General features: G+C 38.8%; 6 protein-coding genes across 8 annotated transcripts; 1 reads left to right on the top strand and 5 right to left on the bottom strand.

Annotated features, from left to right (window-relative positions):
* Nucleotides 1-249: 249 nt before the first annotated feature.
* LOC110751631 (Mitochondrial glycoprotein family protein) lies at nt 250-2,370 on the bottom strand. Its single transcript, XM_021952129.2, has 3 exons — nt 1,911-2,370; nt 924-1,255; nt 250-610 (listed from the first exon to the last, which is right to left on the bottom strand). The coding sequence occupies exons 1-3, from the start codon at nt 2,169-2,171 to the stop codon at nt 448-450; spliced, it is 756 nt and encodes a 251-aa protein (XP_021807821.2). The 5' UTR covers nt 2,172-2,370; the 3' UTR covers nt 250-447.
* A 15,340-nt stretch (nt 2,371-17,710) lies between these two features.
* Nucleotides 17,711-19,807, top strand: LOC110751632 (deSI-like protein At4g17486). Its single transcript, XM_021952130.2, has 3 exons — nt 17,711-18,425; nt 18,974-19,261; nt 19,343-19,807. Exons 1-3 carry the CDS (start codon nt 18,293-18,295, stop codon nt 19,594-19,596), a joined length of 675 nt encoding a protein of 224 aa, XP_021807822.1. The 5' UTR covers nt 17,711-18,292; the 3' UTR covers nt 19,597-19,807.
* Nucleotides 19,808-21,772: 1,965 nt separating this feature from the next.
* On the bottom strand, nt 21,773-29,518 carry LOC110751639 (defective in cullin neddylation protein (DUF298)). 3 transcript variants are annotated; one of them, XM_021952140.2, is made up of 10 exons: nt 29,340-29,518; nt 27,627-27,708; nt 26,330-26,404; nt 26,207-26,243; nt 23,952-24,035; nt 23,774-23,834; nt 23,545-23,651; nt 23,008-23,073; nt 22,090-22,238; nt 21,773-22,012 (listed from the first exon to the last, which is right to left on the bottom strand). In XM_021952140.2, exons 1-9 carry the CDS (start codon nt 29,350-29,352, stop codon nt 22,137-22,139), a joined length of 627 nt encoding a protein of 208 aa, XP_021807832.1. In that variant the 5' UTR covers nt 29,353-29,518; the 3' UTR covers nt 21,773-22,012; nt 22,090-22,136. The 3 variants fall into 3 exon arrangements, with proteins under 3 accessions (XP_021807832.1, XP_021807834.1, XP_021807831.1); XM_021952142.2 differs by having other exon boundaries at nt 21,773-22,007; XM_021952139.2 differs by having other exon boundaries at nt 21,773-22,238.
* Nucleotides 29,519-34,591: 5,073 nt separating this feature from the next.
* LOC148295564 (uncharacterized) lies at nt 34,592-36,319 on the bottom strand. The gene is made up of 3 exons (XM_088250522.1): nt 35,898-36,319; nt 35,277-35,675; nt 34,592-34,982 (listed from the first exon to the last, which is right to left on the bottom strand). The coding sequence occupies exons 1-3, from the start codon at nt 36,317-36,319 to the stop codon at nt 34,592-34,594; spliced, it is 1,212 nt and encodes a 403-aa protein (XP_088106648.1).
* Nucleotides 36,320-48,228: 11,909 nt separating this feature from the next.
* On the bottom strand, nt 48,229-48,675 carry LOC110751625 (uncharacterized). The gene is made up of 2 exons (XM_021952124.1): nt 48,358-48,675; nt 48,229-48,258 (listed from the first exon to the last, which is right to left on the bottom strand). The coding sequence occupies exons 1-2, from the start codon at nt 48,673-48,675 to the stop codon at nt 48,229-48,231; spliced, it is 348 nt and encodes a 115-aa protein (XP_021807816.1).
* A 19,605-nt stretch (nt 48,676-68,280) lies between these two features.
* On the bottom strand, nt 68,281-68,704 carry LOC148295563 (uncharacterized). Its single transcript, XM_088250521.1, has 2 exons — nt 68,567-68,704; nt 68,281-68,487 (listed from the first exon to the last, which is right to left on the bottom strand). Exons 1-2 carry the CDS (start codon nt 68,702-68,704, stop codon nt 68,281-68,283), a joined length of 345 nt encoding a protein of 114 aa, XP_088106647.1.
* Between the last annotated feature and the right edge of the window lie 2,139 nt (nt 68,705-70,843).

The raw sequence follows: 70,843 nt of genomic DNA, 5'->3' as shown, positions 1-70,843 counted from the left end.
ATTGACAGAACAATCACTGCACTTTGGCTTGGTTAACAGGTGAAAGTTTAGGTTACAATGTAGGAATGGATCCTTGTGTTGACTGAAAAAAAAGAAGAAGAAGACATTTTCAAGAAATTCTAGAACCCATATAGATGGCATATGCCACCACTAGAGGGCTGTTTTATTCCTTTGGATGGTCCAATGCAACAACTTCCCTAAAGAGTTCAAATGAAAAGCTACATAATTTTAAAAATCAAAGATGGAAAGTTAAAAACAACAATGAGATTCCAAATAACCATTTTAATACATTAGAGGACCACTTACATAATTGTGCTAGTTTCTTCCCCTCAGTTAAATACAAGTGGACAAGATCATGTGCAATCGCAACTAGGTTGAAATTTCATTACCCAACACAAATAGGATCGATAAATCAAGTTCATCCAAAATGTTGCACAACCAATCACTCTACTTCTTTTCAATAACTGATTTCACTGTTCCCATCCATCTAATGAACTCAGTTTTATCTTTGTTCTTCATGTATTCATGCAAGAAAATAGCAAGATCATCGTTTATACCCCTTGCTTCCGAGAATTCATAAAGTGCGTCTTGCAACTCATCATCAAGTTCCCTGTGCACAACCAACCACAAAAACAAATCAATACTACCATAAAGGCAGAAGCAATATTATTTGACCAAAGCATAAATCACCATTCAGACTCTGCAGATACAGAATTTAAAGAAAATAACACACAAAAGGAAAAAAACCACAACACAACATGCACAGAGAAAAACAAATGGCAGGAGAAAAGGAAAAAAACAAAAAGAAGAAAAGAGTTCTACAAAATTCAGCTGAATGAATAAACAATTTTTCTAAATCTCTAACACATTTATGTTACTAAAGTTATTAATAAGAACTAGTATAATAAGATATATCATCATACTTGAACTCAGGACCCACATAAGCCTGAGCTGGCATGTTATCAGGCTCTCGGACGAATAGCTTGTTGATCTCTATAGTATCTGGCCAAACTGAGCACATAATCTCCAACACATTGCAACCTTCCTTCTTGGAGATATTGACAATCATGGTAATGTGAAGCTGAACTTCTTTGCCAAGACCACTACCACCTTTGGATTTTGGAGCAGGAACAGCTCCATCAAACATGGTGGCTTCAATCTTTATGTCTTCATTCTCTTCAAATTTTCTCCTCAAGCTTATCCATTGCTCACCAGGACGGTTGTTAACTGTAAATGATTTGAATTTTGTGACTGGCTGAAAAGAAAAAAAAGGAATTCATCATTACAACCCGAAAATCAATTAACTCCCTATTCATTAAGGAAAGCTTTTTCTACGGAAAGGTTTTCTAGAGATTATATAAGAGTAATTTTAACTCAAAAAACTAACCACTGACGATGACTTAATACGGTTTTAATCCTATGACTGATGACTGAGACAACTCAGGAAGGAACGAGAACATCGTGCATACAACCTATTACCTAGCCTTGAAGATTGCAATTCATAGGCAGGCCAAAAAGTATGTCAGGCACACAAGTTAGCTTGTTTACAGATGGATCTTAAACAATGAAAAACTTCTTATTAGGTTGCACAAGATTTTACTAGAACCCCAATCAAATGGACTCCAATGCACTTTTCATTATCTAGAAACCTATTCGAAAGAAAAAGATATAAACTTTTTAATAATATGTCATTTTTCTGAACAACTCCCCATCAAATGTCAAAAGAAAAAAAAAATCCCCAACAACCCAATTCTCGAAACAAACCCTAAGGCTCATATAAATTTCCAAATTCTTTCCTTTTTCCCTCAATTTCTCAGTAACCAAACAAAGCCTAACCCATTTTCTCATCATAAATTGAAAGTTTTAAAATTTTAAAGAAAAAACAGAGAGGGAGTGGATTAAGTGGGCACCTGATTAGGAGGAGAGCGATCGAGTTCATATTGTATCTCATTGCGTAACAGTCTGAGAACGTGGCCTTCGAAGGCCGATTTGCGCATGTCAGAGATGTAAGTTCTAAGGCATTGTGGTGGCAGGAGCTTGGGGTTTAAGACGGAGACTTGTTCTTCATGTGCAAAATGCAAAGTGGGTATTTGCTGAACTAGGATTTTGGAAGAAGAAGAAGACAGAGGAGAAATAACGGATTTTCTTAAGGGTCTGATTAGCCGTGCCATGGAGTTGTGTTTCAGAGGTTTTTAGGGTTTAAGGGCTTAGGAGAAGACGCTTTTGCTAGAAGTTGAAGGAAAGAGGGAATGGGTACTGGGGAGGCTTAAGGCTTTTACAGTGAAAAGCCCCTTTTGAAAAAGTCCAGCCCAAGTAATATCCATAAAAGTTGGTTTGAAGCTTCTCAAAACAAGGGTGTTCCCCCTGTGATTTGTTATCAACCAATCCCAAAACTCATTTGAGTTAACCAACTCACCATTTGTACCCATATCAAGCTTCCTCCACAAATCAACAGTTTCGGGGTAATTTCTGACCATTTGTAAATACTAAAAGGTGCCGAAACTAATTGATTACGGACTAGATTTTATCAAACCGATTATTGGTGAAAAACCGAAATATTTACCGAAATATATTTGTGGAACTTTTGAAATAATTCGTATTCACCAACACTAAACTAACAATCTCACCCTTATTTCTAATAGTTATACACAAGAATATATATTGGTACATAGTTCATAGTAGAACAAAAATATAAACATATCATAATGTTGCCATTTTCTTATTATTATTAAGTACAAATATTGTCATTTTGGGAGGTGATTTTCCCACTCCCATTTTCTCCACTTACACTCCCTTTTGCTTTTTAATACTTTTAATCAATTTTGTTATTTTTTTGTTCTTTCTATTTCCTATTCTACCCCTTACCCTACAATTCCCTTTAATAAGAAGACATGTATAATCACTTACTAATATTATGAAAGAATAAAACTCTGAGACTATTATGCATACCTTGCTGTCGGCATATCTAAGCTCCTAATGACAGTTTGGTTAGTACCATTATTTGGTTCTTCGACGTGTAAACATGTTTGCCCAAAAACTTTATTATCTATTAACTACAAGAAAATATAAATAGTACTCACATACTTGGTAAAAAAAACAAAGAATTTGGCTTACATATACTTACATTTCTATCCATTTCCAAAATTTAATTTTGTTTTTGTTTTATTTTCTATTAACTTTTCTTAATTTAAGTTATGAAAACTTTAATGTAGGGTAAGGGTAGAATTGGAAAAAGAAAGAACCAAAAAGAACAATATTTATTAAAAAAATATTAAAAAGCAAAAGGGAGTGTAGGTGGAGAAAAAGAGAGTGAGAAAATTAGCTCCCTAAATTTTATACGAACACATATATAGTTGAATTCATTTTTTGTTCATATAATATTCTTAAGTAGGTGTCTTGAAAAATTCTTCTAGTGGTGTAATAAGAGTTTTAGAAATGTGTTTGTTAAGGTTCTAGAATAAATATTTATCAAACTGTGTAGGTTTTACATCAAATTTATATAACTATAACTAGTACTACTTTGTATAATCGAAACTAAACCGAAGAAGAACCAAAAGTCTTGAAAAAAATGACAAGTTATTATATGTTGATGCGTGATTTTTGCACCACCAATCAGAGTGCATTCAATCCTAGTCAACTCTTCCTCAAGGTGAACTTCTGGATTTGGAGATTACAATTCTATTAGTCTTCTTCTTGCACTTGGGGCAGCTAAGTTTAGCAGACAATGGCTCTGATCCCTGAAAGATAGGCAGATAATGATCACTAAAGATGTGATGGTGGATCCACTAACCACCCTTCGATACCCAAGTTAACTTTTTCCCTCTAAATAGAATTAAAAAGTACTATACCCAAGTCTAGAAGGGATCTTAGTTACCTCTTTTGGGTAGAAAATACCTCCTTTTATATTGGGAATAGGGGACCTTCTTTATGTCCTTTTTTCGATGTGGGACTGTTGGGTCACTGATGGCATGACATATTTTGGATTGGATGGATGGTGGGAGCCTAGAGCATGTTCCCTTTCTCTTGGGTAGGGATGGCAATTGGCCTATTTGGGGCCGGGTATGGCCATACCATCCCCGCCCTCGTCCCTAGCCCTATCCCCTATAAGAATTTTTGGGGAATTCCCGTCCCAGTCCCTGTCGAGGTACTACCTCCCAAACCAGCCTTGAATCCGGGATTTTTTAATTTAAAAATATATGCATCCTACATTATAGTACTTATCTTTCACCTTAATTATCATTTAATGCAATTACATTAAGTTGAATTATAAAATTCAACTCATTGACTCAAAATAATCTCAATTCAATTTGACAAAACTAAATTATGAAGTGGCGGTATACTCTGGGAGTAGCATTATGCAATTTTTTTGTACTAAAATGACTTTTATAATAGAAATACCAAACACTACCTTTTGGACATGATTAATTGTCACTCTAAAATGTTCATTATCTACTTACCTCCTCCAAGAGAAATTTGAACTTCACACATGAGGTTCATGTCAACTCTCTTATCCATCATAAAGTTGAAGAACTTCGTCATCACTTTCGGGAATAAGTCGTTGATGTAATGATCTACGCCCTCCATCATCTACAATGATATTAGAATAAGTCTTTAAATATATTAATATTAAAAGAATTCACAACAAAATTTAGTAGTTAAGAAAGAAAAAAATATTATCACATTGCATCATTAACCGGTGTAGGATTAAAGATTCGGTAAAGGATTCGAACCAAACGTGTCAAGGTCTAGTTCCAAGTTATAATAGAAGCTTCATAGCTCCAATTGTAAACGCTAAGAGTTTAGATTCATGTGGTCCAGAAGTTTGTTGCGTGCCAAATTACTCTGAAGCGTGGAAGATCGGGATGTGCTTGATTTGATATTTTAGTTGTTCTGGCAAGTATGTTTTATCTTGTGAGACATTTTTTTTATAGCTAACACAAAGATTGGAGGCGTTTTCTAACTGAGAAATTTGAGTACTGGTGGTGGATTTTATTTTCTACTAAGCTACAGTGTTCCTCGGAATGGGTGATTGAAAAAGTATAAAAATCCTAAGTTCATCATAGCCAAGCCTGATAGATGTCTTGTTTCATTTCTCATATGTGATAGGAATGCAGGGGGAACATAATGCTTTGGGTGGTAATTGTTGTGTAGATACAGCTGCACCAAAATGGGTTCAACTGCATCCTCAACTTGTGATACTCGCAAGTGCACGAGCCGTTCGGTAGTATAGCATATGTAAGTGCGAGGTCGATCCCACGAGGATTGGTGATTGAATGATTCAATTCATTTTCCCTACACAAAACAGAAATGAAAAATAAGGGAAATAAATAAAACAAGGAAGAAAGAAAATAACTAACTCAAGCAGATAAGTTCCCAAGTTCAATTAGATTAACGGATTGATTCTAGCTAATGTATGATTAAGCCATGGTGTGTGGTCATAACCTTGTGTTCCTAATTCCCTAATTTGATCATTTGTTGTCTAACCTAAAATTAAGCATTAGGAACCCATTAAGCATAGAAGAACAATTTAAACAACCAAGCATGTATCTAATCCCTGTTGTCGAATGTCCATACATACTCTTCCTATTCATAGTTCAATTCGAATTAAAGCATGGTGTCTACTCTTAATTCAAACCAAGATAGCTAACATGCAAGCCTAAATGGTGATCAATCATTCAAACTAGCATATTAACTTATAAGCATAATGAATAAGAACAAAAACCATAATTGAAACTTGGAAACTAATCAAACTTGAAACTAAAGAAAAGAATTTACATAACAATGAAAATTAAAGTAGAACTTGGAAAGACTTAAAGGAAAATTTAGTAAAAGGATTTTTGTTACAATCAATTGAGAACTAGAAAGGAAAACTAAGAGAATTTGAGGGAGAGAAGGGAAGGGAGCTCTAGAGAAGTGTTTGAGAGCTCCCCCCCTTGGGGTGTGTTTACAAGCTTGGGAAACCTCACTATATATAGGCCTAAGGAAGCTGAAAATCTGAATTAAGTATGGCTAATGCATACAACACTTGTTTTATAAAATCTGAAATGGTTGATGCACTTCACTAATGCATACAACACTTCCATTATAAAATCTGAAATGGTTGATGCACTTCACTAATAAATCCCACCAGCAGCCCTAGCTCATCTTCATGTCACCATGACCAAGCTTCCAACCAGAAATAATAGCTCATCCTGAGGTCAGCATGACCAGCAACTTCAAGGGCTTACGAATTGGGCTTCCCTTAAGCAAATTAAGACTTTAAGCACTCAAACTTGAAGTTCAGAATGTCTTCTTTCCAGCCATATATCATTTGGGCCAATCCAAGGTCGGAGGAGGAAGTTAAGGCCAAAACAAATTGCTAACTCATTTTGCGCGCTGATAAAATCCATCCTGAGCATGGCTCTGTGTTTGCTAGGTAACAGACTCCACAATTATCCAATGGGGCTGAATTTCGGATATGTTATAGTATACACCCATTGGAACAACTTTTATGAAGAATGTGGCCTCATCCGAGCTATGTAGGTTGCTGAAACAAAGCTTGCAATATGACCTACGAAACTGGGCTGGCAGGGGACTGTAGCCAAAATTGAGTTTGTCTTTAAGCTCTTCATCCATTCATCCAAATTAGGCCCTAACATGCATGGATTGCATCATTTACTATCCAAAGCCCTCATTATTACCTAAAGCTCAATGAACTGAAAGATAAACACAAAAAGGATTAAAAGCATAAGTTTAACTCAAAAACATAACCAAATCATAAGCTAGAAGGGTACAAAATGATATACAATTATGAACCGATCAGTAATGAAGTTGAGTATGACCTCATACTTAGTGATGTGTGGTGCGACCATTTGCCTATGTTGAGCTATCTAGTTTCTTGGTTCCTGCCTAAGTGCACAACAAATACATTCACTGCCTCGGTGATTAGATGAAAATACATCTCATTTCAGGGATTCAAAGAGCAAATATATCATCCCATAGCACCGTACGATTTACAAGGATATTATTACTGTGATGCTACATGTTTTGAACTTTAGTGAAACACATAACTAGAATATCACTCTTCATGGGGCTTGGATGTGAAATGTGAAAACTATACTGGGATGTCGCAATTTGTACACAACCTCTGCTCATGGTTTGTTGGGAGATGATTAGATTTTTGAGGGCCTCTTTCGAAAAATTCATCAATCTAAAATGCCAAAGGAGCTAGACTTATTCTTCCATAGTTTGGCATATGATGAGCAGGTATTGCGTGGACTACTCGACCCTAAATACCACAACCTGCTCTTCATGGAGCCAATGGTTAAACTTGAGTATAGGCTTTATCTTGTGAGGTCTTTTTTTTATAGGTACCACAAAGATTGAAGACTTTTCCTAACTGAGAAATTTGAGTATTGGTGTTGAATTTTATTTTCTACTAAGCTACAGTGTTCCTTGGAAGGGGAGATTGAGAAAGTATAAAAATCCTAAGTTCATCATAGCCAAGCCTGATATATGTCTTGTTTCATTTCTCATATGTGGTAGGAATGTAGGGGAACAGAATGCTTTGGGTGGTAATGAAGATGAGTATAACCTTATACTTAGTGATGTGTGGCGCAACCATTTTCCTATGTTGAACTACCTAGTTTCTTGGTTCTTGCCTAAGTGCTCCTTCAATACATTCATTGCCTAAGTTATTATGTGGAAAATACATCTCATTTCAGGGATTCAGAGAGCAAATATATCGTCCCATAGAACCGTACGATTTACAGTGATATTATTACTGCAATGTTACATGTTTTGAAATTTAGTGAAACACATCACTAAAATATCACTCTTCGTGGGGTTTGGATGAGAAATGGGAGAAATATAATGGGATGTTACAATTTGTACACAATCTCTGCTCATGGTTTGTTGGGAGATGATTAGATGTTCGACACCCTCTTTCGAAAAATTCATCGATCCAAAATGCCAAAGGAGCTGGACTTATTCTTCCATGTTTTGGCTTATAACGAGCAGGTATTGCATGGACTACTGGACCCTAAAGACCACAACCCGCTCTTCATGGAGCCAATGGTTAAACTTAAGTATAAACTTTATCTTGTAAGGTCTTTTTTTATAAGTACCACAAAGATTGGAGGCGTTTTCTAACTGAGAAATTTAAGTGTTGGTGGTGGATTCTATTTTCTACTCATCCTAGTTACACTGTTCCTTGGAAGGGGAAATTGGGAAAGTACAAAAATCCTAAGTTCATCGTAGCCGAGCATAAAAGATGTTCTTTTTCCTTTCTCATCCGTGGTAAGAATGCAACGGAACACAATGCTTTGGATGGTAATGAAGCTGAGTATGACCTGATACTCAGTGATGTGTGGAGTGACCATTTACCAATGTTAAGCTACCTAGTTTCTTGGTTCCTGCCTAAGTGCACATTCAATACATTCACTGCCTCGATTATTAGGTGGAAAATACATCTCATTTTAGGGATTTGGAGAGCAAATATATCATTCCATAGTACCGTACAATTTTACAAGGATATTATTAGTGTGATGCATATGTTTTTGAACTTTAGTGAAAAATATCACTAGAATATCACTCTTCATGGGTTCTGGATGAGAAATGGGAGGAATATAATGGAATGTCTCAATCTGTACACAACCTTTGCTCATGGTTTGTTGGGAGATGAATAGATGTTCGAGGCCTTCTTTCGAAAAATTCATCTATCCAAATTTCCAAAGGAGATGGACTTATTCTTCCATGTTTTGGCTTATGATGAGTAGGTATTGCATGGACTACTGGACCCTAAAGACCACAACCCTCTCTTCATGGAGCCAATGGTTAAACTTAAGTATAGGATTTATCTTGTGAGGCATTTTTTGATAGCTACCACAAAGATTGGAGGCGTTTTCTAATTGAAAATTTTGAGTATTGGCGGGCCAATGTTATTTTAGTGGCAAAGAAAGAACAAGGCAAGTGGAGAGTGTGCGTGGTCTACACCGATCTTAACAAGGTGTGCCCAAAAGACAACTTCCCCCTGCTAAGAATTGATTAGCTCATAGATTCAACTTCCGGCAATCACTGCTAAGCTTCATGGACGCTTACTCCGGCTACAATCAAATCATGATGCATGAGGACGATAAAGCGAAGACTCCGTCAACCTGCTCCGAAAATACCATATGAAGTTGAACCCGAGCAAGTGCACATTTGGAGTCTCATCTGACCAATTCTTAGGATACTTAGTCACCTAAAGAGGCATCGAAGCACATCCCAACCAAATCAAGGTCATCCTCAACATGGAGTGGCCTGCCACAATGAAAGAGATACAAAGTCTAACGGACATAGCAGTATCTCTCAATTGATTCCTTTCAAGATCCGCCGACAAGTGCAAGCCGTTCTTCAAACCTTTGAAGAAAGGACAAAGATACAAGTGGGATGAAGAGTGCGAAGTAGCTTTCCAAAAATTGAAGACCTACCTCACTTACCTCCCCTGCTCTCAAAACCCGTACCAGGCGAAGATTTGTTCATCTACATGGCAGTGTCCAACTCAGCAGTCAAAAGCCCTCCTCGATATAGAGACTCGCTATCCAAAAATCGAGAGGCTCATTTTGTCCCTTATAGTTTCCACAATAAAGTTAAGACCGTACTACCAAGTTCACAGAATCATTGTCATGACAGAATTTCCTTTGAGATTGATTCTTCATAGTCACGATGCATCTCAGCGACTCATGAAGTGAGCTATCAAATTAAGTCAGTATGACCTCCTTTACCAACCGAAGATTGCTATAAAAACCCAAGATTTAGCATATTTCGTTGCAGAGTTCACTCCATCAACCAAATAAAAGAAGATGGTTAACAGATTCAAGGAAAGTTCGAGAGCAAACGAGACCTTCTCAAATCACAAGGGAGCTGGAGCAAGCATCGTTACAATCACACCAGATGGAACCTTATTGGAGCAAGCCATCACACTGAGTTTTCCAGCCTCAACTAAAGAAGTTGAGTACAAGGCCCTTTTTACTGGCTTGCGCACGACAAATGAGTTGTCGATCAAGAGGCTAGCCATGTACTCAAATTCCCAATTGATCACCAACCAAGCTTCAGGGGTGTACATGGCAAAGCATCCAAGGATGATCTAGTACCTAGACAAATTCCAAGAGCTTTTGAAGGCATTACCTACCTTCACTATCCAGCAAATTCCCCAGGTAGAAAACGAACATGCAAATGCGCTGGCGAGTCTGGGATCAACGCTGGATACCTAGTTCAGACGTTCAATTCCTATCAAACACCTTGATTAGCCAAGCTGTCACATCTCGGGATCAGCTCCACCGCAGCACGATATTGTCCGCTTTGGGGCCCCCCTCTCTGCCATCACGGTTTTGTTTCTGGGAACTCATGAGCAACTTCCCAGTGGGTCACCCATCCTGGGATTGCTCTAGCCCCAACTCGCTTAACTTTGGAGTTCCCATGACTCCGAAGCCAGTGAGCTTCCAAAAGGCATCGTGCTAGATGGAGGCGAGCATGTACATATAAGGCACATCACCCCCTCTCTGTTGGTCGATGTGGGATCTTACAATCCACCCTCCTTAGGGGCCCGACGTCCTCGTCGGCACACTCGCACCACATGACAGAATGGCTCTGAAACCAAATTGTCACATCACCCCCTCTCCGTTGGTCAATGTGGGATGTTACAATCCACCCCCATTAGGGGCCCGACCTCCTCGTCGGCACACTCGCACCACACGGTAGAGTGGCTTTGATACCAAATTGTTACATCACCCCCTCTTCGTTGGTCAATATGGGATGTTACACAAGCATCGAAGAAGCAAAGCCATCGGACGTGATGTAGATCGATGAGGATCCCAGCCGGCAAGAACCATCATTGACTACTTGGTAAATGAAAATTTGCCAAGGGAGAAGTCCGAAGCTAGGAAAATCAACAAGATAGCTACAAGATATTACATGAAGGACAACAAGCGACAACCATTTTGGTGGCAGATCACTTGCTAAGAAATCTCTAAGTATATGCTATTTCTGGCTTACCATGAGACATGAATCAACAGAGTAGTCGAATTCAGCAAAAAAAAAACAAAAAACAAACAAACAGCAGCCGTGGCCACTGCCAACAGCAGCCGGCAACTACCGCAGCAATAGCCGCCACCCGGTGACTGTGGCCAGGGCTCACAGCAGGGCTCGCCTGCCTAGCTGCTGAACAGCAGCAAAAGTTGCGATCCAGCAATCAGGCCCGCAACACTAAAAAAAAAAAAGGACGGCCAAAGCCACTATAGCAAGTAACGGTAGCAACCACGACCCCTTGCTCTAGTGCGGTGGATCCCATTGCTCCAGCCACCATATCACGATGACAACCAGCAGGGCCCACCTAGCTAGTCCTCACCGGGAAGAAAAAAATCGACCTACCTTGGTGTGCACAACGACTCCTCTTCTCGACGAGGAGTACACTCCTTCAAGATCTTTCGCACAAGTTAGAAAGTAGTGGATAACAAGTTTGCAATTTGAAGATGAGTGAAGAGAAGTTTTGTATTTATAAAGGTTAGGAATCCTAGGTCAAGGAGGAATCACAAGCCTATTCCCATTGGGAGCCCAACTCTAAAAAGAAGTCAAAAGTCTACTCCAATTAAGAGCCCAACTCGCAAAAGGAGCCCAACTCAAAGAAGAAAGCCCATATGCAGTTAGAAAGCTCGATAAATATTTCTTATCTCCTCCATGCCTCACAAGCGCCATGCAAAAGCTGGGGGGCATTTGTGAGAACATATATTTCACCGGCCAATAAGAAGACGACACATGAAAAAGGAATATTCTTTATATCAAACTAATTACCCTAATTAAATCCTATTTCATTAGGAAAATTGTCTTTGATTTAAGATAGGAATATCTCCCTTAATCAAGGAACCAATCTCCATCAAATCTCTTGGAGTAATTCCTATCATTTTTTGGGAAAGAATAATCCTAAGCAAATAAGGATTATTCTCCCAAAACCATAGCACACAAGGAGACTATAAATGCATAGCTACATAAGATATTCAAGATAATTTTACACACACACACACACACACACTCTCTCTCTCTCTCTCTCTCTCTCTCTCTCTCTCTCTCTCTCTCTCTCGTTGCCCCTCTCACCCTCTCTCAACACACGGCCAAGCGCCACCGCACACGGCTTCGGCCACCCAGCTCTCTCTTTGAGAGAAAACTCCATCAATTTTAGCTATTGCCATATATTTTCTCACAGATCCAATATAATGATTTTCATCATCATGATTACACATAAAAAAAAAATTATAATTCAAGTTGTTGAGAGTAGTTATTTATGTATATAATGTTTTAACGTTCCATGTAGAAAGGGATTCATATTGTAAGGCGCTCAGATGAAGATAGTTATAATATTAGTCATTTGATTGCAGACTACATGATGATTTTATCACACTTGAATGGTTCTTTTACTATCGTGTTTAGAGAGGTTAATGTAGTGGCTCATCGGTTAGTCTGTTATGCTTTGTCGTTAGATGGTGTGTCTTTATTTATAGTAGGGTTAAATACTTTTTTGATCACTGGGTTTTACAAGAAAATTCAATTTGGTCACTGAGAAATTTTTTTTAAGCCAAATTAGTCACTATGTTTCTTAAAGTTTACAATTTATAGACATTCCGTTATCTTTCGTTAAGTGTAGTTTTTATTTTTATTTTTATTTTTTAAGGAATCACCTTCATTCTTCTTCCTCTAACCCAGCAAGTTATGGTATATTGTGCTATTAGAGTTCAGCAAATTGGGAGAAATCTTAGGTTGAAATCGAAATTGTGAGGTATAAGGAAAATCAAAAAGCCAAATCAAATTAAAATGAAATCAACAACTGACCAATATATTTTGGTGCTTTATCACCTTAATTACGTCTCCTTGTCATCTGAAGTCACAATACGGTTCTCACTTAATCACTTAATCGATTCAGACTTCAATATAAGACCCAATTTGTGACCCTAGTTGAATGCCTCGCTATCTTAAAACTGAAAATGGAAAATAAAAAATTGAAAATTGAAAACTGCCAATACTTATCCAACGGACCCCAAGGGTTTATTTTATTATTTATTTTTTTGGTCAATTGCTAGGTAGGGGTATAAGGGAGTTTTATATTTGGTTGCTTCAGAATTATCTCCTACATGAATCGGATCCGAGTGCACTTACCGGGGGGGAGGGGGAGGGGGAGAATTTGGCCCACTATTTCACTGTGGTGCCACCCCATGGTCTCATCTTACCTTTACAAATACCCCAGACCATCTGAGTCCTCTTGAAAAACTCTTTATTTTCTCTTCGAATTTGTGATTCTTCTCGAGTTACTAAGAATTTTATCGCTTTAACCACAAGGTGTGGTGCGGTTGGCAAACTATCACCTCCAACTGGCGATCTACCTAGTGCCTCAATGGCAGGGGTTCGAAACCCGTTGGAATCACTTTGTGGTCAGGAGCAAGCCGAACCTCGAACGGGGATTAATTCCACACTTCAGGTGTAGAGACACCTCGTGATATTTACAAAAAAAAAAAGAAAGAATTTTATCGCTTTGGGGAGTGGTTAACTATTCCACCGTTACTCTTGCAAGACCTTCTGAGTAGTGTCTATCAAATCTCATGGTGAAACTCTCACTGTTAAAAATCTTCACCAATGGTTCTGAAATTCCAAAGGGTTGATCACTTTCAACACTCAAGCCTAAGAGCAACTCCATCGGTTAGCTGAGCCCAAGGCTTGGGGGGGGGGGGGGGGGGGGCAAAAAAAAAAATGACGTTCCAGCGAGGAGCCCAAGCTTGGGCTAGGAGTGGGACCCACGAAGATGGGCTGGTCCGAAGGCTAGTTTTGCCCGAGACCCAAACCGAGGGCTGATGACGTCAAGCGTGACGTCATCGTGCACTTCAAATTTTTTTTACCGTTGGCGTGTGCAATGCACGCGCCAAGGGGAAAAAAAATTTGAACTCGCGTGCGCTGACGTCAGCCCTGAGCCAACTCCAATGGGTAGAAGCCAGCTGTCAAACCCTGGGCGCTCCGAGCTAGATAATACCCCATCTGGTATACTGTATCGTTGACTTGATAGGTGATATTGGGGCCTTGGCCTCTCAAAACATCGTTGAAGATCGGGGATTGACCTAGCACGTTCAGGTCATTTTGGGATCCAGCAACTCCGAAGAAGGCATGCCAAACTGTTCGGTTCATTTTTACACATGATTTTTCATGTTATTCACCTATTATTTTGAGTTAGTTCTTGACATTTTATAGCTTTTTACTTCCTTTTTGTGTTTTCTTAGGTTTTACCTTGGTTAGAATGAAAATGAGCTAAAAGTGCATTATTGGTTATAAATTCTGATTTTGTTCATTTTCGTAGGTCAACTTCTTGGCCTGGGATCAACATGCTCTGGTGCTCGTATGAGGTGAAGATCTTCATGAAACTTGTTCCAATGGATGTTAACTACAACATATCCAAATTTGAGCTCCATTGGACAAGTATTGCCTATCCAACCAATCCAGCATGTTACCATAGCTCTGGAAATCCGAAATTGGCCAGCTTTTACCTCAATTGTGTTATCTTGATTCTTCTTGTTACCATAACACTTGGTAACAAGAAATTACTTTGGTTGAGAGATATTATCTGAAACAAAGAGCATCTTGGTGAAGACAATAACAAAAGAGCCCATCATGGCAAGGAGACAAGGCTTAAGGCTTTAACAAAAGTAATTGTTTTATATTAAAAGATATTTTGGAAAGGCTGGAAAGGAGGAGAGAGGAGTGCAAAGAGCATCAGCCATTGCAATCAGAATCATTCCAAACTTTGCAGAGATTTTGAGAGCTAGAGAGCAAGGAGCAACGAAGGGGAGGGAAGAATGGCATAACAATTAGAGAGAGAACCTTGGGGAGCCTTGAGGCAAGGATCCAAGGGGTTGAAGATGCATTCTCTTTCTCCTCTTTGTTCTTAGTTTCTTTCATTTTATTTGTTTCTTGTAATTTCTTAGTTTCAATGTAACTTCTTATTTAGCTAGGGCTTAGGTTGAAGCCCTAAACATGATTACCTTATTGTTTTGATACTTGAGTGTATGAATTTCTAGATATTGTTGATGAATTCCAATTCACCAAATTAATCTATCCTTGATGTATGTTCTTCTTTGATTGATCACCTTTGAAAGCATGCTTCTTGAGGTTGTTGGGATTACGTGTATCTTCATGTTATCCTAAGCAATAAATGGGTGAAGTAAGAATCATCCATGTGAATTGGTTTCTTGAATACCTAATGTAAACACCATGCTATTAGGATTCTTGTGATGTTCATATTCTCTTTGAACTTAATGGGTTTTTCTTGTAATTGAATCAAAGTACTAAGCACACCTAGATTCGATTATAGGGAAGGCACAAGTATTGTAGCACTCGTACTGCACTTTACGTACATTAGAGAGAATCAATGCGTCTTGAGCCACTCGTACTGGTCTTGATTGCGAACATCTTCAACAGCACGTTTAGAGTTCGTCACTTGAGTATTCATGAACTTGGGTAGAATTGTTTAGGGTGGATTCCGAAACCCTAGTGTTTGTTACATTTTAATTTCACAATTTGATAATTCATCTCTGCTATTCTCATTTAAATTCAAAGTCCCCCCCCCCCCCCAAAATGTGTGTGTGAGTTGTGTGTTTGATACATTGTGTGTCTTGTTTACTACATTCTGTTTATTTTCGTAACTGTTTTGGACTTTTGGTCCGCGTTGTGTTCTTCGTTTTTGTGTGCTGAATCCAACCGTATAAAGAACGTGAAATTTGGATAAACGGTTGGAAAGTTATAGGCAAAACACTGGACAGATGTCGAAACTGGAAAAACAGATAAACGAATCTGCCCAAAAACGACCGGTCGTCACTGTTCAGGCGACCGGTCGCACATGAATCTGCCCAAAAACGACCGGTCGTCACTGTTTATTTTCACTGTTCACCGCACTGTTTATGGCACTGTTCACAGGTGATAAATAGGTGATAAAAGGGTGATAGAAAGTGCTGTTTCTGTTTTTCTTTGGTTTCTTGTGTTGTTTCTTTTCTTTTACATTTCTTTACTCATTTTTAGTTTCCAATTTGCATTTGTGCATTTGTGGTGTGTTAAATTAGTGTTATTTACGTACTCAAACTAGAACTTATAGGAAGCCGACAAGTTCTTCGTGGGATCGACCCCGTACTTACATAATCTTTACTTCATTAGATTCGTGCACTTGCGGGTATTTTTAATTGGTTGTTTGCACATTAATTTGTGTCCTTTTAGGAATGCAACACAAACCCATGTGTCGAAGCAAGCAACGGCTTCAAGGATGATACTTTTTTGGCCTTTTCTATTTCCGTAATCACCTTGCCAAGCAGTTGGGCAATTCTTCCATTGCCAGTGCATGCAGTCGATGCTACCAATCATTCCTGGAAATCCTCGGGATTCGGCTTTTTGTAGAAGCCGTTGGAGGTCCCTGGGAGTAGGTCTGCGCAGATAGTCCCTAGTGTACAGAGTTTCAACTACATCACAAAATCTTACCAAGGCCTCCAACGTAGTGGACTTCCCCATCCGGGCAATCTCATCCACCTGATCAACAGATGCTCCATACGCCAACATTCGTATAACAGTTGTAAGCTTTTGCTCCGGAAGAAATCCGACAACCCCAGCAGCATCACACTTTTGAACAAAGTATGCATCATAATTGCAAATATCATGCATGACTTTATTGAACAAATGGGGTTGCATTCTATATCGCCTTCGAAAATCAACATCAGAGTACAAACAAGTTGGGATAAAATAATCTTCCAAAAGATTCTTACCCCGAGACTGCCTATGTCTGTCCACATTCCGGTGACGGCCGACTTCTGAACCACGGCGGCGACCTTGGTTCTCTTCATCAAGCATAGCCACTGCTATGACAACTTGTTCATCTTCTTCTCTCTGCAACATATTTCTTTCATCTGCTCTACGGCTTCTCTCATTTGTTTCTCGCTCTTGCCTCTCCAAGCATCTCCTAAAATCTTCCATTTGAGAACGGAGTATGAATTCTAAACTCTCAGAAATGAAAATATAGAAAGATGTGGTGTGAGAGGTATGAGCTGAGCCTCTGGATTTATAGAAAATTTTGGCCAGATAGAGATGCCACGTGGCTTGATTTGTTTGGATGAAAATCTTATCTGAAATTTGAAATTCATCCAAAATTTGAAATTTGAAATTTATCTGAAATTTGAACCCAAATTTATCTGAATTTTGAATTTTGAAATTCATCCGACATTTGAACACAAAAATCTTATCCGGAAATTTTATTCGATTATGAATAGTCTTGACATGTAGGAACCCGAAAATCTTATCCGAATTAATTATTGAGGTAAAAAAATTTGTGAAAAAAACAAAAAAATGAATAGTAATTGCCCCTAGCCATGGCAACGGGTGGAAACACAAAATACTATTTGCAAAGGCAACTACTATTCACGTGAATAGTGGCTGCCCTAGCTCCCCTCTTGCCATGGCAAAGGGCAAATGGATGGAGTTGCTCTAAGGTCAAGATAAAGCTCAACCGTCAAATGTTTGACTTGGGTAACTGAATTTTAAAGACTGATGATCGCCTAAATACTAGTTAACCAAAAATAAAAAAATTAAATAAAAAAATCTAATCCACATTCTATAATAGTATTATGAGCATTCATCTCATCTGGCTGGGCCCTTTCACCCTCTTTCTCTGCACCCAAAAAGCCAAAAATAATGATATTTCTTTCCTCTTTCTCTTTAAAAGTTCAAATTTAAATATCCCACTAATCACAGTCATAATATATAATATATGACACCCCCCCACTATGTTCCATAATGAGTGTACGTTACTTTCTCCCATAAATTCAAATTTTTAAATGGGATGAGATGAGACCAGCTCAGATTTTAACCAACCAAGACTCCAGCTTTTCCCCCCTGTAATTCCAATCAAATCGAAGCCCAATTATCCACAGATCCCAGATTTGTATAACACAACAACAACCATCATCTTCTTCTTCTCGTTATTTTTTTATTTTTATTTTTTTTAAAGACAGGGCAGCAGAAGCAGCAGCAGCAGCACTACCACCTTTCACTGGTGGAACCCATCAAGCGTCAGCAGAAGATTCTGAAAATTCTCTTCTCTAACTTGGAACAATTAAAAATCCCCACAAAATCAAAAACCCATAATTTAAAATCCAAAAAGTACCTCAAATTCTGATGCAATTCGTTCCCATGGTGCTTGTTATGTAGCTGAAAATGACACCGCCGCTATAGCATTTAGTCTCTAAATGCAGAAAGAAACGCCAGAATGTTGTGCAGAAAGAGTGTCTGCACTGAGGACAGTGGATCGGTGCCTGTGTACCTCAACGTCTACGATCTGACACCTTTCAATGGCTACGCTTATTGGCTTGGCCTTGGAGTATACCATTCTGGTGTACAAGGTTAGTGCTTCTTCTTTACTCATCATCCTGTTCTTTCCTTGCTCTTCTTTCTTTTCATAATCTGAAGTTTTGCTGGTGTGACTTTGATCTGTGCTTGAGTTTGCTTAAGTTATCCTGTAGTTAAATCCATGTTTTTTTTTTGGTTCTCTTTCTTTATACTGGTTTGGTGGGTTTGGTTGGTAGATTCAAGTTTTCTTTGGCTGATGAGGAAATACAGAAAAAAATTGAGTTAACTTTCTGGGTTTTGAATGTTTTGCAAATATAAGATATAAAAATTGGTCTATTCAATTTCTCGAATCCGAAAACATGATTGTTTGTGTGGTTCATAACCCCTTATCAACTTCTGGTAAGAAACCAAAGGTTCATGAATTCTCTTTTATTTCCTTTTCCTAATTACAATGAGCTTTACATTGTATTTTGTCTTTTCCTTTTGCATTTGGGATTTGCCCTATCTAATGGTATGGGCAAAAGAAAAGGAACAGAGAGAAAAAATTCCTTTTGGTGTCTTCTTTCTTTCAATGTTAATGGAGGTTTTGATACTTTTGCAGTTCATGGTGTTGAATATGCATTTGGAGCTCATGAGTATCCAACAACTGGAATATTTGAAGGAGAACCAAAAAAGTGTGATGGGTTTACATTTAGGAAATCAATTCTGATTGGGAAAACGGATGTTGGACCTTTAGAGGTGAGGGCAGTGATGGAAGAGCTTGCAGAGCAATACAAAGGAAATGCCTACAATTTGATCACAAAAAACTGCAACCATTTCTGCAATGATGCATGTGTTAGACTGACTGGAAATTCAATTCCAAGTTGGGTTAATCGTCTTGCCCGAATTGGTAAGAATTGGTTTGGTTTATTTATTTATTTTCCTGTTTGTATCATACATTTAAGGTTATGATGTTTGATTTAATTTGCAGGGTTCCTCTGCAATTGTGTTCTTCCTGTGACTATAAATTCAACAAAAGTTCGACATCATCGAATCGAAGAAAAGGCAGATGAAGGAGACAAGAAGAAATTAACAAGCCAGTCAAACAATTTGGCAACGTCTTCTAATTCTTCTTCATCTCCATCATCCTCTCCTTCTGGCACAACAACCCACAGGGGAAGAAGCAGAACAAGGCGCGCTCGTCCTCCATCTTCGCCTTTGATGATTGGTTCTTCATCCTCTTGATGGTTGAGATTTGCAGCACAGTTTTTCATTTTCTCAAATTTTGCTTAAAGGAAAGAAGCAAAGTCAGATTCTTGTTTCTACTTATTTTCTTCATTCTTTTGCTGTGCTCTTAATGCTAACATCTATGTACATTGTGCATGCCTCAATATTTTGGCAAGTGAATATCTGTCTCTGCAAAATTATTTAAGTTGGCCTCATCTTGTTTGGTTTTCTTGTGGTACCTGGCTCAACATTGACGTATCAAATTGTCTTCCTTGGACATCTTGGCTCTTCTTAGGATGATAAATTGACAATGCACACACTTTATGTGGTTTTCTGTCTGCAAGACGTCCGTCCTTTATTAATGGACGGATTTTCAATAAAGTATCGACAAATTATCGACACATTATTGCAAATAGGTGCTGCTGACTATACTTACAGTCACAAAGCAGACTAGTATCCAATTCGCCATTGGTCTAAAGGTGTTGCTTTAAGAAAGTAAAGGCTATATACCAAGTCCGGATCAAGGAATCTGAAAACTGTGTCTGTCTTTCCTTTAATGTTTTCACTTTGGAATAAAAGAAAGCTTAGAAGATACAACCATATGAACCTGTTTTGCTATCCCCAACCAATTATAGACTGTCATGTGGAAAATTTATCATGCGTGGTATGCATGATTGCCTGAGAATAGCAAAATAGTGCTATTCCCATTTCACACAAGTATTTCTCTCGGTTTGGAGCCAAGCCAAGTGTTTAAAGCATGGGCGGAGCCAATGAAGGCTCACAGTGGTCAAGTGACCCTTCTCAGGTTTAGCATATTTGATCTTTTTACATATTTGTACTTGATTTTTTTAGACAGTATTTCTGAAATTTGACCCTTCTCACCATCTTACCTTTTGAAAAAACTACAAAAGTAAAGATGAAAACTTTTGTCTCCTAACTTATGCTACTTACCTTTTTAATAGTTTCTTTATTAGTAATAACTTAATAATTATTAACCTAATTACCTAAAACTAAAAGCATGACATCTTACCCAGAAAAAAGGAGCTCAAAAGCATGAAAATTCAAATTGAAGATCGCTAACCTATGCTCTGTTGTAAATATTTTGGAATGATATAGAAATTAATACAAAGGATTTTATTATCAGATGATTTGTTTTTGTTTTTAATTTTTTTATGTGTGAATCTTGTAATTTGAGGATGACCCTTCTGGATAGATTTTCTGGCTCGTCATTGGTTTAAAGTATCTTTTCTTGGGAGGAAAATTAAAAAAAGTTGAATGCCCCACACCCACAATGTGCTTTCACGTTCTTTTACTATTCCTGGGTTGGTATTCGAAATGAAATTCTGTCCATGTCTTTATCATAATTTTCTTCCTCATTAAAATGTAGGGCAAATCATGGTGGTCTAGACTAGATGCTCCAAGGACGGGTGTGTGTGCCAAAGCCCCTCCTTATGGTCGAAATCTGTCACTTTCTTCATCCCATTGTCCTCTTTTTCTTGTCTTGACTCAAGTGGGTAAACAAATATAGAACAACTCCTTTGACTTGTGGGAACAAAGAAGGCAACTTTCTGTGCAAAGTGGAGGCCTTCCTTATACTTTACTGGTTTCAATAGTCCAAGAATGAATGATCAGCGTAAAATGGAGGCATTGCTTATGCTTTACTGCTCTCACTAGTCCAAGCGATTATTGTTGTATGATGGGTAATAATATTTTTTGTTGGTTCAAGGAAGTTACTCTAATCCATTGGAAACCTGCCAACTATCAAACATTGACACATGGTGTATATCCGACATACCTAATAATTCCTCCTGACAATATAATACCTAATAACAAAGTAATTTCATTATCATGCTATCTATCGGGTTGCAAAAATCCAGTCCCAAGCTGCGTTATAAAAAGAACAAAACAAACCCCAAAAAGAAAGCTTAAATCAATCTTTCTTCTGGTTTTCAAACAAATTTATGCAACACAATTATGTGCCGCAAGACAAAATTTGGTTCAGTTTTTAGACCATAAAATATAGGAGCAATCTTACATAAATATGCCCAAAAATTCTCGAAGTGGTGTATGTTATTAGATGTTCTTGGCCTTTATACAATGATGCCAGAGAGGCATCTAAATCACGGCTATTATGATTGAAAAGTGCCTCTTTTATTCTATCAACAACATTCATGATACAATCTCCACACTAAAATTGCATAATCCAACGGCCTTAACTTGATCAATCAGCTCAAATAACTTACAACATTATGAATATTCAACAGAAAAAATTATGGAAGCGGCTATAACATTCAACAAGACTATCCCAAGCATATCCATAACACAAACATGCAATTTCCAAAGGTGAGCACTTTGAGGAAGCTTTTCATGTTTGGAAGGAAAAAAAAAACGAAATAAAATTCCTGAAGCCATTTGATTTTGTTGTCTAACTGTCCTGCAAAAAGGCCAATCACAACAAAAATTTGGGTAGGATGTCAAATTGGGAAAACAAGGATTCGGAAAGTACTTCACCAGCAATTGTGGGGTTTACAGCAGAGACTCAAGTTGACCAAAAATTATCAGCTTTGGGTCTGCTTCTCTCGCAGCCATTCGACAAAATTGTCCAAGATCAAAGGCCATGCAAGTTCAGGATCGTAGTTGCTTAGGTCTGGAAAGCTTATCTGTGCAAAGGGTGGCGAGGAGTAAAATATTAGCTTAGAAGGTAATTAACATTTAAAGAAAAAAATAGGAGGCAAAGGGGCCAGCTGATATGCAAAACCAAATGTTAAAAGACTAGTGACATAAGACACAGCTTGATAACCAAACTTCCCACCCTCTTTGCTTTGCAGATTCTGTAATTCAACAGTGACATCAACTATACTAAAGGTAAAGGAACATTGGGCGATATGGAGCAATTGCCCCCTGAAACTGAAAACATCTATTATATTATTGTTCATACTATACCATCCCGCATAGTGGGGATTTAAAAGAAGGCAAAGCAAAAGATATGTACAAAACAAGACCTTCCTTATTTAAGAAGTCTTTGTTTGTCAAAGAAGGGGATTGTTAGAATAGGTTCTCCTGACTGTAACCCCCGCTCCCCTCCCCAACAAAAACAGTGCTGAGCAACAAAATCTGGTTTATAACATGGTAGCTCAGCAAACAATTCACTGTAAGTGGTTCACAGCACATGAGAATACTTATAACAAATCAGGTTGACAGTTGCACTCCTTCGCAGAGATAAGGGTATGACTCAAACTTCAAACTTGGAATTTGAACAAACAGGACTTAGTAGTGTGAGCGTTTGAATGTGCACATGGCATGCACTATAGCACGATGTATTCAAAATGTACCTTGACTTAAATCTTATAAGCTGTATCATATGTAGAAAAATGAACAGAAGAAACAAAGGCAGGAATTTTGAAATCAGTAACCAAAATGTAAGATTACCTCTTCGCAGAACCGGTAAAAGCCCATCCACTGATCCATGTTTATGACTTTGTAATCATTCTGCGTCTGCATTTTGAAAACAAACAAGCACTTAAGAATTTTATTTTTACAGTCCCTTGTCTTTTTTTTTTTTTGGGAAAGGTGTCAATAATTATAAGATATTAGACTACATATGAAGACATCTGCAATTCTTTACTCTCAAATATATAAACCTCATGAGGTCACCAATGACATGATACAAGCAGAAGTCTGGACAGAAGGAACCCCATCATCTTCACTAAAGAGTAGAACATTGCACATACCAATTTTAAGAATCTTTTTACCATTAAGACAGAAAAGCAGTTTGCTAGCTTAAAAATGAAGCAGTGTGATGGTAGGCTGAAAAACAAGAAAGAGGCCTAATTTCTTGATGAAAAATTTCTTATGCTTCAATTGCCGTAAACTCTTTCCTCTTAAGTACACATAAGCTGCAGCTGTATTTACTCTAGCAGTACAAAGGCCCATATACATAAACGAATGCTGTACAATACCACTCACCTTTAAATACTGAACAAACAAGTCAACCTGCGCTTGGTATTGAGATCCTAAAACAACATTTAATAATTCGCATATGCTGTCTATATCTATGCTCTTCTGTTTCTCCTCTGAAAACAAAAATAAAATACAGAAGGTTGAAATTAGCACATGCATAAAGGGTAAAACCAAAGGAAAGAAAAAATGAGGTTTCAATTCAAGATTAAATGACAAGCAACCTTGAGCTCATTACCTGTTAAACAATATCGGAATGAATAGGAATAGAAATCCACAAAGTTTGTTGGCCTCCTGACCTTTTCATGATATAATTAAAGGGAAAAGGATCAGATTCTCTGTGACCATCATATGGATGTGACGAACCAATTAAATTGCCAGAATTTTATAAAAGGAAACAATTTAAAAGATACTACCTCTTTCTCCAGCTCTGGAAGTGTCTTCTTTAACTTATATTTATTGTCCACCCTTAGTGCTGTAAATCCTGTTCGCCACTCTTCCTATCAAAGATGAGATTGGCAATGTCATTCCAAAAAAAAAAAGGAGAGAGAAAGAAACATGAATTCAAATGAGGGGCAAAGATATGGTAGGTGGACAAACACAGTCTGTCCAATAAAAAAGAAATGATGAAGATGATAATTAGAGCCTAAATTACTTTGGATTTAGCTTATTTTTGTAGGGATGACTCTTAAACCGCAAGTTGAATGGAGGATGTGCACACTTTTCTTAAAGTATGGATGTCAACACTTGAACCTCCCTATATATATAGGGTAATGTGCCCTTGCCAGACTGTGACACATTAACAAGATCCCAACAAATCAGTGGTCCAAATTGATAGTCAGGCAACATAACCTGTTAGACTGTATGGGAAGAAAGCATAGCCAAATTGCATCAAGGGTCCCTGTAATTTACTTGGATTTTCACTTTCATCCTTGGTACTTTTTATTTTTCAGTTTCATCCTTGTAGTTTCATTCCATTTAAACCGTAAGTCCAATCCGTCAAATGAGTCAATAACTACCAAGTTGTAGAAAATCTGGGGTTTTCATGCCAAATCCATGATGTTCAATCTTATTTTTTACTCGTAAAATGTAAGTGACACACGATATTATATAGGTTTCAAAGCTTGTAACAATAGCTTTCAGATCATATAAAATATTTGAGGATTGATAACCTATAGTGAGAAATAGAAGCTCAAAAATGATTATTTGGACATAGGAGGTATGAAATGCATCTATGGGTTTTTCTGTGAAATTCTTAAGATCGATTCAAATAACTTGACGTCAGATTTGGCATATGTTGTTAGCATTATTTGGAGCATTAAATCCAATGATACGACTAATTGAAAAGCAATCCAATAACAGGTTTTACTGTGGTAAAGCTTTGATAATTTAACACTGGTGTCACCTGATCTATGTGTATGTATTTATGCATGTGTCTGGTTTTCTATATGTATATATCTGTACATACATATAGTCCTTATATGCACATATATATATATATATATATATATATATATGCATGCATGTAATAGATATCCTTTATTTCTAATGGTTTCAAAAAATAGACTTCATTCATTCAACTCCAAACCAAAGAGCACACACACACACACACACACACATATATATGGGTCAGGATCAAGGGACACATATTTTTGACACACATTTTAAGCCATTAGATTAAAGAATTCTGAATGGCTAGGATTGCATTTAGCATAAATTGTTTACTCTTTTGTAAAGTAATTAATACACCCTGGAAATAGCAAAACGTTTTTCAGTGTTAAATTTTTTTATCTTCTCTCTCTCTCTCTCTCTCTCTCTCCTTGTTTCTCTCCTCTTTTTTAGCATTTAGGTACCCATATAAATTCTGCTGTGTATTGCCAAATAAGCAAGTCGAATCTTCATAAAAGCATTTTGAATTAATCAAACTCTTGCTCTCAAAGATTGTCAGCCTTGAGAATTTTGCAACAGCAAATCTTAGGTTCTTCAATAATTTTGAATTAAACAAATATTTGACAATTTTGAAATAATTTCAGCCTTTTATCTCAAAAGATTTGCAAGAGCAAGAGTTTGAACAGAGCAGAAAATCATTTGATTCTTGAATTTGACAACATCTTTCATAAAAGAAGGAAGAGTCGTTGGTTAAAGAATTTTGCATCAAATTCAGCCTGTTATGATTAAAAGCAAGAGTTTGAGATTTGTTGTAGCTTTTCCTTAAAAATTTGTAGTGGCTGCTGTGTATTGCCAAAGAAACAAATAGAGAGAGAGAGAGAGAGAGCCGCGCGGGGGGGGGGGCGGGGATAGGAGAAATAATGACATTGTGATATTCCCGATGATATTATTAAAGAAATAAAAATGGTAATCTAGTGGTTAAAAATGTGTCCCTCTGATCTTGACCCTCTCTATATATGTGTGTGTGTGTATATGCATCTCTCTTTGAGTAAACACAGTCATGTGAAGCAAAGACAACACGTAGCAAAGAGTTGAGAGGAAAATCTAAGCATAAAAATCAATTTAACAAGGTAGAGATAGATGCTAGATATAATACAATAAATTGCGGGAAAAACAACTGGCCAACCCAATGATGTGGATGCATATTCCATGAGTTTTAAACAACAAAAAAAAAAGAGAGCTTTATGAATTTTGATGCGCAAACAAGAAAAGTGCTGCTTACCAGGGTAAAGTATCCCTGTTTTTCAGCTTTCATTTTCCTGGCATATGTAGTTCGTTAGCTTTGACACAGTAGATCAAGGCAAAATCTAGAGTGAGGATACAAGTGCCTCTTAATACAACTTACCAGGCAAGCATCAATATCCTTACATCAGTATGGTCAACTTCCACGTCTGAACACAGACGTTCAATTCCCTCTGGACTGTTCAAAAAAGTGAGTAATAACTTATATGTTATACGAGTACATCATTTTTGCCAAACAAAAAGTGTACACAAATTTAAAATGTTTATATTCTCCCATGAGAAAATTAAATAAGGTGGAGTTTCTACTATAATTATCATATCAAAGGATAATGACTCAATGCCTAAATATGAAACAATACTCCTTTTCTTTTCCCTTTTAGCAAGAAAAATGCGATGATTTGTAGGAGAGTTCTGTTTGGTATTTGAGATGTGCAATGTCAAACAGAGCAATAAACAGGTTAGAGTCCTTAAAAAGAATTTAATTTCCTTCGTGTAATGTTTGAGTGAAATTACCATAAATCAACTTTTTTTAGTGCAGAAGGTTTTTATGGACAATGGAGAATTGTTCATTGAACAGAAACCCTTTCTATTTAATCGTGCTTATAAGTTGTCACCGTGTGGTGAAGAGCCAACAATGATCTTGAATTAATTCAAAAGAAGGGTGAACCAACCATACATTTTCTTTTATTTCCAAAAAGAGGTCCCACATTTATGAGATGACAGCTGTTCACGTTGGATTTGGTCCTTCTTTAATGGAGGAGGTTTTCTTTCGAATAACTTGATTCAGGTTTCCTTGTAAAATTTGGTTTATCAGTTTTTGTAAGTTTTGATTATTCCAACTGGACTTGTGTGATGTGTCCTAGTAGAATTATGAATTTATCAGAGAGCCTAAAAATTCAACTGAAGGGTGGATTTTTGTAACACAGAAGGGAGTTAAGTGTGAGAGCCAAAAGGTTTGAAAGTGAGAGCCAAATGGTTTGAGAGAGATTTTCATGAGTTTGAGAGAGGGTGTGCAAGGGGTGTATCCTATTGGATACGAGCTCAGGTTTGGGAATTGAGTGGTTATTCTTGTACCCTTTTTTTTCCTCATATATAGTGAAGGTGAAAACTCAACATGGACGTAAAAAGAACTTTTGCAACTAAATATGTGACAAGAAGGCAAGTAACATCTTGATAACCTAAAAGAATTGCTGAATCAATTCTGTCATTGAGCATGTTCAACACGTACATTCACAAAATACAACCTTTTCACCTGTTACAACAAAAGCAATGACTAAAGCCACAAATTTTAACGCATGTTCAACTCATACATTCACAAAAGACAACCTTTTCACCTGTTGCAACAAAAGCAATGACTAAAGCCACAAATTCAAACAAGTATTCTCATGCAGTAGACTTACTCAATCAAACCAGAAGACGCATTTGCATATGTATTGAAAAACGCATCAACCCGTTCCAACTGTTTATTAGCTGCTTTAATGGCTGAAAAGGTAAAGATTAAAATAGTTATGACCAGAGACAATACGGAATGCTAACTTAACAAAAATTAGTAATCAATATTCAAACAGGTGAGTATCTACAGCATCAGAAGAACACATTCTACAACTATTAATGTCTGCAGTAAACCAATATGAAAACCAAATAGCCTCAAACCAGAAATATGTTTCAACTTAAAGCAAGGTTCACTAAGTAATGTGTGCTTCCTGGAAGTATCTAACAACTTGATTAGGATATAATTACAGAACTCGTGAGAGACAGCCAGAATAGACCCAGCTGAGTGAGAATGCTGGGTTCTCTTCCCTTATAAACACCCATAAGTGGGGATATGGATAATGCTAAAGGGGGAGTGCTCTGCTGGTCAATAACACAAAGCATAGAACCATACAATATGATCATAAGCTACCTGGGAATATATGTCTTAGTTGACAAAACAGGAGAAGATGTTTTGTCCTGCCATAGAAAAACTGAAGCTTCCTAACTCAGAGACTCTAAAGCGGCAGCACAATCTCTTTGATTAGAGAATGAACAAAGGCTAAAGAACTGGGATCTGACTGCCCCTCGAGAGAGAATGAAGATGTGCTTCAATTATATGGGGAATTTGAAAATATTATGAATTCACTAGCAAATCCCATGGAAATGAGAATAAAGCTTAAATTGTAGATTCTCCAAAGCAGAAGTCAGTTAAACAAGTTTATGCTAGAGGTATCAATCATCCTCCTTGTTGTCCTAAAAAAATAAGATGGATTCAAGCCTAAAGATGGATCAAACCCATCTAAAATGCAATCTTTTGTTGATATACAAGAATATGTCCAGCATCTCCTGAAACTCAACAGTCAACACAAATTCGTAAACCAAATGCTTCTGCACAATGCGATATAGACAATCAGTTGTACCCTTAATTGGTAATGTTTCTGTTTTCCTTTTTAACTAAAGGAATGCAAAAAGGGGTGATGTGAAAAAGAAGAGAGTTGAGAGGTGTGTGTGTGTGTGAAAGAGAGAGAGAGAGAGAACAGGAAGGAAGCGTGGAATGGTTTCAAGATAAAAACCAAAGACAAAAACTAGAATAATTTTAAGCAGTTTCCAATTGTATCTATCTATCTCATTTATTTCCTCTTTCTCCCATCTTTAATTTTAAAAACCAAAAATATAATCAAATGGCCTTACACAGTTCAATCATGAGAATTTCTGGTTCAATAGCTCATTCTTTTCAACAATTCAAACCTTTTCAACCTTTCATGCAAATACAACATTCCATTACTCCTAATCATTCAACTACACCACTCTCCGGCTTTCGATTTCAACAAAAATTCAACCTTTCTTATCTTCATTTATTAGTATTCCTGAAATTTAAAATTATTGTTCTGTTCCCGAGCTAAAGCAACTCAATTCAAAGCATGAAGCTCAAATTGAACCGGATCCATACTCCCAACACTCATCAATTTCCATGATCATATATAAAAGTCGCAGAATTGAATAAAATTTAAAAGCTTTGAACATAAAACAAAGGAATCAATACTAATTACAACAAAACCAATCATCAAACTATCAAAAACAAAAAATTGAAGGATAATTGAGCAGAATTGACAAAGAAAAAGGAAGATCCGAATACGAACCAGAGCGCCTCATCTTCTTCACAAAATAGACACGGAGATATAAACACAGAGAGAGTCAAGAGCAAGCGAGTGCAGAAGCCTCGTCGCTCGAGAGCTCTGTTTTCGATGTCAGAGAGAGAAATTGATAGAGAAAGAGATGGATTGACAGGCTCTTATATTTGAGGTTCTCTCTGTAGCCTCTATTTTTGGTTTTTTCCGAGTATGAAGAGGAGAAGACGATGACGTGGCGTTTGTAGATTGGGTAAAAACATTTACTATTTTGGTGGGCGGTGTACGATAAAAAGAAAGAAAAAGGAAATTAAATTGCTGGCTGGCTGTCTTGCTTTCAGAAATGTCATGTTTACGGTTTACCTATGGAATTGGGAGAGTTATGAATCGGGAAAGTCGTTATAGAATCAACTACTACCTTCGATTAATTACCATCTTGATTTTCAGATATTGGATAAAGGATATAATTGTGGAACTCACATAATATTTTAATTCTTGATGTATAAATGCATGGTAAATTAAGAATTGGAATCATTTCAATAATATTTTCATTTTACTAGATAAACAAGGCTCTACAAAATGGGTTGTCTGACCTTCCGCCCAATTGAATCTATGTCCACAAATATCCGGTTGGATCATTATGGAGAGTAAATCTCATATCGGGGAATTAAAGCTTTGCATATCAATTTAATTGATATCGGGCATCTCCGCTCAATGCCAATTAGTTTTGCATTGGACGCTCGTATTCTAATATGGTATTAGAGCAAGTTATTCACATGTTAGGTACAATGGTCACACGTGATGTCACTTTGCTCATTAATGGTCCATGTGTTTGGTTTGAGTGACAACACAAGTGAAGGGGCGTGTTGAGAGCAAACCCACATCGATAAATTAAAGATTCGTCTAATAGTTTAAATGATATTGAGCATCTTCACCCATTCCCAATTGATTTTAGGTTGGATGTTCACATTCTTATAGTCCAGGGACTGAGCCATGTAGGGACCAAAGTGGTCCTAGGCCCCCTCAATGTTTTTACTCCTTGTATTTATATATTATAAATGATATATAATATTATAATATATTAGATTATTTTTGGGGAAATTTACTCTAAAATAAATAATATATTAAGGTTTTTTTTTGTCTACATTTTAACTATAAAACTTCTTAATCACTCTTCTATTTCCCCTTAAATCTTCTAGGTTAGGTTCTAATACTTGCACTAAAAACTCCTAAAAAAAATTCTTCTCTTTCTCTTTATTGAAGATATGGAAAGATTACAAAATATATTGTACATTATTTGTTACCTTGTATAGGAATAGTCAACTTCTCTGTTAAGGCTTGTACAAATTAGTGCCTTTAACTTAGGATTTAAATTACCTTCCTTAGGTAGTCTTATTGGCTTTATATATTGGCCTTCTTCTGTATTGCAAACACACAAATATACGAGATATTATTTTACATGGTATCAGAGCCTACACTGGTCTCTGTTAAAACCCTAAACCTCCTTTCAAGCCTCTCTTCACCCTACAATCACTATATCTCTTGACCAGTCAGTCATGGCTGCTAATCAATCATCATCTCAGAAGCCTTTTTATCATTGCAATTTTTGCAAACTTGATGGTCACTCTCAATCATGCTTGTGGGAGCAAATTTCCTCCCACGAGAATATTCGCCTAAAGATTCCTTCGTCTTCTTCGCACCTCTCTCTCCCTGCAAAACAGATCGGAGTAAAAGGACCACACCCGGGGGGTGTTGGCCAAAGGCCCTCCAATGCCTAAGTTAGGATGGGTGTTTCAAGGAAAACCGGGTGGCTGGAGCCGTGTGTGGAGGCCGGAGCCTTGTGTGAGAGAGAGAGAAAGAAGATGGTGGCTAGGGTTTGTGAAGGGTAATTTCTGCAGAGTTTCAGTATGAATTTAGACGTACCTGACCCTTGTGTGTAGCTAGGTATTTATAGGAGCCTCGGAGGCTAGGGTTTCAGAGGAATAATTCCGTAGATGGAAAGGAATTATTCCTCCCTGATTAGGCGAGATTTGATTAATTAGGGATTTGATTTATTTGATTTAAATCAAATCCCTAATTGGGGTAGGAATCAAATCAATCTCCATTTTAATTAGGTAATTGCCAATTTAATTGGGTAACTCCCAATTAAATTGAGTAACTCCCAATTAGGGCACATAATCCCCAAATGGAAGGAATTATTTGACCTAGGGTGATTTAATTCGGTTCCCACAAATGCCCCCCAGCTTCTGCATGGCACGTGGTGGCATGTAGGAGATGTGAATTATCTGTTGGGCTGTCCAGCTGTAACTGGGCTTCCTTCTTGGATTTGGGCTCCTGAGTTGAGGAGGTATTTGACTTGCCAATTGGACTTTGGCTTAGGCAGTCTAGCTGTAGATCTGCCCACGATGAAGTCGCAGTCTCACGATCAAGGAATACGTCTCCACAGCCAAAGCAGCTGAGACCTTCTTTTGCCACGAGCAAATCTTCCTCAAGGAGGGTCTCGTCTGCTGAGAATGTCCTTATGGGAGTTGCTCCTGCCTCGTTTGCTAGGATCAAGCGCATTGTCAGCATGAATAGTAAGCATGTCAATAGCATACAGGAGGTTCGGGATATTCTGCTCAAGTCTCCGGTCGAACTGCCCAAAACCAGTGATCTGCCTTATAAAGAGGCTGCATAGAAGCAAGGTTTGGGTTGCCTGCACTGATCCGGGGATCAAACTGAGAGGATTGCGCCTCTGTTCAGCAGTCACGACTCGTCTGCAAAGCCACGAACAGTCAAGCGTGGAGCTGACTCAATGTTGCAAGTTGTAGCCAAGAGAGATAAAAAGTCGTCTGCTTGAGCAAAAAGCCCTTCAGTTGCACAAACTACCGATCCGGGAGTCGGTGAGAGCTCTGCTGGTCAAGTTTGACACTCATGTTGAAGCCACGGAGACATCCAAGCATGAAATTGCTGCTAATGCATACAAGTTGGGATACTTGGACTGCAGGAACGGTGCTCCTCCTTGCTGCCCTCTCGAACATGAAGATGGTGAGCAACTCTATCTTGACTTGCCCCCTGCTCAAAGTGAGCAGTTCAATGCTGTGGATGTAGAAGCAGTTGAAGAGCAGGTAGCTGATGAAGCTGCAATGCAAGAAGACGACGCCAAAGGTGGCGCGGCTGATGAGATTAGGGCAGATGCAGAGGAGGAGGCAGCTGGGGTTGCCGAGCAGATCATGCCGGTTGAGCAGAATCAGGTTCATTTCTTGTTGAACTTGGCTGGTTGGCAGCTTTGTAATGGAATTTTCAGTTGTCTTTCAAACTTCAATTCTCATTGTATCTTGTAAGTGTATGTCCGGAGACATAGTGCTTGAAAGAGACTCCATTGAGTTTGTACTCAAGAAGTAGCTTGCCTACAATGGAGGTAAGGCTTGTAGCCTGTGTGCGTATGTCGGGGACATAGCGCTTGAAAAAGGATCCATGAAGTTTGTCCTCGAGAAGTAGCTTGCCTTCAGTGGAGGTAAGGCTTATCGCCTGTGGGCGTATGTCGGGGACATAGCGCTTGAAAAAGGCTCCATGAAGTTTGTACTCGAGAAGTAGCTTGCCTTCAGTGGAGGTAAGGCTTGTCGCCTGTGGGCATATGTCGGGGACATAGCGCTCGAAAAAGGCTCCATGAAGTTTGTACTCGAGAAGTAGCTTGCCTTCAGTGGAGGTAAGGCTTGTCGCCTGTGGGCGTATGTCGGGGACATAGCGCTCGAAAAAGACTCCATGAAGTTTGTACTCGAGAAGTAGCTTGCCTTCAGTGGAGATGAGGCTTGTTGCCTGTGGGCGTATGTTGGGGACATAGCGCCTGAAAAAGGCTCCATTGAGTTTGTACTCGAGAAGTAGCTTGCCTGCAATGGAGGTAAGGTTTGTCACCTACGAGCGTATGCCGGGGACATAACGCTCGAAAAAGACTCCATGAAGTTTGTACTCGAGAAGTAGCTTGCCTTCAGTGGAGGTGAGGCTTGTCGCCTGTAGGCTTATGTCGGGGACATAGCGTTTGAAAAAGACTCCATGAAGTTTGTACTCGAGAAGTAGCTTGCCTTCAGTGGAGGTGAGGCTTGTCGCCTGCTAGCGTATGTCGAGGACATAACACTCGAAAAGTGCTCCATTGAGTTCGTGCTTCGAGGAGCAGCTTGTCTGCAATGGAGGTGAGGCTTGTCACCTGCGAGCGTATGTCGAGGACATAACACTCGAAAAGTGCTCCATTAAGTTCGTGCTTCGAGGAGCAGCTTGCCTGCAATGGAGGTGAGGCTTGTCGCCTGCGAGCGTATGTCGGGGACATAACACTCGAAAAATGCTCCATTGAGTTCGTGCTTCGAGGAGCAGCTTGTCTGCAATGGAGGTTCCATTGAGTTCGTGCTTCGAGGAGCAGCTTGTCTGCAATGGAGGTGGGGCTTGTCGCCTGCGAGCGTATGTCGGGGATATAACACTCAAAAAATGCTCCATTGAGTTCGTGCTTCGAGGAGCAGCTTGTTTGCAAAGGAGGTTCCATTGAGTCCGTGCTTCGAGGAGCAGCTTGTCTGCAATGGAGGTGGGGCTTGTCGCCTGCGAGCGTATGTCGGGGACATAACACTCAAAAAATGCTCCATTGAGTTCGTGCTTCGAGGAGCAGCTTGTCTGCAATGGAGGTGAGGCTTGTCGTCTGCAAGCATATGTCGGGGACATAACACTCGAAAAATGCTCCATTGAGTTCGTGCTTCGATGAGCAGCTTCTCTGCAATGGAGGTGGGGCTTGTCGCATGCGAGCGTATATCGGGGACATAACACTCAAAAAATGCTCCATTGAGTTCGTGCTTCAAGGAGCAGCTTGTCTGCAATGGAGGTTCCATTGAGTTCGTGCTTCGAGGAGCAGTTTGTCTGCAATGGAGGTGGGACTTGTCGCCTGCGAGCGTATGTTGGGGACATAACACTCAAAAAATGCTCCATTGAGTTCGTGCTTCGAGGAGCAGCTTGTCTGCAATAGAGGTGAGGCTTGTCGCCTACGAGCGTATGTCGGGGACATAACACTCGAAAAATGCTCCATTGAGTTCGTGCTTCGAGGAGCAGCTTGTTTGCAATGGAGGTTCCATTGAGTTCGTGCTTCGAGGAGCAGCTTGTCTGCAATGGAGGTGATAGAGGCTCGTCGCCTGCTTGGAGTCGAGCTGGTCAGTTGCAACTCGAACAATGGCCTTCTTGTTGTAGTAAGATGCCAACTGCTATTGGGAAGCTCGAACAATGGCCTTCTTGTTGTAGTATGATGTGAGCTACTGTTGGTAAGTTGCAACTCGAACAATGGCCATTTCTCGTTCTTCTTCGAGCAGATCAAGGTTGACTTTCATCTGCTTGCAGTTTTGGTCAAGACTGCCCACCTCAATGCTCATGGAAGGGACTGTGATGTGTGGGGGGATGATTGCTTCTGTCCCATAGGCTAGGGAAAATGGTGTCTCGCCGGTTGACCTCCTTTTGGTTGTGCGATAAGCCCATAGGACTCCTGGCAGCTCGTCGACCCATTTTCCTTCTGCGCCTTCCAGTCTTTTCTTCAGGCAGTCCAGCACGATCTTGTTGGATGCCTCTGCTTGGCCATTGCCTTGGGGGTATCTGGGAGTTGACAGGTGCTGCTTGATGCCATACTTCGCAAGGACTGTGGTGATCTGCCTACCCACGAACTGTGTACCATTATCGGTGACTATCGACTGCAGGCATCCGAACTGGCAGATGATGTTCTTCCAGATAAATCGTTCGACATCAGCTTCCTTGGTAGAGGATAAAGCCTCGGCCTCGATCCATTTGGTGAAGTAATCCGTGGCGACGATCATCATCTCCTTGTTGGCAGGTGCTGTCGGCATAGGTCCTACCAAGTTGATGGCCCATTGCATGAAAGGCTATGGACTGTTCTGTGGATGGTATTCCTCAGCTGGCAAGCCAAGGATCGGCTTATATCGTTGGCACCGATCACATCTTTGAGCATACTCCGTGGAGTCTTGGCGCATGGTAGGCCAGAAGTAGCCTGTGCTGAAAGCCTTCTGGGCAAGCGATCTACCCCCAGCGTGATTTCCACATTCGCCGTCGTGTATTTGGCAAAGAACCTCGAGCGTCTGCAGGTACTTGATGCAAGTAAGGTGAGGGCCAGAGTATGATCTGCGAACAAGCATGTCACCTTTCATGTAGTACCTCGCAGCCTTCTGTTTGATTTTCCGAGCCTCGGACTTGTCCTTGGGTAAGTTTTCGTTAACCAGGTAGTCAATGATAGGGTCTTGCCAGCTAGGATCCTCATCGATCTGCATCAAGTTTGGCTGTTCTGCCTCTTCTATGCTTGGCTGGTCAAGGTGCTCGACCGGGATAGAGCGTCTGAACTGGGTATCAAGCGCTGATCCTAAGCTCGCCAGTGCGTCTGCGTGCGCATTCTCTGCTCGAGGCACTTGTTGGATGGTGAAGGTAGGAAACGCCTTCAACAGCTCTTGGACTTTGTCAAGGTACAAGATCATCCTTGGGTGCTTCGCCATGTATTCTCCTGAGGCTTGATTTGTGATCAGCTGGGAATCTAAGTAGATGGCCAGCTTCTTGATTGACAGCTCCTTTGCCAAGCGCAAGCCAGCGAGCAATGCCTCGTATTCTGCCTCGTTGTTTGAGGCTGGGAAGCCAAGCGTGATAGCTTGCTCCAACAGGGTTCCATCCGGAGTGATGATGACGACAACTGCCCCAACTCCTTTTTGGTTCGACGCTCCGTCTACGCGCAACTGCCACATGTCTCTGGGTTGGTCAGGTTCATTGGAGGTCTTGTCTGCTCTCGAACTTTCCTTCTTTTTGCTGACCAGCTTCTCTTCTTCAGACGATGGCGTGAATTCTGTGACAAAGTCTGCCAAAGCCTGGGCTTTTATTGCAGTCTTCGACCGGTAGAGGGGGTCGTATTGGCTTAGCTCTATAGCCCACTTCATGAGTCGTTGAGACGCGTCAGGGCTGTTCAGGATTGACCTCAAAGGAAAGTCAGTCATGACGATGACTCGATGAGCTTGGTAGTAGGGTCGTAGCTTTCTCGCAGAAAATACAAGGGCCAAAATGAGCTTCTCCAATTTTGGGTAGCGAGTCTCAGCATCGAGAAGGGCTTTTGACGTGTAGAATATCGGATGTTGGGCCCCCAGTTCTTCTCGGATGAGAGCTGAGCTGACGGTTAAGTTGGACACCGCCAGGTACACGAACAAGTCTTCACCAGGAACTGGCTTCGAGAGCAGAGGAGGTGAAGTGAGGTAAGTCTTTAGATTCTGGAAAGCTTCTTCGCACTCCTCATCCCATTTATCTCTTTGCCCCTTCTTTAAAGCCTTGAAGAATGGTCTGCACTTGTCGGTGGATCTCGAGAGGAATCGGTTGAGGGCCGCTGCTCTGCCCGTCAGACTTTGTATTTCCTTTACTGTTGAAGGTGACTTCATCTCGAGAATGACCTTGATTTGGCGTGGGTGCGCCTCGATACCTCGTTGAGTTACTAGGTATTCCAGGAATCAGCCGGACGATACACCGAACGTGCACTTACTTGGATTCAACTTCATGCGATACTGGCGGAGTAGGCTGAACGCCTCAGTGAGGTTCTTGATGTGGTCTGCTCGCTTAGGGGCTTTGACCAGCATGTCATCCACGTAGACTTCCATGGTCTTGCCGATCTGCTCCTTGAAAATTTTATTCACGAGCCTTTGGTAGGTTGCTCCGGCGTTCTTCAGCCCAAAAGGCATGACCTTGTAGCAGTAGGTCCCTCTTTCTATGATGAAAGAAATCTTCGCCTTGTCATCTTCGTACATTAGGATTTGATTATAGCCGGAGTAGGCGTTCATGAAGCTGAGCAGCTGATTGCCGGAAGTTGAATCCACGAGCTGATCGATTCTCGGCAATGGGAAGTTGTCTTTAGGGCAAGCTTTGTTGAGGTCGGTGTAATCGACACAAACTCTCCATTTGCCTTTTTCTTGCTTCGCCACGAGTACAACGTTGGCCAGTCATTCTGAGTAGGAGACCTCTTCAATGAAGTCGACAGCTAGAAGCTTATCGATCTCGGCTTCGATGATCGCAACTTGCTCGAGAGCGAAGTTGCGTCTCTTCTGCACCACGGGTTTGCTGGCAGGGTTGACATGGAGTCGGTGGCAGATGATGTTCGGATCGATGCCGGGCATGTCAGATGGCGACCATGCGAACATGTCTTTGTTCCTTTGGAGGAAGGTGGTCAGCTCCACCTTCTCGTCTAGGCTTAGGCGCGAGCCGATCTGCGTTTTTTTATCTGGCTGGTCAGGATCGAGGGGTACTAATTCAACGTCTTCCTCAGGCTTCCAACCTTGTTCAAGGGAGCCTTCCGGGCGGATTCCCTCGTCTCGATCCTTCTCGTTTGGATTCTGGCGCGAGCCGATCTGCGCTTCTTTGTCTGGCGGGCCAGGATCAGGGGGTACTAACTCAACGTCATCCTCAGGCTTCCAACCCTTTTCAGGGGAGTCTTCCGGGCGGATTCCCTCGCCTTGATCCTGGCTCCTTAATTGCTATTTTGATGTAGCAACTCCCTTCCCGTTCGGGCTTGCTTGTCTGCTGGGAGTGTTTCCTGCCACGTCAGTAGCTTGCATTACTGGTGTGAACTGTAGTTGTTTGCTCATCTTGAGGCCTTGGGCTGTGCATCTCCTTGCCATGGCTTGATCACTGTTGAAATGCCAGATACCGCCTCCAGGGATGGGGTAGCGGATCTTCTGGTGTAGAGCAGATGTGATGGCTTCGATCTTGCTGATCCATGGTTGGCCCAAAATCCCGTTGTAGGGTGAGACCTCGTCGATGACCATGAAGGTTTGCGAGCAGACCACTGGGGGTGAGTGGACGTCAAGGTCAATCGTTCCCACAGTGATCGATGTGGCCCCATTGAAGCCGGTGAGTGACCTAGCAAGTTTGTTCATCTTGGGCTCCAATCCCATCTGTTGGATAACAGATAGTTGCAGGATGTTGGCTGCACTTCCCTCATCCACATGAACTCGCTCGATCACAGCTTGTTCAATTTGGATGCAGATGACTAGGGCATCATTATGTGGTAGATCAAGCCCGATCAAGTCCTTCTTTTGAAAGCCGATGATGGGTGAATCTTCAATGACTGGATCGATAGTTAGGACTTGGGAGATATAAGTCGCTCCTTGGTGGTCAGCCCGGACTCCTGGGAGTCAGCTAGAATGGTGTTGATCCGTATGACCTTTTGGGGAGGTTCCTTGGCAGCCGCATCACGATCCTCGATCTGCTGGATGGCCTTCTTTGCAACGAATTCTGTGCAATGGCCATCTCTGACCAGCTCCTCAATGTGCCTTTTCCAGGCGTTGCAGTTGTTTGTGTAATGACCATGCTCCCCATGGAATGCGCAGTACTTACTGGCATCCCTATTAGACGGGTCTCCCCTCAGAGGCGGCGGTCTCCTCACCCACGGCTTGTCCTTCACTTGTGCCAGGATCTGGTGGATTGGGATAGTGAACTCAGTAAAGGTTCCTGTTTATTAGCCTCCCTCAAGGGCCGAGATCTGCGCTTGTCTCGGGCTTTATGCTCAAACTTGTTACTTTTTTGGCTTGCCTGCCTTGTCGGGTGATCAGCTTGCTTGCTGGCCTTCTTCGCCGCAATACGGTCATCGTCCCAAAGTGCATAGCGCTCTGCCGTCGCAAAGACCTCTGCCAAGGTTTGGCTTGGAGTTATGGCCAGCTCACGGTATAGCTCGTGTTCGGTTGGCAAGCCTTTTTTGAAAGCTGAGGATGCAACTTGGTCATTGCATCCTATGATGTTCGCCTTCTCAGCCTTGAACCGTCTGAGGTAGTCTCGAAGAGACTCCTCTGGTTTCTTGTGCAAGTTGAACAGGTGGTCTGCATGCTTTCTGACCGTCCTATAAGAGGTGTACTCCTTTGTGAAGATGAGGGCAAACTCCTTGAAGTTGCTTATCGACGTGGGCGATAAAGTGGGGAACCAGTCTTAAGCTGCTCCTCGTAGAGTCATCGTGAACACTTTGCACATTAGGGCGTCGTCAGCCTTGTACAAGATCATGGCACTCTTAAAGTGCCTCAAATGGCTCTTAGGGTCGGAGTCTCCCTTGAACGGAGTGATGGATGGGGTTGTGAACCGCTTCGGCGGTGCAGCTCGTTCCACCTCATCTGTAAAGGGTGAGCAGTCGACTCGATCAATTTCCCTGTGCAGGGCCTCATCCGTGCTTCCTTTAATTTGGAGACTTTGGAGTCGGTCATTCACTAACTTCTCGACATCTTCTGCCCGCAGGGCTAGTGGTTCGGGTCGATGTCTTCAGTGTCTCGAGCGCCGCTGGTTAACTTCCTCCTCGGTTCCCAAGGGTCGATCCCCTTGGTTGTTCTGCCCATGGGGCAGATTAGGAGATTGAGCTGTTGAGGAGTCCTTTACGGCTTGCTGCCGTGTGTGGGTCCTCGAGCGGGCTGGTGAGCGTCGATCATTGCGCTTGTCATGCGATTGCTCACGCACTCGAGCTCCTTGTGAGCCCAGCCTGGATTGGTTACTTCCTTGTGGGGACATTGGACTGTGGGCCCAAGCGAGCATGGACATTGGACTGTGGGCCCAGCCTTTCGCGTACATTGGTCCTTGGACCTAACCTCGAACGGATCGTCGACCGGCTCAGAGTGCGACTTGCAGATGTCTGCATCTCGTCAGCACGATCTCGTTTTCTCCCCTGCCCGTTTGCCCTTGCCTAACCAGCTTGGGACCTCTCGAACTGCTCGCTGACATGCTCGTGTGTCCTCCTCTCCTCATCACGGGGTCCAAGGTTAGGGCCTTGGTTCAAGTTGATCTGCCTGAGTAGCTGGCCAGTCAGGTTGTTCTGATCGTCGACTCTTTGTGTAAGTTGATCAACCCGTGAGTTAAGGTCCACCTGACCAGATGAGTGCATCGGGCCCAATGGCATATGGGCTAGGGCTCCATTAGACGCGTACACAGGTGCATACGTCAAGTGTGGTGGCAGAGGAGGGAGAGGATGGATCTGCTCCAAGACAGGGGAGGCGTCAAAGTAGCCGTAGGGCTGTGGAGCAAGTCTGGCAGTTGAGTGGTGTGGCTGCTGCTGTGTTCCGATAGTAGGAGGGCGCGGCAGAGCAGCTCCAGCCGCTGGCGCTTGCAGCTGCAAGGCTATGCAGGTCACAGGACCACGTGGTGGCTGTTCTGCAATTCCAGCAGCTGTCTGCGGCGGCTGTTCTGCAATTCCGACAGTTGGAGGTGGCTGCGAAGCGCTTGGGGGTGGACGCAAGGCATTGGCAGCCACAATTCCGTGAGGTTGCAGAGAGGCTTCCACCACGAAACCATGAGACGGGCCCGTCGTGGTGGTGTTACTCTTCGAACGTCTTGTATCGACCATGGTTGATTGGAAAAAGTTGTGGAAAATGAATTTGGAGCACGCTTTGATTATAATTTCGCGCTCTCAATGAAAGCACCAATTTCTGGGAGCAAATTTCCTCCCACGAGAATATTCGCCTAAAGATTCCTTCGTCTTCTTCACACCTCTCTCTCCCTGCAAAACAGATCGGAGTAAAAGGACCACACCCGGGGGGGTGTTGGCCAAAGGCCCTCCAATGCCTAAGTTAGGATGGGTGTTTCAAGGAAAACCGGGTGGCCGGAGCCGTGTGTGGAGGTCGAAGCTTTGTGTGAGAGAGAGAGAGAAAGAAGATGGTGGCTAGGGTTTGTGAAGGGTAATTTCTGCAGAGTTTCAGTATGAATTTAGACGTACCTGAACCCTTGTGTGTAGCTAGGTATTTATAGGAGCCTCGGAGGCTAGGGTTTCAGAGGAATAATTCCGTAGATGGAAAGGAATTATTCCTCCCTGATTAGGCGAGATTTGATTAATTAGGGATTTGATTTATTTGATTTAAATCAAATCCCTAATTGGGGTAGGAATCAAATCAATCTCCATTTTAATTAGGTAATTGCCAATTTAATTGGGTAACTCCCAATTAAATTGAGTAACTCCCAATTAAGGCAAATAATCCCCAAATGGAAGGAATTATTTGACCTAGGGTGATTTAATTCGATTCCCACAATGCTGCCGGAAAAATCCTGCCATAAAATCTTATATGCTTTGTAAGTTTTGTGATGTTGCAGGGCACACTGAATCTCATCGTCAGAAGAAGAACATGTATTCTTCTTCGAGTACTGCTTCTACTAGTTCCTTTGCTGCTATGACTACCAACACATTGGCTACACCATTGCTGACTTCAGAACAATATAGTCAGCTTATTGCCTTGTTACCCTATGGTAAAAATAATTCAGTAGCCAATCTGGCAAGTAACCCATTATGTTTTAATTCATCATTCAATATTGGTTCTTGGATCATCGATTCCGGTGCCACAGATCATATGGTTTCCGATGCTAATTTTTTAGAAAGCATGACCACACTTAACACCGCACCCATCAAATTGCCAACAGGACAAACATCCAACATCACTCATATTGGCTCTGCCACACCTTTACCATCCTTGCCTCTAAAAAATGTTTTGCTAGTCCCCGATTTTCGATTCAATCTTTTGTCTGTTAGCAAAATCACTAAACTACTTAATTGCTCCATTACCTTTTATTCTGATCATTGTGTTTTGCAGGACTTGAATTCGAAGAGGTTGATTGGTAAGGGCAAGGAACATGTTGGTCTTTATTACCTAGCCCCCGATGTGCCTTCCATTGCTAATTCCGCTATCTCTTCCCCAAATTTTAGTCTGTGGCACTGGCGCTTAGGACATCCATCCAAGTGTACTCTTCCTTATTTACAAAGTTTGAATTCAAAAATTTCTTTTGATAATAATCATGCTTGCACTATTTGCCCTTTGGCTAAACATTGTCGGCTTTCTTTTCCTTTAAGCTCTATATCAACAAATGCTTGCTTCGATTTAATACATTGTGATGTTTGGGGACCTTATTCCGTTTCTTCAATTTCTGGTGCTAAATATTTTTTAACCATAGTTGATGATTTTTCTCATAGTACTTGGCTTTATTTAATGCAGCATAAATCAAAAGTTAATACCTACTTACCACATTTTTTTGCTATGGTCAAAACACAATTTAATTGTTCTATTCGTCAAGTTCGTACTGACAATGGAACTGAATTTTTTAATCACACATTGAACCAATATTTTTCTTCACTTGGTGTTATTCATCAACATAGTTGTGTGGCAACACCACAACAAAATGGTGTCGTCGAAAGAAAACATCATCATATTTTAAATATTGCTCGTTCCCTTCGTTTTCAATCAAATTTACCTGTTTCTTTTTGGGGTGATTGTGTTCTTACTGCTGCTTATCTAATTAATCGTTTACCCACCAAAATCTTACATGGGAAAACACCTTATGAAATTCTTTTCAACAAAGCACCTTCTTATACCCACCTACGAATTTTTGGTTGTCTTTGTTATGGTCATAACTTGTCTCCCCATTCTCATAAATTTGATAAAAGAGCAAAACTAGGTATCTTTATTGGTTATCCACCTTTTCAAAAGGCTTATAAAATATATGATCTTGAAACAAAGAAAATTTACACTTCTAGAGATGTCACTTTTTACGAAACTATTTTTCCTTATAATTTATCACAAAATAACCACACTTTCCCTGGTGTTTTACCCATTCCTGCAACAGATTTTGAACATTCCCACCTTCCTTTAGCTTCCGCTCATCCACTTACCTCACCAGATTTATCTAACCCAAAAACACAAGCCACTCCAGACACTAACACGTCTCCCTCTACTCAACCCACCAACATACCTTCTTCTCCCTCACCAACCAACATACTTTCTCTCCCATCTCTTTTGCCTCCATCTCCCACCGAAACACCTACACCAGCCATCACAAATTCCAATACTTCCTCTGCCATTATAGCACCTCCTTCATCTCCTCCTCCTCGTAGTCGCAAACCACCTGGTTACCTTAATGATTATCACTGCTACCAATCTCAAGCAACCTCTTCGACTTCAGGTCCGCATGGCACCAGGTACCCTTTATCCCATTATTTATCTTATGACAAATTCTCTATTAAACATCAAAGTTTTCTTGCTTCTATTACTACCATTGTTGAGCCTAATACTTTTGATGAAGCCACTAAATACCCTGAGTGGCGTAAAGCTATGCAAAGTGAACTTGCTGCCTTGGAAGCTAATCATACATGGACCCTCATGGCCTTGCCTGCTCATAAAAAAGCCATTGGCTGCAAATGGGTCTATAAAATAAAACGGCATTCTGATGGCACTATTGAACGATGCAAAGCTCGCCTTGTCGCCAAGGGATATACGCAAATGGAAGGGATTGATTATCATGAAACTTTTTCTCCTGTTGCCAAGCTTACCACTGTTCGTGTTTTATTATCTTTGGCCGCTGCCAAGGGTTGGTGTCTTCAACAATTAGACGTCAACAATGCCTTTCTTCATGGTGATTTACATGAAGAGGTTTACATGCAGCTCCCTCCAGGTTATCACGGCAAGGGGGGAAATATGGTGTGCCGTCTTAACAAATCACTTTATGGATTAAAGCAAGCTTCTCGGTGTTGGTTTGCAAAATTCTCCAAAGCATTACTTGATGCGGGATTTTCTCAATCTAAAGCAGATTACTCCCTTTTCTATCGTCACAAAGGGAAGTCATCAATTTTCTTGCTTGTATATGTTGACGATATTATTATTACAGGTACCGATGCTACTACTATATCAATTATCAAGAATTTGTTGCATCAACGTTTTCATTTAAAAGACCTTGGTGATTTAAAATACTTCCTTGGGATAGAAGTGTCTCGTTCTTCAAAGGGATTGTATTTGAGCCAACGGAAGTATGCACTTGACATTTTGAAAGACTCGGGTCTTATTGGTGCACGTCCTACTTTCTTCCCCATGGAACAAAATCTCAAGTTAAACAATGAAGATGGAGAACTATTACATAATCCAGAAACCTATAGAAGATTGGTGGGTCGCTTGATATATCTCACCATCACCAAGCCAGACATTGTTCATTACAGTTCATATTTTGAGCCAATTCATGCAAAGCCCCCATACAACTCATAAAGATGCTGCATATCGATTATTACGTTATTTGAAAGGGACTCCAGGCCAAGGGATTCTGTTATCATCTTCTAATAATTTTCAATTGAGAGCCTACTGTGATTCTAATTGGGCTAGCTGTCCAATGACAAGGAGGTCGACTACAGGTTACTTTGTACTTCTTGGAGAAAGTCCTATCTCATGGAAAACAAAGAAGCAAGATACTGTGTCACGCTCATCAGCTGAAGCAAAATATAGAGCGATGGCTATGGCAACTTGTGAACTCCAATGGTTACGATATTTACTTTATGATCTTGGTCTGTCACACACCACACCAAGCTTACTTTATTGTGACAACCAAGCTGCTTTATACATCGCAGCTAATCCAGTATATCATGAGCGCACCAAGCATATTGAGATCGATTGTCATGTTGTTCGAGAGAAGATTCAAAATGGTTCTTTACGTACTGCCTATATTCCTTCAAAGGAGCAATTTGCAGATGTCTTTACCAAGTCTTTAGGTAAAGATCAATTCCAACGACTCAAAAACAAGCTGGGTATTCTTGATCTCCATACTCCAGCTTGAGGGGGAATATTGAAGATATGGAAAGATTACAAAATATATTGTACATTATTTGTTACCTTGTATAGGAATAGTCAACTTCTCTGTTAAGGCTTGTACAAATTAGTGCCTTTAACTTAGGATTTAAATTACCTTCCTTAGGTAGTCTTATTGGCTTTATATATTGGCCTTCTTCTGTATTGCAAACACACAAATATACGAGATATTATTTTACACTCTTCCTCTTTTGTTTAACTTAAACTTTGTGAATTTTTTCCTTCCATTTTTACATGTCGTAGTAGGGTACCTTAATTAACATTGGGATTTATGAACTTTTTTTTTTATTTCTTCTCTATGTTGGAATATAAATTATTAACTTTTGAGTCTTTAATAGTGTAGATGATGAGATTAATATTCAACGATTTTAAAATATGAAATTTATGACAATTATGGTTGTAATGAATGAATAAATTATTAATCAATATGAAATGATATTATGAAGTGGGCTATACCAAGCAATTAGTATCGTATTAATTTATTAACCGATTCTTTATCCCCATTTTTGTTTTTGTTGTGTGCTGAAGGCTTATCAGCGTTGATAAAAAAGAACAAGAAGGATGGTGCACTCCATGGTTTTAGATTCTATTCCCAGGGGATTAGTATCTCACACTTGTTTTGTGTAGACAACTCTGTCATATTTTGCAATACTGATGAACAGGAGATTCATTGTCTGAAAAATATTCTAGTATGCTATGAGGCATGTTCTGGTCAATGCATTAACTTTGATAAGAGCTCCATCTTTTCTGGGAAGAAGTGTCCTGCGCGTGTACGCAAGAAGGTGAGGGATATATTTGGGTGCAGTAAAATGATGAGTTCGGGAAATATTTAGGGCTTAATGCTGATTTTGGTGCATCGAAACAACGTGTTTTTGAGGATGTTAGGAAGAAGATCAACGCCAAACTTATGGGATGGTCGAAACAATTTTTGTCACAGGCGGGGAAGGAAGTTTTGATCAAAGTTGGTGCCCTAGCCATGCCTAATTATGCCATGTCTTGTTTTAAGTTGCCCATCAATCTCTGTAAAGAGATTGAACGAGGGATTAGTAATTATTGGTGGAAGGGTCATAAGGATCATAAGGGTATCCATTAGGTTCGTTGGCAGGGTTTATGTTAGCTAAAGCAGGCTAGGGGAATGGGCTTCCGTGATCTAATGTGCTTTAACTTAGCTATGCTGGCAAAAATTGGATGGCGGGTCCTTATGTATCCGGATTCCCTACTGGCTAATATCCTGCGGAATAAGTATTTTCGTTCGACAGACTTTATGAATGCCAATTGTGGACGCGGAGTGTCGTGGGGATGGAAAGGTATTGTGCAAGGACGGCGAATTTTGGAGGCTGGCATGAGATGGCACATTTGTAATGGCAGAAAGGTTCACATATGTTAGGATTGCTAGGTACCTAAATCGTCGACTTTCCAAATTTACTCTAGACACCTAGATATGCCAGACCTGGTTCAGGGGCTTATTGACCCCGAGACTCAGACGTGGAAACGAGACTTAGTTATGCGATGTTTCAATGGTGAGGAGGCCCAAACGATTTTATTGTTACCTACTAGTAGGTGGGGCTGTGAAGATAAGATGATCTGGCATTTTACTGCGCATGGAGGCTACTCTATGCACTCTGGGTATGCTATCGCACTTGATTTGCGAAAGAATGGCGAATTAGGAAGGAAAGCCAAGGGCGAAGGTAGCGGTGATTGTGGACAAAAGAGCTTCTGGAAGAGCATCTGGAGGCTGCCAACACCTCCAAAACCTTGAGCTTTTATGTGGAGGGGCTTTCGGAATGCGCTGGTGGTGAAAGAAAATTTACGGCGCCAACGAGTGGATGTGGACAACACATGTGCTCTATGTGGTCAAGAAAGGGGATCCCAGGTGCATTTTTTTTTTTCAAATGCAAGTATGCTAGATTGTTTTGGTTTGCCAGTTCTTTGCAGCTTGATGTTTCACAAATTGAAGGAGCTGATTTTCGCACAAGTTAGGACAGCCTGTTAAGGAAGTATGGTTTGGTGGAGCATTGTAAAGAGATACTCCAGTGTGTTGTTTTTGGGTTATGGTGACTATGAAAGAGTAGGAATAGTGCTGTTTTTTATGGGTGCATCTGGGATCTTGGAGACTATGTGGACCAATTTCACTCTCAAATGCAAGAGTACAGGGTTGCCCAGACGTCAACGAAACCATTGATTCACGAGTTGCCCCGACCACTTGAGCAACATGATCGGTCCAACTGCAAGTGGACTAAACCCGCATAAAGCAGGGTAAAGGCTAACTGTGATGGCGCATGGCTGAAGCAGATGCAAAAGGGTGGTATTGGGTGGGTAATCCGAGATGATTACGGGTTGGATGTTTCTAGCTGGCAGTATGGGTGGTTTACAGGGTAGCATGGCTTTGGTTATGGAAGCGAAAGCTATCAAAGAAGCTTTACTTACCTGCGTGAAGACTCAGCTGATGCATGTGGAAGTGGAGTCTGACTCGAGGCTCCTCATGCAAATGCTGAAAGGTGAAAGACCAATTGATGTTGCTGTGGAGGCCATTATATTTGATATTAAGACACTTTCTTGCCTTTTGCAGCAGGTGGTGTTTATGGATACTCCCCGATAATGTAATAAGGCAGCGCACCAAGTTGCATCCTTTGTCTCCAAAGTAGGAAGTAACAACGTATGGGACCAAGTGTGGCCTAAGTGGATTTTTGATTTCTTTTGTTTGGAAAAAAAACAAACAAACAAACTTATTAACCGGTTTGCGCTTGAGCACTCCTATTCGAATGATTTTTTAAAATTTTGTGAAGGGCCCCTTTAGTGTGAAATCCAGACTCCGTCATTATAAAAAGTAACTAATAGTATAGATAATTAATTTGGATACCAACTATTAATTAGTCTAGTGGTACTTCTCTCTCTAATATTGAAAAAGGTCACAAGTTCAAATCTTATCTCTGGTATTCATAAAAGAAAAAGATAGGTAATTTGAATTGGGACCTAATCTTGTGGTGTCTAGATATTGGAAGCCCAATACATCCTCAAGGCCTTTTTTCAACACTTCTCAAACCTCATAGTTTTTTTCTGCATCCTTAAAGCCCATAGTTAGTAATATAATGGATTAACTACACTTTAGTCCCTAGAGATTTAGTGTCAATATCGAAATGGGCCCTAAGGTTTCAATTCAATCAATTTCATACCCGACATTTCAAAGTATTACCAATTTACACCCGCCGTTACATTGATCGTCAAAGTCAAACGTTAAATGCTGACGTGGTAATCGTGGGACCCACCTCATAACCAAACATCAATTAGAAAGAGACCAATATGGGACCCACCCACTAACCAATATCAAAAATTAATTTCATATAAAATAATAAAATAAAATAAAATAACCTTAAGAGTTGCAGACCCTGACCAGAGTTGGAGAACAGTTTTACCTTCTGCATTCCCACTTTGGAAACAAAAGCATGAGACACATTCTCCAAGCTATCGTTCAGAACTTCAGTGATCGCAGCTGTGATCGCCTCCGCCTGCTTCGTCGGCACGCCTTTGGCCTCCAAACCCCTAACCAAAGCCAAAGTGTCCACGAGAAATGCGCGATTCCCTTTCGGTTTGACCAGTCCCGAAATCTGCCTGCTGAAGAGCCCATATCCATTGTTGCTCGTCGAAGAAGGCGAGTAGAGGTTTTGTCGGAAGCTGGCGTAGAGAAACGCGAAATTGGCACCGGTTTGAAGCATGTGCTTGCAGAGCGCCATGTATTTGTTTTCGATTTACAGAGGAAAATGTTTTGTTTGGGTAAAGTATTTGAAGTGAGAGAGGCGGCGAAAAAACGTGGTTGGATGGGTGGTGTAACCAAATCACCAAAACACAGAACACACTCAACCATCAAAACAAAACAAAATGACAGTAACCAAATCCTTTTTTTTTTTAAATTAAAAAAATATATATATCTGCATCTATCCATGGTGGGTCTGCATCTCTCCATCCTCTCCATCCTAGCTCTTTTTGCATCTATCCACATCTCCCATTTCCTGCACTGCCCTCCAACATTAATGGGTCGGTTCGATACTAGCTGTGGGAGAGGTTGTGGGTTTTTTTGCCCTGTCCATGGTGGAGATTTGGGTTGAGCTTGTTTTTAGTGGGAATTATATGGTTATGGAGATGGAGAGGATGGAAGCCAACGAAGTTGAGATTGAAGAGAAGGGGCTGGGGTCTGCAACTCTTAGGTTTTTTTTTAAAGTTTATTTTATTTTATTTTATTATTTTATATAAAATTAATTTTTGATATTGGTTAGTGGGTGGGTCCCATATTGGTCTCTCTCTAACTGCTATTTGGTTATGAGGTGGGTCCCACGTCAGCATTTAACGTCTGACTTTGACGGTCAAGGTAACGGCGGGTGTAAATTGATAATACTTTGAAATGTCGGGTATGAAATTGATTGAATTGAAACCTTAGGGCCCATTTCGATACTGACACTAAACCTCCAGGGACTAAAGTGTAGTTAATCCTAATATAATTCAATAAAGATTTGTCTTTACACACAATTGTCTCCGGACACTTTTGTTTCTTTGGACACATATTTTCAACATTTTCTTAACATCCGAAACAAATTACTAATGTCCCAAGAATACCCATTTTTTAAGGGAGATTCACTATTATATTCAATATAGGTGCTCAAATTATTATTTTTTTTATATAAAAAAAAAACCTGCATGAAATGGACTTTAGAAACACACCCAAAGCTCATTTACAACATAACAAAGAGGCTTCGAACTTCCTACAAATTACAAAGCTGCCATCGTTTTCTTAAAACAATCCCAACCCTAAAACCTCATTTTAAAAAAACCCAAAAAACTCAATAGGGCATCAAAGTAATTTAATAATCACAATTAAATTGAATATGGCCAATTGTCATTTTTTGTTTTTTGTTTTTGGTTTGTTTATAGAAATTAAATAGTGGAGGGGTTATCTATATCACTAGTGCTAAAAATGGGTATATAACTAAATATCTCTTCTTATAATTACTAAACCATAACTCTTTTAGGTACCCATTTTTTCATTTTCACTTTCTCTACGCTCTACATTGAAATCTACAAGAAGAGTTCAAAGGATGAGCTAATCGTCATGTATGAGAATTTTGACTAGGAAAATGTTAGCGTTTAGTATGTTATTGCACCATTTTACTTCGATTTTCAGATTTGAAAGTTTCTGGATTCAGAACACGTGCAATGAATTAGAATCACGTAATTCGTAAATATGTTGTTGTTGACCGACCGCACAACTTGACGATATGCAGTTTTCTATGAATCATTGTGTGGCTATGATTCACCGTGCTGTGAATCCATAAATTTCCAAAGCCATTAACCAAAACAAATGGTGAAAAAGGACATGATGTAGGTAGTTAGAGAAATGGATGAGTTAGGGGTTAGGACATTAGAGACAGATATGAAGTGAGAGTGTGAGGGTTGGGTTTAATGATCTTTTAGAGGGTGTAGATGTATTGGTGTGGCAATTTTGTCACGCCTTGTGCTAGAAGGTTTTTCATATATGTATTTTTAGCTTACCATATAGATATGATGGCGGTGTGTGAGAGATTCAGTTGGGTTCTTCTCTACGTAAATTCCCAACTGGACTTAGAGAGTGATTCTCAGAAGTATGTGAATGCTTTGCATCGAAGATTGTAACCAGCTTTGACTCTATTTAATATGTTACCGTTTTCCCTTTTTTTATAAATAAAAAAAGTATACAAAGTTTATAACTTTGGGTAAACTTGTGATTTGCCCCCTCAATTTGTACCTAACTTTCAATTGACCCCCAATTTTTTATTTTATTTATATATATAGAAAATTAAAGATATGAAATTCTTCTTTTCATCAATTTCCTATTGCCGTCTAAATCCTCAACATTTCATTCACTTTGTCATTAAAATATAAGGAAAAATTGGTAATTTCATATGTTAAAAATAATGAAATATTGTAAAACAAAATAATATGAGATATAAGAGAGATTCTCCAATTAGTATTTAAGTTAAGAATTTGTTACATACTTCTAATCTCGGTTGGATTGAATTTAAGAGACTACCAACACATTTAATGAATACAATCCAACGGCAACACATTTAATGAATGCAATCCAACAGCCAATATTAGAAGTATGCAACCAATCATTAACATAAAATACTTATTGGAGAATCTTCCAAGATGTAAAATGAAAAAAGATCATTTTAATAGATAGAGGGGTGGGTGGGTTGATTAAAAAGTACTAAAAAGTAAAAGGGAGTGTAAGTGGAGAAAATGGGAGTGGGAAAATCAACTCCCATAAATAAATAAAAAAAGGATAGGGGTTAATTGAAAGTTAAATACAAGTTTCGGAGGCAAATAACCAGTTTAGCCTATAAATTTTTAATGGAAAAACTTCTTACTTGATGTTAAAACTTAATTATTTACTAGCCCCTTGATACGTGCTCACGTGGTACCAATTTTCTTTTTTTAACGTGTTTTGATGGCAATTAGAGGTATATACTAATTTAATTACTTTAAAATAGGGTTATTTGCAGCAATGGTCTCTCAACTATACCCGTATTTACAGTTTGGTCACTCAATTCAATTATTAGTTGCAGAGGTCACTCAATTAGGTGTTGTGTTGTACCATTAGTCCCTACCGTCAAGTCTCTCTAACGGTAGGGACTAATGGTGCAACACAACACCTAATTGAGTGACCTCTGTAACTATTTTTTGGAGTTGAGTGACCAAAATATAACTCCGAGTATAGTTGAGGGATCATTGCTACAAATAATCCTGACTGAAAAGTCACATTTGCCCATCAATAATCTAAGAGATGTTTGTCACGTCATCATTTTAAACAGAAAAAGTCATAGACTTGATGGAAGGACTAGTAGTGCAACAAAACACCTACTTGAGTGACCTCTGCAACTAATAATTGAATTGAGTGACCAAACTGTAAATACGGGTATAGTTGAGGGATCATCGCTGCGAATAACCCCTTTAAAATACTTTTATGTTATTTCAAAGAAAAAAAAACATAAAACGTAGATAAATTAAAAAAATTGACTTGTTTTTCAATCTAAATATTAGTAATTTACCATGTTTTTTCCTTGAGTAATTTACTATGTTACCCTTCACATAATATTATGTTTTCTTTTTACACTTAAGCTAAGCGAGTCTAATTTTTGCGTTTTCAAATGTCTTCCTGTTTTGGGATATATATATATATAGATTAATTGTCAAAACACATGGACTATTTTGGTATTTAGTCTTTACAATGGGTCAAATATTAAAATGTTATGTGTTTTACTAGGTTGGCCATTTGTTTACACATGGACTATTTTGGTATTTAGTCATATTGTCCGTTATGTTAAATGGGCACCAATTGTATTTAGCAAATAATTTATATCTATATATACAAAGCAAAAGGCAAAGAATGGAGAAATTATAGAATAATACGGTATTACCACGTCAGCTGGTAGTACTTCCATTCAAAATTTGACATGTGTATTATTTTTATAAGAAATTAAACTTTTTGTTCCAGCTGTATTTGAAACTCCAATTTTACCCTTTAAATTAAAAATATTAACAGAAATATAAGAGAAAATGTTCCAGCAACAATCGCTCGCCCTCAATCTCACTGTCGTGCCGTCGCTCTGCCTCCCATGGCTGCCGCCCCCATCCTCTTATTTCATTCCTCTGTTTCTGTATTTTTGCAATCAGATCACATCCCATCATTGCCCTTCTCCCCAATTGTGCCAAGCAAGCTCCTTTCTTCAACAAACAATACGGTGTAGAAGACCCAAATCCCATTTCAATTTGTTAATCAGGTGCATAGCAATTTGCCCAATCCTGCAAGCATCAAACCCATAGTAGCAAGTCTTTCAATCACGTTGTGTGTGTTAGACATGAAGATATTATTACGAATTTGGTCACTCCGCCTGCCCTTCGTCTCTTTCCCTGAAACTGCAACTTCTCTTTAACCCATGGAAGCACCTGCAAGATCTCTAATCATTGCAAATGGGTCCATATTCAAACAAAGAGGCTTTAATCATTATCAAATTGAAATACTAATTTACTGAAACATTTGAATGAACATCGAGTAATGGAAAGACAGAGAGGGAGGGCCATCGGGTGATGGTGTCAGTGCGATGGTAGGGGTTGTTTTCATTTTCTCTGTTTTTCTAACAATTTTTTTAATTTTGTTGTGAAGGGTAAAATTGGAGTTGCAAATCCAACTGGAACAATAGTTTAATTTCTTATAAAAATAATACACATGTCAAATTTTGAATGGAAGTACTACCAGATGACGTGGTGATACCGTACTATTCTATAATTTCTGGTAAAACATTCAAATTACCAAATGCCCTTTGTTAATGCAAACATTAAGAATTGAAATTGTTAATTAAATGAGGATAATATGGTAAATTCACAATTTTTTATATTTAAAAAAATGAAAATAAAAATAAAAATCAGATAATGGATCCTATTTTTATGGAACACAACTACCCATTATCTTTTTTAATTCTAAAATAAATTTATTTATTTATTTTAAAAATGCCTCTCGCAGGCACGGAAGTGTGTGCCGAAAGGCTAGTTTAATATTAATTAAATAAATTTTATTTGAATTCATTTCATGAATAAAAAAGTAAGAATAAGTAGATAAAAGTTCAGATTTAAAAAATTAAAAAACAAAAACAAAAATAAAAAATACCCACCATCTCACACCCCTCCCCACCTATTCCAGTTACCACCTTGGATTGGTGGAAAAAGGGGAGTATTGTTAGCATTTTCATTTTTATTTTTTGAAATTGAATTCAAATAATTATATTCTTTATTAAAATTAGAATATATTTGAAATTTTTTACCACAATTTAAAAAAATAACTACATTAACTAACTATCATAAACACAGGGAGAAAATTAACTAAATTGAAAAACAAATGGAGTAAGCTGGCCAATGGTAAAACACATAGACCGTTTTGATATTTAACCCCTTTGCAATTGTACTTGAGATATTTTCATATCTTTTTCTACTAGTTTAAATTTAGTAACACATGGTAGATATTTAAGAGTTCGATTATCGCTTTTTTCTTCTATGATTAAAAATTAGACTAGTGGCACATGTACTAGGACATGTATCTTTTGAAGGGTATGAGAAGTTGTGTGCATCACTGGCTGCTGTAGGAGAATGACAGTTTCCATCGGTCCAAGGAAGGAAGTCGAAAATGCATTTTAGCGTCTCAAAATAGTACTGATGATAACCACACATGTTTTAGCACTCCCTAATTTTCATTAGCCTTTCACCATCTGAATGTGGAGAGTTGGGAAAGGAGTTTCGGGGAATGATAGCAACCTTCTCTCTAACCTTCTCTACCTTCTCCCTTTTCCTAATGACATGTGTCACACTCTTTACACTTAAAACAATGCTATTAATTACAAAAAAAAAAAAAAAAAAAAAAAAACCAATAATTATATTTCCATATTTGCCCTTGGTTGAAGCTAAAGTGTCTTCTCCTTGCTTTATCGTTCAAAAGAATGCTCCATGCCTTTTCAATTCTCAACCACAAAATGCACTCTTTTTCTGCTTCTCTGTCCATGAATTGATTGACTGTGTTAATAAAATTTCTATTCAACCAACTTTGTTCTTTGCCAATAGTCTTGTTCAGCTTCTCTCGCTCCAAGGGTATGGTTTTTTCATTTATGAAGTATTATTGTGCTGAAAATTGATATATTTTGAAAGTATTTGCTAATATTCAAATGTGTTGTTTTGTTTCTACTCAGATTTGGGGGATATTTTGGTTTATTTAGTAGTATAAGAAATGCAATCAAGCAATTTCCTTTGAAAAAAAAATGTTAGTTTGTAAACTTTGTACCATTAGGGTGCTTACGGATGTGAAGGACTTTTTTTTTTTCCTACATAAAATAGAAAACTGACATCTCTTTTGTGTTTTAGAAAAAACAGACATTTCGTCTTTTTTCCAAAAAGTAGACATTTTATTTATAAAAAAATAATTGACCTTAAAAAAATTAATAAGATGGTAAGAAAGTTGTAAAAAAAAATTTGGATAAATTGAATACAATTAATAAGGGTAAAGTTGGAAAGTAAAAGTTAGCTTATATAATATATTAATGACATTGTTTGAAGTGTAAGGAGAATGACACATGTCATGAGAAAAAGGGAAAAGGTCCAAAGGAGAAGGTTAGAGAGAAGGTTGCTAGCATTCCCCCCTTCATGGGGTTAATATCAATGCAAGAAGGACATCCAATTTCCTTAGCAGAGCTCTAACACCTGTGAGAAAGAAAATTGTGGAATAATTTAAGAGAAGGAGTTGTTTTGCCCATAATTCATGCAATCAAACAAGGGAAAACTATATTTCAGGAAGGTACTTGTGACACAAATTGTCATGTGTGTTTCTCAAGTGAGAAAAACTTCCCTGGCATGAGGATGCCAGGGTTAGCTATCCACGTCAGTGTCCTAGCCTAATGAGAGTACGCCAGCTATCAATACCTTTGACTTTATGTTTTATTCTTTTTTTTTAATGAAATTTTCCATTTAATATTTTAAGAATACTTTTAGTTGGGAGAAAATCTCCAGAATACCTTCCCCTACCCGTTCTCGCCTCTAACAAAAAACCCTTCTTTCTTTTTCTTTGTTTTTGTCAAAACTAACAGGAACCCTTTGTGTTCCTGTGCTTTCTCTTCTCAACACTACTTGGGCTTTCTCTTCTTAGCATTACTTGGAAGTCCATCGTCGCTTCCTGCTTCATATTCCTCCACACACCAAGTTCTCTCTCTCTCTCTCTCTCTCTCTCTCTCTCTCTCTCTCTCTCTCTCTTTTTCTTTCCAACCCCAATTTTGTGGTTTGATTGTTGTGCATATGTTATCTTTTTGTGGGTTTGTTTTTTAAATGTTCAATATACTTTATTATTGTCATTGTGCTGTGTGGGTGGGTGATTGAGATTTCCCTAACTTTAGAGTTATTAGTGGTTATGCTATTAATTTTTTCGGAGCTTCAAATAACTTTCATGCCTCCTCTGTTCTCCTCGGTTTTTTTTATATTCGTTTTACATTTTATTGTCTTGCTATATGAAATAGAAACCATGATTATTTGGTAGGTTTTTGATTTGGAGAATGGAATCTGAATTCCTAAAGGAAAAATTAGAAACAAATAAAGAGGAAAAGTTATTCGAAGGTGATGAATTAAGAAAGGGCATGAAGGTGTGTAATGAAGTTGAAGCATATAATCTATGCAACTCTTATGCATTGAAGAAGGTTTTAGCATTCAAAAAGGAAATATTCGAAGAGATGCAAAAAATAATATTCGACAATGAGACTATTTGTGTTCGAAGCAAGGGTTTTATGATGACTTTGGCCAAGTGAAGACAGACAGCTCATAAGTTGGATACAAGGACAGGTTGTGTGGCTTGAATTCGATTCACTGTGGATGATAAAGTGTGGAAGATAAGTCATATTAATTTAGATCATAATCATGAGTTTGCTAAGCCTGAAGAAAGACAATTTCTCAAATCGGGTAGAAAGATACGAAAGGTTCATGCAAATGTGTTATGTCTTCTATGGTTGAAGCAGGTATAAGGCCAACAAAGTCATATTCGTATTCGGCAAAAGAAGTTGGCGGTGCTGAGAATGTCGGGTTTATAAGAAAGATTGCCTTAATTATTTGCACAGGAAGAAAGAAGAAATGATTGAAGGGGGGGATTCACAAAGTTTGATAAATCATTTCAAGCATAAACAAGCTGAGGATCCTAATTTTTTCTATAGTGTTAAAGTGGATCAATTTACTCGCATGACGAATTTTTTTTGGAGAGATTGTAGATCAAAGTTAGACTATGATTGCTTTGGAGATGTTATATGCTTTGATACTACATTTTGGACCAACAAATACAGCTTAATTTGTGCCCCATTTGTGGGAATTAATCATCACTGGAAAAATGTATTACCTGGTTGTGTTTTTTTTATTAGATGAAAACACAAAGTCATTTGTTTGATTGCTCCAAACTTGTTTGGAGTCAATGGGAAATAAACATCTGATAACTATTTTCACAGATGAGGATAAAGCCATGGCAAATGCAATAGAAATTGTATTTCCACATGCACGCCATCGATTATGTACTTGGCATATCACTAAAAATGCTACACAACCTCTAGCTGGTCTTTATACTAATCTAGAGTTTAGCAAGCAGTTCAACAAATGCTTTACGGTTGTTTTTGTGAATCAAAATTTCATGCCACGTGGGATAACATGATTAAAACATTCAAGCTTGAGAACCATTTGTGGCTGCAAAAGTTATATGCACTTTTTTTAAAAATGGTGCTCTGCTTTCAATTTAGATTATTTCTCAACTAATATTAGAGCCACCCAAAAGGTTGAGAGCACAAACAACCTCTTTCACCAGATTTCTACAAAAACAATGGCTCTCACAAGTTTTGTGCACCACTATGAGCAAAAAATAGCTGAGATGCAATTAGCATAATTGGAAGAGGATTTTTGTTGTAAAAAATGGCATGCATCATCTTCAAGCTAAGAGTGGTATCTTTAAACAAGTAGCTAGTAAGTACACCATTAAGATGTTTTACTTCTTTGAAAATGAGCTTTTGGGTTGCTTTGAGGTTAGGTTGGTGGAAATTTGTATTAGTGGTCCAGAATATGTTTTTGAAGTAATTGAAGAAGGACATGAAAGAATTTACATAATCCGTTTTAACTCATTAACTTCTAAAATTTCTTGTTTGTGGAAGTTATTTGAGTCCAAGGGATTATTATGTCGTCATGCCTTGAAAATGTTTGATTCCAAAAATATCACCAGCCTACCAAGTCAATACATATTGAAAAGATGGATTAAAGGGGTGAAGAAAGAAATTGTGGTGAGTAGTGACTTATGTGAATCTTCTAATAAGAAGGAGAAATCCGTCCAATCATTGCGCCTAAGTGAGTTGATACATGAAGTAAACAATGTTGTTAGTATAGTATCATTCTCTGATTTAGGAACATGGCTTGCCAAACAAAAGTTAGTAGAGTTTAAGTTGTTACTTGAACATGATATAGAAACTACTAGGGCAAAGAGAAATTTGAATAACATTGAAGACCAAAATGTTCATGATGTGGTCAGTCATAAGCCACCAGTTTTGAATCCCCCCACTATAGGGGCTAAAGGCATAACCAATGCTAGGATAAAAAGTAACATGGAGAAGAAAATAAAGAAAGATAAAAGGAAAGATGCAAGAGTTGGAAATTCATCTCAAGTTTCAAGGCCCACCACAGTGGCTGCTAGTAAGATTTCATTTATTTGAATTATTTTCAACTAGATTATTTTTGCTAGTATTATCAATATCATGTGCTAATAATGAGTATTTTGTAGGCCAAAGCAAGAAACCATCGGTGGTCCACCTCATTCAACTCATTATAATCCATCCTTCCATCAATTTGGTGTACTTACACTACTACAAAAAAACACTTTGCGCGACGAATGATTTTTGGTCACGCAAAGGAAAATTTCGCCGCGCAAACTTTGCGCGACGAAATTTTGGTCGCGCAAGTTTTGTCGCGCAAAACTCGTAAAGAAGGGGTTTGCGCGAAAGGCAAAAATTCTTCGTCGCACAAAGCCACTTTGCGAGACGAATGATAACAACTTGCGCGACGAATCATGACGACTTTGCGCGACGAAAATAACAACTTTGCGCGACGGACAATAACAACTTTGCGCGACGAATATTAATTACTTTACGCGACGAATATTATCTATTTTGCGCGACGAATATTATCTACTTTGAGCGACGAAAGCTAATGTCGCGCAAATGTACTTTGCGCGACGAATGTTAACGTCGCTCAAAGGTTTGCGCGACGAAATATTCATTTTTTTATTTTTTTTTTATTCTTGAAAATTTTAACTAAAATAAACTAATTTAATAGTTTGCGTGACGAAATATTTGGTCGCGCAAGGTTTTTGACATTTTTTTATTATTATTACTCTTATATCAATTTCATTATATTAATTTTTAAAATTTAATTTAATTGTATGATTTTATTTTTCTTAATTACTTTAATTTAAATTGACATATTCAAAATAAAATTACATAAGAAAAATAGTGGTCAAATTATCCAATATACATAATATTCAAAATGTACACTTAAATTAACAAAGTACAATAATAAAATCTACAAGCATCTTATATCAAATCCTCAACTTTAGCCTCAACAATTCCCTACAAAAAAAAAAACAAATATTGTCAAATAACAAAACAATAACATAAAATAATGACAAATAATTGGCATAAACTCAAAACTAACTCCAAAAACACATATTAATAAAAAAAAATTAAAATTTACAAAGAAGTGAGTGTGAGAGAATTAGACAAGATAGTGAGAGAGAGAGATGAGAGAGTGAGTGAGAGTGAGAGATGATGAAAAGAGATATGAGAGAGTGAGTGAGAAAGAGAGAGAGATAGTGAAGAGAGAGATGAGAGATTAAGTGAGAGGAGTGAGTGTGAGAGAAATGGTAGGATTTGGGGAGTGGGAAAGAGAGAGAAATGGTAGGATTTAGAAGACATTGAGAAAATGGTGGAGGAATTATTTTGCTTTTAAAGAACGTATCACTTTGCGCGACGAAACAATATATTGGTCGTGCAAAGTGTTTAAAAAAAAATTTAAAAAAAAATTCCCATTTTCAGTGCCTGCCAAATTTTTTCAGTTTTGGGCGACGAATTTCTGGTCGCCCAAACTTTTGCGCGACCAAAATATTCCCGCATCCCATTTTTGGTGCCCGCCAATTTTTTAGAGAATACTTTGCGCGACGAATATTTATATATTGGTCGCGCAAAGTCGAAATTTTTTTTAAAAACTCCCATTTTTTGTGCCCGCCAAATTTTTAGAATATATACTTTGCGCGACGAATAATAATGTATTGGTCGCGCAAAGTCGAAATTTTATTTTATTTTTAAATCCCATTTTTGGTGCCCGCCAAATTTTTAGAGTATACTTTGCGCGACGAATATTTATATATTGGTCGCGCAAAGTTGAAATTTTATTTATTTATTTAAAAAATCCCATTTTTGGTGCCCGCCAAATTTTTAGAGTATACTTTGCGCGACGAATATTTATATATTGGTCGCGCAAAGTCGAAATTTTTTTAAAAAAAATTCCCATTTTTGGCACACGCCCAAATTTTGAGAGTATACTTTGCGCGACGAAATACTAATTGGTCGCGCAAAGTCTTAAAAAATATTTAAAGCTACGAATAAATACATATACTATTCAATTTCTTAAGTGTTATACGTACAAAATAAATAAATTTAAAGCTACTCAACGATCCAACCGTCAAACTTGTTTGTTTATACTTCGAGATCATATACACCAAAATTCAGAAAAAATAAACATTAAGAGATCAATTAATGGGACAAAATATTTCGACGGTTATAAACGAAAAATCATGATTTAACGGTTATTTCAACCCTGATTTTGATGATTTTTTACAGCTACACTCCTTGACCCTATATGAATACAATGACTGCATTCGATCGTCAAGTTAAAATATTTACACTAGTAGATACCACAAAATCTTATGTTATATTTAATAAAAGTATAAATAAACTCTTATTTGTTAGTGAATATATTGTTTTCATGGCATACGCATTCTACAAAACTAGTTTCAACGATCCAACCGTCAAATGTGTTTGTTTACACTTTGAGATCATATACGCCAAAAATCGGAAAAAATAAACATTCAGAGATTAAGTAATAGGACAAAACTTTTCGACGGTTATAAATGAAAAATCATGATTTAACGGTTATTTCAACCCTGATTTTGATGATTGTTTACAGCTACACTCCTTGACCCTATATGAATACAATGATTGCATTCGATCGTCAATTTAAAATATTTACACTAGTAGATACCACAAAATCTTATGTTATATTTAATAAAAGTATAAATAAACTCTTATTTGTTAGTGAATATATTGTTTTGATGGCATACGCATTCTACAAAACTAGTTTCAACGATCCAACCGTCAAATTTGTTTGTTTACACTTCGAGATCATATACGCCAAAAATCGGAAAAAATAAACATTCAGAGATTAAGTAATCGGACAAAAATTTTCGATGGTTATAAACAAAAATCACGATTAAACGGTTATTTTAACTCCGATTTTGATGATTTTTTACAGCTACACTCCTTGACCCTATATGAATACAATGAATCAATTTTATCTTCAATTGAAAATATTTACACTAGTGGATACCACAAAATCTTATATTGTATTTAATGAAAGTTTATAAACTCTTAATTGTTAGTGAATATATTGTTTTGATGGCATACGCATTCTACGAAACTAGTTTTAACGATCCAACCGTCAAACTTGTTTGTTTATACTTCGAGATCATATACGCCAAAAATCGGAAAAAATAAACATTCAGAGATCAAGTAATATGACAAAACTTTTCGACGATTATAAACGAAAAATCACGATTTAACGGTTATTTCAATTTCGATTTTGATGATTTTTTACAGCTACATTCCTTGACCCTATATGAATACAATGAACCAATTCGATCGTCAATTTAAAATATATATTTTCTAACAATAACCCAATCCGAACTACAATAATATATTTTTCTAGCAAAAGAATTTTTTTTTAAAATTTATTTTTGTATAGACTTTGCGAGACGAAGATTATTATTTCGTCGCGCAAAGTCATCCAAATGTTTTTTAATTTTTTTTTTAAATTTTAGTGAAGACTTTGCGAGACGAAGATTATTATTTCGTCGCGCAAAGGCATCCAAAAATTTTTAAAAATAATTTTTTATTTATTTATTTTTGTAAATACTTTGCGAGACTAATCACTATTCGTCGCGCAAAACTCTGTGCACCGAACTCTAATATTCGTCGCGCAAAGCTACTTTTCGCGACGATGCTTTGTCGTCGCGCAAAGTGATTTTGTGCGACGATTTGTTTTTCGTTGCGCAAAATTGAGTCGCGTAAGACTTTGAGCGACGATGATTAATATTTGTCGCGCAAAGTGACTTTGCGCGACGAATTTTATTTGGTCACGCAAGGGATTTTTTTTAGTAGTGTTATTCTTTATCTTCATTATTTTGATTGTTAATTTTAATGTTAATCTCCTAATCTTATATGTTTTTATTAGGATATTTCAAGCCCTATTTTTGGACATCCCAACCTTCGCTTTACAAGCATGCTTCAAGGAAGTAATCAAATGTCTTTTTTGAGTCAGGTATTACATGAGATCATGGAATTAAGAAATCTGATTTTTCTTTTTCCTAACGTGAGATCATGTTATGATGCATTAGGATTCATCAAGAACTTTGAATGAAAATTTCGCATATGGACCATCAAGTAATTTAAGTCAAGTTTGATTCAATGATATTAACTGACACTTATATTTGTGTTAATGTCCATGTGGATGAAATTTTAATTGCGATCTTATGTGGTTAAGTTGTGGTGTAGGATTAGTATTTCAATGATTTCAACCAATTTCTTGGATGTTAAGATTGATAAAGGCTGGTTGACAAAAGGTAGAGATCGTCATTATAGTTTCTAATCCTAATATGACAAGACCTTATACGAATTTTCTAATTTTTGGTTGAATATCTTATTTGAACAGGGGCATTAAAAAATTAAATCATTTTGATGTGTAGAGGCCATTGTTACACTTTGCAAAGAAGAATGATATATGTCTTTTGTTGGACAAAATTACACTTGTATATATGTGTTGGATAGTGTGCTCCATTTCTTTTTGTTATATAATTTGGCAAAGGTTACACTTTTGTATAGGGGAACAATACCACCCCTCTTTCCTTTTGAAGTGTCATTTGAAGAAAATAATTTTGAATGATTTGAAAGAATTACATTGCACTTGAAGAAAATGCAGCCTTCAAGAATACATCCAAATAGCTAAATAAAGTATTTCTTGTTTGCTTTGTGAGAAATTCGAAACCTTGAAAGAATGCAACAATTTTATTTTCATTTTTTAAAAGCCATTAAAACCAGAAAAAAAAAAACAAAGAAACCAACATGGCAGTGGCTGCTTCAGTTGAGGGAGAAATATCCCAACAAAAGAAAGCAATTTTCGTTCCTAACAAAAAAAAAAGGAGAAAGCACACGGGTTTTTGGTTAGAATAGAAGACATTGGAATGGGTGGGAGGGTATTCTAGAGATTTTCTCCCAACTAAAAGTATTCTCAAAATATTAAAACTTATAAAAGATGAAGTCAACGTTATTGGCTGCTAGCGTGATCTCATTGGGCTGGGACATTGATGTGGACAGCTAACCCTAACACCCTTGTGTCAAGGAAGTTTTAATGATATTATGTAGTTTTATTCCAATTATATATGGCTAACGACAAAACACCTCTAGATATTCTCAATTTGGGCTCTCGGGTTTCAATTTCATCAATTTACACCCCATGGTTTTCAAATTTGACCAATTTAAGCCTTCCGTTAAGTTAACCGTTTGGTCAGACATTAACTGATGATGCGTCCATTGTGAAACCCTGTTGAAGTTTGGCTCACCATAGATGCGGGGAAGGAAGGCGTTGCAAGGAGGAGCATCGGGCAGAGGAGAAGAAGACGTCGCAATACTAAGTTGTTGCAGGCAACCGGTCAGTTTTAACTAAGAGCTCGAGCATGAATTCGGCGTTTTGGAGAGTTTGGACGAAGTTTCCTATTATTTTGGGGTTTTGGCCTAATTTAATAGGGTTTTAGTTTCCTATTCCTAGTTAACTTGTAGCTAAATTCTTATGCATTCTAAAGAGGACTTTTAAGGCTAGGTTAAAAGTAAGAGGGGAAAATTCAAGAGTGAATTTTCAAGAAAGAGACACAAGACAAAATTCAAGGGTGAATTCTTGAGTGTTTAGAAGGGCATCAAAGGGTTTGAGCAAGGGTGATAGAAAAGAGAGCTAGGGTTCTTGTGAGAGCTAAAGGGATTAAGTTGTAACCAAAGTGGTTCTTATATACCAGTGAATTTCTCGAGTGGATCACCAAGAGAACATAGGCAGAAGGTTGAACCTCTATAAGTCTTTGTGTCATCGTGTGTTTGTTTTACTCTCTTCATGGTGTGTGTGTTTTATTCTCAAAGCGGTTTATATGTGTGTGCGTCGTATAGTCCATCAGCGACAAGGTCTTGCAGTGTTTCCGCACAACAAACCCACCTACTAACCAATTCCTAAATATATATAATTAAAATAAAATAAAATTAAATTAAAATTAAAAACTTTATAAAATTTAAAAATAAAAAAAAAACCTCCCCATAACCCAGCCTTTCCCCTCCCAACAAAAATCCTTAAATTTTGAACCCATCTCTCTCTCTCTCTCTCTCTCTCTCTCTCTCTCTCTCTCTCTCTCTCTCAAAACCCATAACCTTGACCTAAAATTAACCAATCTGACATGTGTCTCTCTATAAAATAAAATCAGAGAGATCTTCACCAATCGTAACTCATTCAGTTGTTCTCAGTGGTGGGCATGGTCGAAAGCTGGCTCGACCTTTGCTGGAAGCCAACTCTTCGCTTTTACTGGTGAGTAGAGGTGTTAAACGGATCAGGACAGCCTGAGCACAGCCCGATTAAGTAAGGCCCCACACCACACGGCTTGTATCTTTGGACGACCCGAGACAAGGTAATTCGACCCAACGGACTAGGCTGACCTACCATTTAAAGCCCATTTATTAGAGGCTTAATTACTGTAGCACCCCCTGAAACTTCGGTCAAATCTCACTTAACCCCCCCAAAGTTAAAATGGCCCACTTTACCCCCTTGACCGTGGTTTTGTGTTCCATTTAACCCCCCACCGTCAACGCCATCCAAACGACCATCAAAAAAGCTGACGTGGCAGGGGCATTATGGTCCAATCACCCACGGTGCCCAATTACTGACCCTATTCAGCATCCTAAGCGACTGAGTTTGTATAGTCTATTGACCCAAAAAAAAAAAAACAAATCGAGTTTGGCAAAAGAACCCCCTTCTCAGTCGATATAATTTGGGGATTAGGGTTAGGAACGTATAATCGAAGAGAGAGAGAGAGATTCGAAAATCTAAGAAGAAGCGAATATTGTAGGTGAGTGAAATCTCTTATCAGTCGATATAATTTGGGCATTAGGGTTTGGACTGTATAATCGAAGAGAGAGAGAGAGAGATTCGAACATCTGAGATTGCATAAGAGTGAAATCAGAACAATCGACATCTTGGGTACTGCGCGAATATTGGTAAAGGACAATGACGGTGCCGAGAGAGAAAGGAGGTTCTCAACCCGAGTATGTTAAGTGGCCCTTTGCTTTTGAAATGGATTTGACGAAAGCGATAGATTGTGTGGTCCAGGTTGAAACTTCTTTATTGTCTGCTTGCTTTGTTGGGTTTGATTAGCCTGGAAAAAAAAAGTGTTGTGGTCCCCTATGCGTTGCTGTTATGTTTTGTTGTTTACTAGTAGTTTAAAGGTTGTTTTAGTGCTTTAAACATGTTAGGTGCGATTGAATCTTGTTCCATGTCTGTTTACTGGTAGTTTGGTGGTTGTGTTGTCCTTTTTAAACTATACATATGACTAGGCGGTGGTTAAAGTATATTCCAAGCATGAGTAGGCAGTGGTTAAAGTATACATATGAGTAGGCAATGGTTGAACTATACATATGACTAGGCAGTGGTTAAAGTGTGTTTTTTTATGTTATGTTGTGCAGATGACAAAGCAATAGTCACCTTTGAAGTACACCATGGAGGTAGAATGGTAAAATCCCCAAATGTCAATGAATGGTGGTTTTATGTGGGGGGGTCTGTTGATTATTTGGACTGGTGTCTTCTGGACTACATAAATTTGCTAGAGATATATGCGTATGCAAAAGAGCTTGGGCACCATGACCAAGTGGTTGTGACAGGGATACAAAATGGTAAAAAGGTGTGTATAGATAGTGATGCTCAGCTACTTGATTGGTGTCATTTGGTGCCTCCTAGCTTTCAAAGAGTCATTGTCATTTACTTGTCATTAAGTCCAATTTGGAGGGTGACAAATCCAGATTTGAAAGGATTTATATATGCTTGGCAGCTACAAAGCAAGGATTTATTGATGCTTTGAGGCCAGTTGTTGGTTTGGATGCTTGTCACATCAAAGGGCAACACCCTGGGCAATTACTATCTGTTGTTGGTGTTGATCCTAACAACGGCATGTATCCAATAGCTTATGCAGTGGCAGAGGCTGAGAATTATGCAACTTGGACTTGGTTTTTAGAACTTTTAGCTGTTAATCTTGGCATTGAAAATAGCAATGGATATGTGTTCATTACAGATAGACAAAAGGGCTTAATTGATGCAGTGGGTGACATGTTCCCAAACTCTGAGCATAGGTATTGCCTTAAACATCTGCATGCCAATTTTATACTTGCTGGGCATAGAGGATTAGTTTTGAAACAACACATGGAGGGTGCTGCAAGAAGTACAACTGTACCTTGGTTTCAAGCTGAGATGAAAAAGCTCCAAGATTTGTCAGGACCAGCTTTTGATTGGTTGTCACGGCTTGATCCAATGCAATGGTGTAGATCTCACTTCAGAACACACTCAAAGTGTGACATTCTCTTGAATAACATGTGTGAGGCATTCAACGGTTCTATCCTTGATGCTAGAGACAAGCCTATTATAACATTGCTTGAGAGGATCAGGTATTACATCATGTTGTTGATGGCAACTAGACGAGAAGCTATGGAGAAATTGCATCATGATGTGGGGCCAAGAGTGTTTGCAACTCTGGAAAAGCTTAAGAAGCAGTCAGCCTGGTGCATTCCAAGGCTTGCTGGGGAGAGCAAATATGAGGTCAAGTGTTTTGGAGGCACTCAGGTGGTTGTTGATTTGAGGAACAGAAGTTGTTCATGTAGGCAATGGGATCTAACTGGGATCCCATGTAAGCATGCTTGTGCTGCCATTGGGCAGTTAAATGGCAATCACATTAGCTATGTCCATGATTATTACAAAAAAAAGGCCTTCATGAAAGCCTACAAACCCATGGTTCATCCAATGCCAAGCCAAGACTTGTGGCCTAAAACAAATTTCCCACCTTTGCTGCCACCTAAATTTCATAAGCAGCCAGGGAGGCCAAAGAAATCTAGGATAAGCTCAGCCGGTGAACCATCTTCAAGCTCTAATCCTAAAGCTAAACACTTGCCAAGGTATAATTTGGAAATCAAATGTTCCATATGTAAGCAAGCATGGCATAATAAGAGGAAATGTCCAAGGGTAAATGAAGCAGGGAGTAGCAGCCATGTATATTCAACAGCATGTGATTTTAAAAGTTTTGTATGTTTGGCATTCTGATATGGATTTCCCAGTGATGTTTGTTTGCCAGGTACCATCACAAAGGCAAAAGAAGATAGCACATCAAGGCAAGAGATCAAGTCAAAGAGTTACAAGACAATCAAGGCAGAAACAACCAGTAAGTTGGGATACTTTTATTCAATTAACATTATGGAACTCTTCATTTGTACATATTAATCCAAAAGCGGCCATGTTAATCTAACTCTGTTATGTTTTCAGTTCATATCAAAGGCTAAAAAAAGGACCAATCATGACCAAGCTCCTCAACCATCTCATCAACCACCTCAACCATCTCACCAACCAGCTCAACCATCTCAACCATCTCAGTCTAACCAAGCTCAACAACCATCTCCTCAACCAGCTCAACCATGTCAAGCATCTCAGTTTGAACAACCATCTCAAGCTTCTCAATTTGAACAAGCGTCTGAAGCTGCTTTGTTTGAACAAGCCTCCCAGTCTGAACAACCAAATTCGTCTCGGCCTTTACAAGCTTCCCCACAAAGGAAAGTTAGGCTTAAGTCTCCAGCTAAGAGGAAAGCCTTCCTGGGAAGGTTTAAGCCATGGAGATATTGAAAAACTCACCTTTGTTTTGATGTTTTGCTGTGTGTTGGTAGACGCATATGTTATTGGGTAGAAATGTCTGTTTGGTATTTTATTGTCTACTCTTTTTTTGGGTTCAAACTATTTGGCATTTCCATGGATTAAACAGGTGCATATGAGGTCTTTTGTAACATGTGCTTAGAAAGTATTTTGAGTTATGTGCCTAAAATATATGTTCAAGACTCTGTACAATTTATGTATTAATCAATGGCACTTTAAAAGCTCTTAAATGTTTGCAGAATTAGTGGTGCTTACAAAAGTCTCTAGTCTTAACCATTACAAAAGGGCTTTGAAACCATTACATTTGCAAAATGCTACAGCCATTACATAAGGCTCTCATCTCCAACTTGCCATTCAACTACGTACATTACACAACCTTACCTAACTTTCAAACATACCACATTGCCTAACTTTCAAACATACTAATTGCCTAACTTACATTACCCAACATTGCCAAACCAAACCATAAACACAAAGGCCCAAGAAATAAACAGAGCAATCCACAACTTCTTCTCTCTTGCTCTCGCACGCACAATCTGATCTTCAACTTCTCTCTTTGTCCTCAGCAGCCAAGCCATCAGAGCTCTCTCACGGCGAGGCATTTCAATATCAACCCATACAAAAAACCCACAACCGTTTTTCCCCCTCTGCATTCAAACAACAATTCCATCACATTCTCAAAAAAATTTGTCCACTTTTCGATAAACTAGCAAATCCAAAACCTACCTCTGACTTTGGACACACAAAGAACCTCCGAAGTGGGTTGGACTCTGTCCAAGAAGTCTGTAGCCGAGCAAGCCTCCCACAATAGCAATGAGGTGCTGCAACGGCCAGCTCTTCTCCTCCTGGAGGTTCTTTCCTCATCTTCACACCCTCTAATCGAAGAAAGATGGAGAGATTTTTCTCTGGGGAACCCTAAATCCTTAAAATGGTGGCAAGTAATTTTTCTGGGTTTACCAACCCTATTATCGAAGAAGAAGAGGGGAGATTGTTATTTGGGGTCCGCTCATTAAGTCTCCACCTTAGATTAGGATTTTCAACGCATGTGGGGTCCACTATGCCACGTAGGATGCTGAATAGGGTTAGCAATTGGGCACCGTGGATGATTGGACCATAATGCCCCTGCCACGTCAGCTTTTTTGACGGTCGTTTGGATGGCGTTGACGGTGGGGGGTTAAATGGAACACAAAACCACGGTCAAGGGGGTAAAGTGGGCCATTTTAACTTTGGGGGGGTTAAGTGAGATTTGACCGAAGTTTCAGGGGGTGCTACAGTAATTAAGCCTTTATTAAATTATATTTACTTTAGAGAAAAATAATACATAATATTATTATATTTACATCTTAAAGGGTTAATTGTTTTATTAGTCCCTGAACTTTGACCCGATTTGCATTTGAGTACCTCAATTTCCAAAATGGTTCCTGTAGTCCTTTAACTTTAGTTTCATTTGGACAACTAGTCTCACCGTTACTTCTGTAAAAAATTTCGTTATAATAAGGGGTAGATGGGTCTTTTCAGGTTGGTTTTATTATCCCCCTTCTGCAACTCACCTTTCCTCTGAAATAGCTGAAATAGACCTTGCAAAGCCTGCCACCAAAAACCTAAAGAACCAAAAATTGCAATCCGCTTTTGCAACTCACCTTCCCTCTCGTATTGGTTGAGTAAAAGTTGAAATCGTCTAGTTTGGAAGCTTGGAGAGCAGATTAGTTCGAAGGATGACAAGTGATATGTCTCAAACATCATCAATGGAATCTAACTGAAGCCCCAAATCGGTGAAGTATTTTCATTGTGGGAGTTTGATCAAATCGAGGACTTCTTGGACATACATGAATCCAGGAAGAAGCTTCGAGGCCTGTGACAACAACCAGGTAAACAATTTTTCATTTTTGGGTTTATGCACCAAGTTGGTATTATGTTCAGATTTTATACTGATGATGAATTTGATAATAATGAAGCAGAAAAGCAAAGTTGGAGAGCATTATTTTAGGTGGTTGGACAAGGAGACATGTACAAGAGGGAAGAATGCGGTGCCTGGTTTGCTTAGAAGAATAAGAATGATGGAGACTGAAATGAGGGAGACAGAAGAGAGAAAAAATGTTGTGGTCAACACACTTCAATCCTTAGAAGCTCGAAACTTGGAAATGGAGGGCATAATTGAAAAAAATAAGGAGTTGGATTATGTAGTTAGAGACAACAAAAGGCTTAGACTTTTGCTGGAAGACAATATGATGAGGCATCGACAAAGAGAATGTAGGATGAGTATGGGTGCTTGTGTTTTATTTATGATCATTGTAATGATATGATGATGGTGTCGAACATGTCTGGAAAATGTATGGGAGTAAGGGTAGTGAAAACCATTTTGGAGCTAATGTAATTCTCGAAATTAGTTATGCAATCTTGTAATGTTATTAGTTATGCAAAAGGCTTATGGAATTTGAAGACTTTGGTTATTTGCAATCTTGTAATTCTAGATTCATTGACCTCAATCTACATACAAGACTTCTTAAAATTAAGGCATAGAAATGCACATGAAATAGTAGAGCAACCTTTCACATAAGCAGAAGAGTCAAACTTACATTCACTACAAATTCAAATGTTCACAGATAGAGCCTTTTTTGCAAACGTGCAATCATATGACATGTTTAATACATCCCCAGATCCACCACATGTTCCAAAATGATAACTTGTTACTCAAACAGAGTACAAAACACACTTAATCCCCAAAAGAGTCATGTTTAAGTCTCAAAAGGTATCCCCAAAATAGCAGTCACAACATAGTTAAATCCTGGATGAACCCAAAACAATTACAAAACACCATTCATCTTGTAGTGCATCTTCTTCTCATTGGTAACTTGTTTGGTGGCAATTGTTTGGTGGCTGTGAAGATGATGCACCATTAGTTGTTCCAGTGACTCTCCCTTCGCTCACTGTTTGAGATGATGATCTCCCTCTACCACCCCTAGTTGCTGCAACCTAGAAGCAAAATTTGACAAAAGTGATTGA

The sequence above is a fragment of the Prunus avium genome, chromosome 3, assembly GCF_965620075.1.
Source record: "Prunus avium chromosome 3, drPruAviu1.hap1.1, whole genome shotgun sequence".
NCBI lineage: Eukaryota > Viridiplantae > Streptophyta > Magnoliopsida > Rosales > Rosaceae > Prunus > Prunus avium.
The sequence above is the reverse complement of the archived record's forward strand: the minus strand, read 5'-3'. Positions and strand labels throughout refer to the sequence as shown.

Bases quoted from the DNA above. Each gene is read 5' to 3' on its own strand.
- LOC110751631 (XM_021952129.2), bottom strand. From the start codon at position 2,171: ATGGCACGGCTAATCAGACCCTTAAGAAAATCCGTTATTTCTCCTCTG. The intron at 1,256-1,910 runs GTGCCCACTTAA...TTTTCTTTTCAG, and splicing joins ATCGCTCTCCTCCTAATCAG to CCAGTCACAAAATTCAAATC. The intron at 611-923 runs GTATGATGATAT...GGTTGTGCACAG, and splicing joins TATGTGGGTCCTGAGTTCAA to GGAACTTGATGATGAGTTGC.
- LOC110751632 (XM_021952130.2), top strand. From the start codon at position 18,293: ATGTTGTGCAGAAAGAGTGTCTGCACTGAGGACAGTGGATCGGTGCCT. The intron at 18,426-18,973 runs GTTAGTGCTTCT...ATACTTTTGCAG, and splicing joins ATACCATTCTGGTGTACAAG to TTCATGGTGTTGAATATGCA. The intron at 19,262-19,342 runs GTAAGAATTGGT...TTTAATTTGCAG, and splicing joins TAATCGTCTTGCCCGAATTG to GGTTCCTCTGCAATTGTGTT.
- LOC110751639 (XM_021952139.2), bottom strand. The intron at 26,244-26,329 runs GTAAGTTGTATT...TACATATGCCAG, and splicing joins AGGATATTGATGCTTGCCTG to GAAAATGAAAGCTGAAAAAC. The intron at 22,239-23,007 runs GTAATCTTACAT...CCCTTTGCACAG, and splicing joins TTTACCGGTTCTGCGAAGAG to ATAAGCTTTCCAGACCTAAG.
- LOC148295564 (XM_088250522.1), bottom strand. From the start codon at position 36,319: ATGACTGACTTTCCTTTGAGGTCAATCCTGAACAGCCCTGACGCGTCT. The intron at 35,676-35,897 runs GTCAATCAAGAA...TACCCAGTTCAG, and splicing joins TTGCGCTTGGCAAAGGAGCT to ACGCTCTATCCCGGTCGAGC. The intron at 34,983-35,276 runs GTGCCAACGATA...GTTCGTGGGTAG, and splicing joins TATGCTCAAAGATGTGATCG to GCAGATCACCACAGTCCTTG.
- LOC110751625 (XM_021952124.1), bottom strand. From the start codon at position 48,675: ATGGCGCTCTGCAAGCACATGCTTCAAACCGGTGCCAATTTCGCGTTT. The intron at 48,259-48,357 runs GTAAAACTGTTC...GATATTGGTTAG, and splicing joins CCAAAGTGGGAATGCAGAAG to TGGGTGGGTCCCATATTGGT.
- LOC148295563 (XM_088250521.1), bottom strand. From the start codon at position 68,704: ATGAGGAAAGAACCTCCAGGAGGAGAAGAGCTGGCCGTTGCAGCACCT. The intron at 68,488-68,566 runs GTAGGTTTTGGA...GTTTGAATGCAG, and splicing joins TTGTGTGTCCAAAGTCAGAG to AGGGGGAAAAACGGTTGTGG.